Source organism: Pelophylax lessonae, assembly GCF_965119305.1.
Source record: "Pelophylax lessonae genome assembly, chromosome: 1".
NCBI lineage: Eukaryota > Metazoa > Chordata > Amphibia > Anura > Ranidae > Pelophylax > Pelophylax lessonae.
The window spans coordinates 136,376,542-136,448,630 of record NC_138768.1 but is presented as its reverse complement, the minus strand read 5'-3'; the positions used below and the strand labels follow the sequence as shown (position 1 = coordinate 136,448,630).

Below are 72,089 nucleotides of genomic sequence, written 5' to 3'. Positions count from 1 at the left end.
CTGGTATCCGATGCGCACGTACCACTGAGAAAAAAGCAGAGAACTTAGCTTCTGGAAGGATGGACGGGAGTAAGTGCTCAATAAAGGTTACCGGGTTTACACCCTCTGACCCCTCCGGGAGACCAATAATCCGTAGATTGTTCCTGCGATTGCGATTTTCTGCATCCTCTGCTCGTATCTCCAGCTGCTTAACCCTAGCTTCAAGCCGCTGAACATTTGAGTTGTAACCTTTCTGTACGTCCTCTACCCCTGAGACCCGCGTTTCCATCTCGGTAACTCTGTCTCGAAAAGTATCAATATCTTTACGAATGAGTCCAATCTCTGATTGTACACTATCAATTTTTGAGGTCAAGGCTGTCTTACAGTCTACTATGGCATGCATAAGTGTCTCTAAACTTGCAGGCGACTCTGCGACCCTGATCGCTGTTGTCTGGTCTGTCTGAGATGCCATAGTTATTGTAGATTTGGACGGTGGGGTCACCGCTACAACTGCACGGCGTGTCTGTACACCCCCCTTATTTTTTGGCATTCCTCCCCCCCAAATGAAAAAAAAAAAAAAGGAGGGGGGGGGAGGAGAAGACAACACTCAATTCCTTTTCTTTCCTTTCCTTTTCTTTTCCCCCTCCTCTCCCCTTCCCTAGAGTAATATGGCTAGGAGATTGGGAGGTTTAAGTCCATCCAGTCTTGATATCAATCTGCTATGTTGGTTTTATTGCATAAGTTGTTAATGAATAAAATCAGCGGTTCACTGCGTAAACATATGCTGTGTATAAAGAGTAAAAGATAATTGGAGTGACAAACTGACAAGCTAGCAGTATGCGGTGGAATATGCTTAGATGCTAGCAGTATGCGGTGGAATGTGCTTAGATGCTAGCAGTATGCGGTGGAATGTGCTTAGATGCCGGGGGGAAGGAGAGAAAAAAGGCATTTAAAAGGCATTTAAGTGAGTAGAAAGGAGGATATATCCAGTTTGACCATTGCTCACTGTTTTACTCCAACCAATCCCCTACTCACAGGATCCCAGCTTGTCAGTGTCCACAGGAGGGCATGGGATAACTATCCAGTGTCCAGTACAAGCAGTACAAGCAGTCCAGTCACTACAGGGCAAGTCTACTCGGCTTGCTTCCTTAGTGCTTCCTTAATACTGTGCCCGAGGGTCCTAGCAAAAAAAAAAGAAGGAAGGGAATATACCCAGCGGGTCCACAGAGGTCCACAAGGAGCCGTGCAGCCTACCTGTCGTCCAGTCTGCACACAGCCTGTGCACCGCGGCTCCCACCACTCACACTGCTCTAGGTGGTTCGGTCTCTCCTGTCACACAAGCCCCAGGCAACACTGCGGCATCCGGCTCCGGCTCCATACTGCGTTCTCGAAGGAGGATGAAGGAGCAGACAAACCGCACAGCACAGGTGGTCAGGACACAGCCGCACGCTGTCCACAACGGCTAATACAGCCAACGCTGGACGCTCCTCCGCCCTCCGCTACCCCCCCCGCTCAGGAGACCAGCATCAAGGATCCGTGCAGCCGCGCATCAGAGGGGTCGGCCTGGGTGAGTCATGAGGATACACGCCGGAGTCGGGAGCTCAGTTAGAACACGTCTGCTCCCAGCGCCATCTTAGACTCCAACTCCAAAACAGTGTTTAACACTCTACTTGAGCGCCCAGAAGAATCGCCCATAGAATTTGAAAGGGCGCACAGAGCCCTGAGACCGAAGCCCCCGAACGATGCTCCACCAAGGGACATAATTTGTTGCTTATCCAGCCACCCCCTTAAGGAAGACATACTCTCAAAGGCAAGGCAGAATGAACAAATTACTTTTAATGACTGCCCTATACAACTTTATCAAGACCTATCCCCTATTACCCTGAACAACAGGAGAGTGCTCAGACCATTATTGGAAATCCTTAAAGCAAAGAACATTACTTACAGGTGGAAATTCCCCTTTGCTCTACAAGCTGGACTAGGCGGCAAACAGTATTTCTAAGTACGCCAGCAGATCTACATGATTTCTGTGCCAATCTACACATTGAAGAAGTTAACCTCCCTGATTGGTATGCAGAATTCCTGGTTCCCCTGCCCCGTGAGGCAAACCAGGAAGGGTCGGAAGACCCCCCAGCACGCTCGCCCTACTACAAGAAAGGGAAGCAAAGGAAAAGAGAGCTCAATGCCTTGTTTGGGTCATCTCCCAAAACCCCTAAGACTCCAAGGAATAGGGACAGACCCTAACTGCCCACCATCTGCTACTTCAGAACTGCAAACACTGCGTTCACAGCTTTCCCCTCCCCATTGCTAAGGGCCTCTGTTCCCACGGAACCTGGAATCTTTTCCCCTTTTCCTATAAGTCTCTATCAGCCAACATTCGCTATGATTCACATGGCACAATAATCGTGAATTTGTCATCTCCTCTCAGTGAACTGTACAATTCAATTAATCCTCGGTTCTAGTCAGTCACACAGTCAGACGATTCCTTTTTCTGACCGCTAGATGGCGATATAGTCTGTAAGGGCTCTTTCACACGGGCGTTCCTTTTTGTTTGCCCGATCAGGTCCTTTTTTTTTTTTTTTTTTGTAACGGACATGGATGACACTTGTGTCATCCGGTCCGTATGTCCGTTTTTCATCCCATCCGTTTGCGGATAAAAAACTGACATAAAGCATGTCTATGTAAATACGGATGTCTGCGGATGACACCACTGACATCCGTTTTTGCTTCCATTCCGTTTTTTGAAAGGAAGAAAAAATAGGGTTCTCCTCCGTTCAAAAAAACTGAACTGAACTGAACTGAACTGACAAAAAACGGATGTCAGAGGATGATCATCTGATGACATCCGTATTTACATAGAGATACATGACGCAAACGGATGGGATGAAAAACGGACATACGGAACGCCCGTGTGAAAGAGCCCTAAAGTGCTAGAGGAATCATTTGTTCACTAATCTCTCTACAGGAAGATCCTAGATTATGAACCTGAAGTAAACACCTGGCTCCCAGACTCTTTTCCTCTCAGTTTAATCTCTTTGGTCATAAGGTAGGATTACCTGCCACACCAAAAGAGATAGGTTGTTCGAGCCAAAGGTACATAGTCAATTACCTAGGAACATTCGAAGATCAACATTGGAGCCTTGAAAGATCGGATGCTGGATTCTTTTGATTTATCATTATCTCACTAATGCTATAGGCTGCTACTTAAAGATGTCCACACGAATTCATAGGTTTTGTTGTGATTATGCTGATAATAGAGTCTTGGTTCCATGTGGGTGGTCAGGTTACAATTTGACGCCATCTATATCTAGGGGTGGGCACCACCACTGTGAATGTAACGAACTTAGAAGCCCGCTTACATTTCTTCTTATCTGCATGATGGTCGGTCTCCGGGCACAGGGGTCATTGACTGCTGGGCCTGCAGACCGAATTACATCTTCAGCCGTCAGCTAAAATTGTATTGTTAAAATTTGATCTTGTCAGGCTGTATTATGTTTACATCTAAGACGACAGGACGAGTTACTTGGTCATAGATTGAGACAAATTTTTCTTGTTGTTGTTTTTCTGTTGCAATTTTTCTCTTCTCTGACCATTCCTATGTGATGCCTTCCACCACCCTGACAGGATAATTTTTGAATTTTGATTGCTTACACTTCTTATACATGATTTAATTATCCACTAAGTGTGATTTTGGCCGGTTCAAGCAACCCAGGCTGACCTCGCTATACTGTGAGTCTACTTATTGTCTTCTCTTTACTAACCATCTGTTCTTCTCCCCCCCCCCCCCCCTTAGTGTCTCAACCCCTCCCTTTTCCTTACCCTTTATCTCTATTCAGCGGACAGGAGAGACCCTTCCCCACAGACGAAATGGCATACGCCCACCTCGGTAAGTGTCCATTCTTAATCTCACATAACACTAACGGCCTGAACATCCCAGAAAAGAGGCGAAAAGTCCTCTACGAACTCAAAAAAAGCAAACCACAAGTGGTTTTCCTACAAGAGACCCACTTTAGAAACCCTTCCCATCCTTCCCTGACAAACAAATTCTTCCCAACAGCGTTCTACGCATCCAATGACTCTGCAAAAAGCAAGGGAGTCGCCATTCTGCTACACAAGGATACACCTTTTATTCTGGAGAAGCAGATAGCGGACCCAGATGAGAGGTACATTTTTGTCACGGGTACACTAGGAGGTAAACAGCTTACATTAGCAAATGTCTACTTCCCCAACCGAGCTCATTTGACGTTCTGTAAATTACTGATAGCAGAACTAAAAGGTTTTGCAAAAGGATGCATAATCCTGGGGGGAGATTTTAACCACTTTACCACCGGAGGATTTTGCTGTCTTCCGTCCAGGCAACTTTTTGCGATTCGGCGCTGTGCGACTTTAACTGACAATTGCGCGGTCGTGCGACGCCGTACCCAAACGAAATTTACGTCCTTTTTTTCCCACAAACAGAGCTTTCTTTTGGTGGTATTTAATCACCTGTGCGATTCTTACTTTTTGCGCTATAAACAAAAAAATAGCGTTTATTTTGAAAAAATAACAATATTTTTCACATTTTTTTATATGAAATTCCCCCCCAAAAAAATGTAAAAATCAAATTTTTTTTAAATTTTTGGCCAATTTGTTTTATGCTACCTATGTTTAGTAAAAAAAAATCGCAATAAGCGTATTTTGATTGGTTTGCGCAAAAGTTATTGCGTTTACTAACTAAGGGAAAGATTTCTGTCATTTTTGGTGTTTTTTTTTTAACGCGTAATGGCGGTGATCTGCGATTTTTTTTGCGGGACTGCGACATTGCGGCGGACAGATCGGACCCTTGACTGACATTTTTGACACTTTTGGGGGTACCAGTGACATTTCTACAGTAATCAGTGCTATATATATGCACTGTTACTGTAAAAATGACACTGGCAGGGAAGGGGTTAATTTTATTGGAGAGGGAGGGGTTAATGTATGCCTGGTGCTTACTGACGTGTGGGGGGGGAGGTGACTGTGTGACAGAAGGACAGATCGGATGTCCAGCTATGCTGAACACTCCGATCTGTCAGTCCCTGTCACTATGGAGATCCGCCCGCTGTGTTTAAACACAGCGGGCGGATCTCCAGACTCGATCCCCGACGATCGGGGCAGAGCAGCGGCAATCGCCGCTGCTCCTCCGCTGGCCCGACTCCCGCTGTGAATGAACACAGCGGGAGCGAGCCTCCGGTGGCGCGTGAGCGCCGCCTACAAGGGGCGGAGTCCAGCGACGTAGGTCTACGTCGCTGGACGGGATCGCGGCACTTTGCCGCAGTAGCCTCAATGTAAGCGGGGCTAAAGTGGTTAATGTCCCTCTTAATCCACTATGTGATACCTCCACAGGACAATTCTGCTTGTCCTATGCTATCCTGAAAAAAATCAAAATGTCACTGCAGTCACTCACACTAGTTGACACCTGGAGGATGCTGCATCCCTCCGACAGAGACTTCACTTTTTTCTCTGCCCCTCACAACAGATACACGAGGATTGACCATGTGTTCGTGTCGCAGAGGGACCTAGCGGAAGTAAGTGGAGCGGAGATTGGCTCCATTACCATTTCGGACCATGCCCCAATTTCTTCTTTCTTTCTTCCTACACGTAAACAGGATAAAGCTTGGAGGCTTAATCCATCTCTGTTACTCGAACATATTACCAACATCACATTCATAATGTGCTGAATACTTACTTTTCTGAAAACAATACAGGTGAGATCTCTCAGCTTACAGTGTGGGAGGCTCACAAGGCTGTGATTAGGGGAGAATTGATCCGCCTGGGTTCTCTAAAGAAAAAGGAAAACATAGCAGCCAAAGAAAAACTCCTGACCAAAATTAAAGACTTAGAGAATAAACATAAAAAATCCTTAGCCAATTCAGTAGCAGAAGAATTGTTGCAGGCAAGAAGGGAACTTCAAATCCTCCTAGATGCTGATATCAAACGAATTTTGTTTTGGCAAAAAGCTATATACTATGAACACGGGGACAAATCAGGGAAAATCCTAGCCAGAGCACTAAAAGACTCTCAAGTCAGTAACATTATCCCGGGAATTAAATCAACTCAAAATCTCTTAGTCCAAGACTCCAGGGATATAGCAAACACTTTTAGAAACTTCTACGAGAAATTATACAACCTACCCAACCAAAACAAACCCGAAAATTGTACCTCTACCAGACAACAAGCCATTAGGGATTACCTGATGAAAAGCGGACTCCCCATCCTAGATCAAGATTGCACAAAAAGACTAGATTCAGAAATAACGGATGAAGAAGTTAAACTTGCAATTAAAGCTATGAAAGCGGGGAAAAGCCCAGGCCCAGATGGCTTCACGGCCCAATACTATAAAATATTTTCAGATACTCTATCACCCGTCCTCGCCAAAGCATTAAATACCATTAAAGATGGGAATGCTCCCTCTAGGGATTTTCTAACAGCTCACATAACAGTGATCCCAAAACCCAATAAAGATTCAACACTTTGTTCCATTGACCTAAAAATCCTAGCAAAAATTATGGCCGATAGAATCAGACCACACCTGGATAAAGTAATTGAACCTGACCAGGTGGGATTTATGCCCGGGCGAGAAGCCAGGGACAATGTTATAAAATCGATAAATCTCATCCATGGAGCAAAGACATGGGGATTCGAGGGCCTCCTGCTGTCTACTGACGCAGAGAAGGCCTTCGACCGCGTGTCATGGGATTATCTGTTTGAGACCTGTGCCCATATAGGGTTGGGCTCGAATATGATGTCCTGGATCAAAGCCCTGTACTCGTTCCCACAAGCCAGAGTTAGGGTGAAAGGGGTATTCTCAGACCCCCTGGATTTACGGAATGGCACGAGACAGGGCTGCCCGCTCTCCCCTGTGCTATTTATATTATCTTTGGAACCCTTAATTAGATTAATTAACTTAGACCCATCTATTCAGGGAATCAAAACAAGACAAAGGGAGTATAAGGTTTCGGCCTATGCGGATGACCTCCTTTTCTATATTGCTCAACCGCATATATCGATACCAAATCTGAACCAACACTTCAAGGATTATAGGGCATTATCCAACTTCAAAATAAATAATTCAAAATCGGAGGCAATAAACCTGACTCTCCCCCCCCAGATGATAAAATTGACCAAAAATAATTGCCCGTACCGCTGGGAAGAGAAATCTCTAAAGTATCTGGGTATTGGCTTGACAGCAAACACTAGTGAATTATTTGAAACCAACTTCACACCTCTATTAAGCAAGATCTCGGCTGATCTTAAAAAATGGGATAGAGGCAGATTTTCCTGGTTCGGAAGGGCAGCCATTGTAAAAATGACGATATTGCCCAGATTGCTTTATTTATTTCATGCCCTCCCGATCCATATCCCTTCCTCATTTTTTCGTAAACTATCTTCTTTACAACGTAGTTTCATTTGGGCTGGTAGACACCCAAGAATTAGTCTTGCATATCTGCAGAAAAACAGAGAGAGTGGTGGCATGGGAATTCCGAATTTTTACAAATACTACGTAGCGACACATTTGACCAGAATCGTTGACTGGTATTGCCATTCTAAGACCAAGGATTGGGTCAACATTGAGAGGAAATGGTCCCTCTGCGACACAGAACACATGCTTTGGACAAATGCTAGAATACTTCCTTCAGAGATCAAGCAACATCCTCTGATTTACACCTCCCTAAAACTTTTCCAAAAAACAATGTCTAAATTCGAACTATCCTCCTCCTCAAGTCCTATTGTACCTCTATACAACAACCCGGACTTTCCGCCGGGTGTGCAAAATAAATCTTTACTAATACAATCGGGCGAACATCTGATACCCCTGACAGCTGCGCATTGCTTCTCTAAGGGAAAAATTTTAAAATTTCAAAGTTTACAGAAAGTTTGCTCAAAAGAACATTGCCTATCGTATTGGAACTACGTTCAGATACACAACTTTTTACAGAGTAACAAATTTAAGCACCTATTTTTCAGAACTCCGACTGAATTTGAAAAATGTTGCTCATCTCGCACACCTATGAGGAAGGTGACTTCCCTAGCATACCAATGGATCAACTATACCCCAATAGACTCGTCAGACCCATACAAAGAAAAATGGGAAGACACTCTGGGTATAAAGATCTCACCTGCACAATGGAAAAAGTCGTGTGTCTTTGCGTATAAATGCTCTCTCAGCACTAAACTACAAGAGAATGCTTTTAAAATTAGGACACAATGGTACAATACACCGGACAAACTGAAAAAATGGTTTCCGAATTGCTCCGATAATTGCTGGAGATGCGGAGCGGTCCGTGGCAACTTCACCCACATTTGGTGGACCTGTCCTAAGCTAGAGCCATTCTGGAAGGAAATTGCTTTCTGGATAAGGCACATTTCCGGACAAGAACTTGCCTTTGACATCCCAACCTACCTCTTGCATATCAATTCGTTGCCTTATTCTATTTACAAATCTTCGATAGTCAGACACTTGTTAAATGCAGCAAAAGGTCTCATCCCACTAAATTGGAACTCTGTGAACCCGCCGCGTATCCGTGACTGGTTATTCAAAATAAACCAAATATATGAAATGGAAAGGACATTGGTAATGAAAACTGATAAAACTGAAAAATTTCGCAAGATGTGGTCACCATGGACACATTTTACGGTTTCTTCCGACTATCACAATCTAACATCCTGAAAGGTCTTTCTGGAGACCTCTTCTGAGAAGGGATATTGGAACTCTACTGAGGATGGGTCTCTCCTAAACTAAGCGGCTGAGTCCCCTCCCCCCCTTCCCCACCCCTTCCATTATTCTCTCCACATTCCTCCTTATTCTACGTCTTCTTTCTTTTTCTCCTAGTTGTGTCCCTGACTTTCTGGTCGTGCATCTTTCTCTTCTAGTACGACCGGAAACGGGGTTGCTTCCTAATGTAATTCACTACAAGTTCTGCAATTTAAAAATGTTAATACATTGTTATAACCAATACCAGCAGTCAGTTACAACCAGGATTCCTGCAATCCCTGTTGATACCTTGAAGTTATTTAGTTCGGAATCCTCCAGTCTTAAGAATCGTCAATTAAGATGCATGCCTTGTTTGCCTTAAGTATTTGTTGAGGCTTTGAACATTGTATTGGCTAATTCTATTGCTGCTTGGTATTTTATATAAGAGTTCTTATATGCCTTTATATTTCTATACTTTTGTACAAATGTACAGCTAATTGTAACGTGTGTTAATTCTTTTCAATAAAGCACATTTTTGTGAAAAAAGAAAATTCCTATTGCCTGGCTGTGCTTGCAAAAGGGAAAAAAAATCCAGAGACTCCTATGGAGTAGTGCTACACCTTCAATCTGGTGCTGCTGTACAGGGGTTTAGAGGAGGGAGAACATAAATCCAATTCAAGCATTTAGACCCGGTCCACACTAGCGCGACTTGTCAGGCGACTTGTCAAAAGGTTGGAAAAAAAAATATACATACATTTTCTAATGTCTGTTATAAAACATATCTAGTTAAAAAAAAAAATCGAATTTCTTCATAAACTGATGCCAAAATGTATTCTGCTGCAAAAATAATCCTATTAAGTGTATAATAATTGGTTTGTGCAATAGTTATAGCATCTACAAACTATGGTATTAACAGTATATAGTTATAGTGGGATTGTAGAAAAGAACAGGCGCCACTGTAGTAAGCCAAGACTTTATTGCATAACAGAACGATATAGTAACTTACATTAAGGAAAGCTTCAATCCATATTCCGTGTAAAGGTGTTTCTTAGCGTCTAGTCTGCACTGTTCCAGCCGTCCTGCAGCCAGGAAGGGACGTTCTAGGAAGCTAGTCCACGGAGCTGGTTAAACCGGAAGCCGCAATAGAACGCAGGCTAACCGGAAGTGACGTAACGCGTTTTGGAGCATGCGTACTCGGCTCCTTCTTCAGACGTAGAGGACCGCCATCTGCAGTCAAGGTTTATATAGAGCGGACTCCAGGGGTTGCCATGACGATAATAGGCACGGCGGAGCTTGCACAACGGAAGTGGCTACTGACTTAGCAATTCCGATGTGTATACAGCCATCCTCATTATACAGATAATATCATGGACTAAAGCTTTAAAAACAACCTGCTTGAGTGAATTACTATGACAAATTGACAAATAAAATCATTATACATATCTAGAAATGTATATATATATATATATATATATATATATATATATATATATATAAAAAGAGGTGTCACATCCCTAATAGGTGCATATGAAGTAAGAGAAAAAAAATATATATAGAAAAAATAATAATAATATAGAATAAAATAAAAATGGGAAACATATTAACTTGGGCACTGTGTCCATATGCTGGTAGAAGGATCCATAAAATTATAAATATAGATATAAGTATAAAAAGAAATGCATATATATAAAAATATGTATAAAAATTCCATGAAAATATATATAAAATATATACAAACATATCAATATATATATGTATATATAATAAACTCCAGAAAAAAGGAAAAAGAACGGTATATTTATGTGATGACCTACAGAATTGTATTGACGTCTAATTCCTCATTAAGTCCCCCGGGCGAGAGGACATTCAAGGCATATATCCAGTAGGTTTCCCTACTACAAAGTCGCTTGAATCTCTCGGCCTCCGGGGGACCTTTGGGGATTGATTCAATCACCCAGACATATAAACCTTCGGTCGACTTGGCGTGGTGATGAAGGAAATGTCTGGGGACACTATGGTGATCCTTGCCTTCCTGGATATAGCGACTATGCTGGCCAAAACGTGCTCTTAGGGCCTGTATGGTCCTGCCAACATAATGCAGACCACACGGGCATACCAAGCAATAGACTACAAACTCAGAGGAACAGTTATGGAACTCATTTATTCCATACCTGTTCCCCCCAACCACAAATTCCTTTTGGCCATGCTTAACGAATTGACAGGTCAGACAGTGGTTTTCGACATTGATACATGCCGGTAATGTTAAAGAAAGTTAATGACGGGGAAGCAAACTTTTTTGATTTTAGCTTGCTGGGAGCAATTTTAGTTTTAATGTTCGGGGCCCTTCTATATGAAAACTGAGGTTTTTCAGGGAGTTGTGATTTCAGGTGGGGGTCTTGGAGCAAAAGCGGCCAATGTTTTTTGACCATCCGCTCCATTTGCCGATGATGGTTGTGAAATTGTGTAGTGAATCTCACCTGTGTGCCTTCAGCTCCAATCCTGGTCCCCTTTGCAGTCTGTGGCACAATGTACTGGGAGTAAGCCTGCTCGACAATATTCGCTGGGTAGCCCTTTTCCAAGAACTTATTTTTGAGGGCCACTTCCTGTTGTTCGTAGTCGGAGGTCTTAGTACAGTTGTGCCTCAGTCTGCAAAATTGGCTTTTAGGAATGTTGTCAAGCCAACGAGGATGGTGACAGCTCCGGTAGTGCAGCAGAGAATTTCCTGCAGTTGGCTTCGTGTAATTTTTAGCCAACACTTGCCGGTTTTCATGATAGAGATCTAAATCAAGGAAAGCCAGATGAACCTCATCAACTACAGAGGTAAACTTCAAGCCCATATCATTCTCAATGCAATGGGTAACAAAATTAGCGACTTCTGAGGCCTCACCATCCCAAATAATGACAATGTCGTCAATATAACGACCAAAGAATACGATATGGGGAGTGTAGGGGTTATTGTTGAAGACATAGCGGGTAGTCGGATCCTTATCTATTTTCAAGGGACTTGTTATCAGACTTTCCAGGAAGAAGAAAAAGATTAGCCATGCATTCCCCACAGACAAAGTTGCCTATCATTTAAGTCTCTGCAAAGTAGTGCACAAGTCTCTTCCAAGTCTCTTCCAAGTCTCTAAACAAGTCTCTTCAAAGTCACGCTAAAAAGTCGCTCCTTCATGGGGCGACTTTTCCAGTCGCGGTAGTGTGAACCGGCTCTTAGGGGAGCATTTTTTGCACATTTTCTTGCCTAGCAACTATATTTCTATTAGCTAAGAACAAAAAATAATCACTATAGCCCCAAACAAGTGTAAAAACCACAATAAATAAATAAATAAAAACTCTGTATAAACACTAAAAAAGAAATCTAAAAAAAAAAAATAAGTGTGAATGGGGCCTTACTGATGAATTGTGGCTTACTGAAGCCATACAAAGCCAGTCCTCTACAACCATCCCTACATAATTCAGAGACGCATTGCAGGAATATACTTTTAGTTGATTGTGGATGCTTATCCTTTTCCATGCATTTTTTTAACTGCAGCCCACTAGATGGCACCAAGCACCATAATTTGGTGCTGATTTACTAAGACTCATTGCATGCTGCTGCTAGGAAGATGAGGACTAATTGACAAAAAGAAGAGCAAAAAGTAGGGAAAAGTTGGAGACATTTTTCTTATCGAGTCTGACTCATTCCTTTGTTATTAATATTATTTGAAAGCTCAAACCTAATATATTGTAATGGGCAATAGCTCAATTTTTTTTTAAACCAGCCTCATAAAGTTCAGCTTCCCTAGCATGCAACAAACTGTATTTTCAGTTAGTAACACGATATCTGCCACTTTTGAAAGGGTAATCAAAACATTGGAACCCAATTTTTAATTTACTATTATGATCTTTTCTTCTTCCCATACAAGACGACTGGGCCCAGTTGGGGTAAGATCTTCCAACCCATTGAAGAAAATCTTCCTGTGCGATAACAAGTTCCTCTATCGGATGGAGCCAGGGCCATCTTTAACACAGGGAAAAAGGGGCAGCTACCCCGGACCCAGTCAGTATTGTGGGGCTCACAGCAGCTGCCCCTTGAGCCCACTCTGCCTGCAAATAGTGATAAGTGAATTTGGGTGAGCCAAGGAAAATGTTTGCCCAGGGTCCAATCAATGTGAAAGACGGTCCTGGATGGAGCCACCTTTTAACACTTCTTGCTAGAAGTCAGAAGCATCACTTGTTATTATCGCCTTGTCTATTGCAACCTTTATTCACATACAGTCATGTGAAAAAGTATGTACACCCAAAGGAAATTGTTGGGATTTTCAACATATTTAGGGAGGCAAACATTGATCTTTATATAAACATGTAGGCGGAGGGTCCCCTTAAGGGTTTGGCCAGTCCCCTTGAGCGGTGTTTTCTCGGTATTAGTTAGCGCTGTCCCTTTAGATATTGGGGAAGGAGCTTCTCAGGGTCTTCATCTTCAGTTTGCAGGCAAGAACAGCAGGATGTAGCAGGAACAGCAGGATGTAGCAGGAACAGCAGGATGCAGCAGGAACAGTAGGATGCAGCAGGAACAGCAGGATGTAGCAGGAACAGCAGGATGCAGCAGGAACAGCAGGATGCAGCAGGAACAGCAGGATGCGTCGCTAAAGAGGAAGCACACTCCTGGGGTCTGGGGAGAGAGAAACCATGAAGCCTAGAGACTGGAGAGGACATTATGGGAACCTTGTGTAGTGAGTAGCACCACAACACCTCCCAGAACAAATCCCCACATGAGATGTGACCAAGTGCCTTGGGTGTCCTTAGCTGGCAGCACAAGATCCATACTTTAAGAGTCCCCTTGCTGGGCGAGAGATACTGGGAGGCAAGAAGCAGGAGCCGGAGTTGGGGGTGGAGACGGGAGGTCCTGAAGTGGCTTGCACGGAGGTGGTTTATTCCTGGCACTCTAAGCGGCTGCGAAGTTGCAAAATGTCTGTGGGTTTCCTTGCATGATCTAACCTCTTGAAAATCCCCCACTACAGGTACATAGAACCACAAGTACAAGGCCCATCAACCTGAAGAGAGTCAAAACATACACGCCCTCCCAAATTACTGTAACCCCCTCTTAGACTTGTCCCAGGCTGACTCACTACAACCCTACTAAATTGCAATAGCAATAAAATAAAATCTTTGACTATGGAAGTCCATAAAGATTATTTTCATTTTCATTTCAATTTTTGGACAGATGGCCTCAAATTCCAATCAAGCACACTATAGTATGACACAAAATGTATAGTGCAGTGGTTCTTAACCTTGTTGGAGGTACTGAACCCCACCAGTTTCATATGCGCATTCACCGAACCCTTCTTAATTGAAAAAATAAAATATGATTTTTTCAAATTCAAAACATAGGTATATATTTAGGTATATATTTATACATAGGTGCACAAAATGAACAAAACCATAAAAAAAAAAAAAAAAAAAAAAAAAAAAAAAAAAAAAAAAAAAAGGCTCCATAGCTCAGGGGTTAGAGCACTGGTCTTGTAAACCAGGGGTCGCGAGTTCAAATCTCGCTGGGGCCTCCCTGCAAGTGTTGGCGACTGTATCTCAAAAAACAAAACCATTAAGAACAAAGAACAAAACCATTAAAACATGGGGTGTCAGGAGGGCACACCATGGGGTGTCAGGAGAGAACACACTGAGGGGGGAGGTGTTGGGAGGGCATACTATGGGGTATCAGGAGGGCAAAGACTGGGGGGGCTGGGAGGACATACCATGGGGTGTCAGGAGGGAACACACTGGTGGGAGGTGTTGGGAGGGCATTCCATGGGGTATCAGGACATACACTGGGGGGGGGGTTTGGGAGGGCATACCATGGGGTATCAGGAGGGCACACACTGGGGGGGCTGGGAAGACATACCATGGGGTGTCAAGAGGGAACACACTTTGGGGAGGTGTTTGGAGGGCATACCATGGGGTGTTAGGAGGGCACACATTGGGGGGAGATGTTGGGAGAGCATTCCATGGGGATCAGGAGGGCACACACCAGGGGGTATTCACAATGCTTTATTGAGCTAAATGAAAAGGACATGCATTTCCATCTGTCAGCTTACAGCACCTCTATGCTAAGCTGCAGTAACTCAGCAGACGTAGCATAGAGGTCCTTGTCCACCATGTACAGCTAGCTAAACCTACCTCCAGGAACATTCACTCGGCTCCCTCTGCTCAGCTGCTCACACTTTCCTCTTCCAGGCGGGCGCGATCTCCGTGGTCAGGTACATCCCCATCCCGCCCACTCATGCAGCAAGCAGCCTGCAGGAGATAGGCTGGAAACCTGCTGGGGGAGGTACAGGGGGCGGAGTGTCAAGTGTCTATGTGTAATGGCTGTGAGTTGTCCTGACCGCAGCTCTGATTTCCCGGGGTGCGCTAGGCTTCACAATCAGTAATATTTTCTCGGGGGGAGCAATTGCCCCTTTGTCCCCCCCCCCTGCCGAACCCCGGAGACTGACTCACCGAACCCCTGGGGTTCGATCGAACCCAGGTTAAGAACCACTGGTATAGTGACTCAATAACTGCAGGATTCTCATGCCATGAAGCAGCGAAATATCCCCAAACCATAACATTTCCACCACCATGCTTAACAGTTGTTATAAGGGTTCCTCTCCTGAAATGTCTACTGTTACTGTGCCCAAAGAGTTCTATCTGTGATTCAGCAGTCTTCAGTACATTGTTCTAGGTGACCTATTCTTTACCTATATGGTCAATGGAAAACTGTAATCCTGTTCTAATGTTCTTTTTGAACAGCAACAGGCTGGGACAGCAGATTATTTGCTAGCAGCTTTAGCAGCCGGAAATCATCACATGAAAAATCCCACAGGTTGGGTACATTTACCTTGCCCATATATGCTTCAAATCTCGGATGGTCCCTGCTGAATCAGCCAATATTCAAACTGTCTATGGACGGTTTTACCACACTGGAAATAAAAAGTATTAAAATTACCACTAGAAGAGTTGCATCCCATAGAACCATAATATTCAAATACTAAAAAGTTTAAACCCTGATGCATCATATTCTTAATTTGAGATACATCTCAGGCCAACCATCTTTCAAGCAATTCTTCACTTGTTTTTAAGAGTTGTAAGAATATTGGATTATCATCCCTTCTCTAGTGAAATGTAAGAACACAACTTTTTCAGATGTTAAAGAGTATTTGCAGGACTCTACAGTTAAGGGACACATTGTTATTATAGGTTTATATGGTGGGAATTTCCAAGTAACATCCTGCCAATTTCTCACAGAAAAAGGAAGTGAACAGCATGTCTTCCTGAGAAGGGAGCAAAGTGAGCAAAGTGATGGTCCCATCAGTGTGTTATTGCTTTTTCCTGGTCCAGTTAGAGGCTGAGGCAGGTCCTAGATCCAGTGCTGTATTTTGGCCTAGGCCAACAAGGCCCAGGCCTAGGGCGGCACTTTGCAGGGGGAAGCAAAAAAAGCCACCCCCCCCCTCCACCTGAGACTCTATTGGCTCCTGGTTGCTAGAGCCGCCTCTCTCACCCCCCTCCTCTCTCTCACCCCCCTCTCTCTCTCAACCATCCCTATCTCTCTCACCCTCCCTCCCTCTCTCTCTCTTAACCCCCTCTCTCTCTCTCTCTCTCTCTCACCCCCCTCTCTCTCATCTCTCTCACCCCCCCTTTCTTATCTTCCCTCTCTCCCATCCCCTCCTCTCTCTCATCCCCCCTCTCATCTCCTCTCACCCGCCCCCCTCTCGTGAGATCTCAGGGGTTCATGCTGGGACTTTTAGTCCTTCAATTTTTAAGGGAGTCACACCCGTTAAAAAGGGAGTGAGGCAAATTTACATAGGATGGGGGGGGGGGGGCAGTTTTAGTCTTGCCTAGGGCAGCACAAAACCAAAATACACCACTGCCTAGATCAGGCTGTATTGCCAATTGCTGAGCGTAATCTGCAGAGAGGTCTCAGGGACTGCATGATCTGGCTTTACATGTAAAACAGTTCACAAATATTGAACCAGGATAAATAGTAAAGGACTGTAGAATCACACCTGCAGGGAAGCTTTCCATTTCACTCATTGTGCAGCTTAGGTGAAATCTACTTGGAAAAAAAATCTACTTGTTTTTTGTTTAGAATAGTTATTATTTATATTTTTTTATTTACTGTTCTATGTATTTATGCCCCCCACCCCTTTTGTGTGATTGATTGTTGGGTTTCTGTTTTATTTTATTTTTGTCTCTTTTATTTTTGTTTCTGCTGTTTTTTCTGTGAACAAAAATAAAATAAAAACTTAGGAGTGCAATAAAGGGCAATTTTTGTGGCACAAGAACAAGTCTGAAATAGTTAAAAGAAGCTTCCATAACCCTTTAGAAGCCTAATAAATCCTTAAAAACCTCCCAAAACTGTCTAAATTTCAATTTCAAATTTGCCAAAATGGAAATCCGTCAATTTCGCTCATCTCTAATGCCTGCATATTCAACATTTCCTCCCTACTGTGTTTTCCAGTTTTACTTCTAGGCTTCCCTCTGGTCTAACCTACTTATTCAAGTGTATGTCAAAACAAAATAATAAAAAAAAAAATGCAGTACATATCTATAGTACATGTATACCCCATGTCTGTGTCATTTAAAATGCTGCAAGCATGGAAAAAAAAAAGCCTATTGATCCTGCCAGAAAACCACCAAGCTCCTAACTTCCTGTAGGGAACTGACAACACTGCCTCTGCTACACTAAAATCCCAAACAATGCTGTGAGCCATGGTAGTTCACTCCTGGACTATAGATTTCCTCTCCATCTTCTCATCTTCATAACTACAGGCTCTCCTCACTTAACGACCAGGTTCCATTCCAGCGACCAGGTTGTTAAACAAATTGGTTGTTAAATGAGGAGCCACAAGTAATCAATATTTTAAGCATTCCTAACTACTGTACTGTACTGTAATCTGGAAAAAAAAGGTCTAAGCCCCGGTTCACACTTATGCGATGCAGGAAGGCTGCAAATGCGCAGCCTGTTCCCGCATCGCAAACGCACCCCCGGCAGTTCACACTGCCATGTGCGATACGCTATCAAACGACACCCCCAGTTTGATCGCATATATCGCAGTGCGATCTTGCAGTTCGCACAGGATCGGTTCGCACAAGTGTGAACCGCTGTGCGATCCGATCCTGATGCGGCTGCCAAAAAGGGGTCCTGTGCGTCTTTGCTGCGGGTGCGGTGCGAATTTAGCCATACAAAGTGTATGGCTAAACTCGCACCGCACAGCCGATCGCATGTAATGAAGGAGCAGTGCGCTCCGACATTACATGCGAACGCCGCAGCCGCACAAGTGTGAACCGGCTCTAAATACAAAACTCCAACTCAATAACATTATTTTAATTTGGATAAATACAGAAAACAAAAATATAAACAACAAAAATCCTGTACTGTCCTGTACAATACAATGATGTACAGTGGCCAAAAAGCTGGTCGTAAGTCTGAGCGGTCGTTAAACGAGAAGTGTCTGTATAGGGATGAGATTTGCCTAATAATGAATTCACAGCAAATTTCTACTATTCTAATCCCCCTCAAATAGGCAAATCTTGGGCAATTTTATGGTGGGCAAATTTTGCTCCATCCAATAATGCCCTGTGCACCCCTTTTACTGTGGCCAGCAGAACCGTAATTGCCATTAAAAGATGGGGGTCTAGATAACCCAGTCCACCACCCAGTAACAATAGGTTGACAGCAGCTATTACTGTTTGCATATAGCCACACACCAAGTGGTTAGGTATCGATATACAAGTACCACTAGTGCACTGCTAGCTTTCGAGAGGAACACAAAAGCCCCACATAGACTTGCGGTTAGGGGGCAGCAAAAATATGTGGTTGAGCCGCACCTGTGGCAAAGTAGTCCTGACATGTAGCACTCAGTAGGCCGGCATTTTTCTGCAAAAATATGGTTAAAACAGGCGGTGAGGACCCATCGCATTGCTTCCTCACCGCAGGTCAGATTTCACAGACAAGGGAGATTTAGATGCATGTCTAAATCTCCCCAAAAGGTACATTTTCAGGGCACTGCTTAGGCCCAATTATCATTTTTTAAATGTCCCTTATGACATAGCAAATTTTCACATTTTGAGTTTAGACTCACTTTAAAGTTAAACTCCAGGATTTCAGCCACTAAAATGTGCTGACTTACTATGGGTTAAGTCCACCAAGCTGCATGCCACCTCATGGTCTTTTCTCTTTAAGGCTCCATTCACATCTGTGCATTCCATGAATGTGTGCAAAAGCATGAGTTTTGCATGCATTCATGGAATATGTGAAAAACGCATGTGGCGCTTGCAGTGCCATTACTTGTTAATGCACCCCAAATGTGGCCAGCAGGTGTACATTTTTGCGCACAGCAAAACACGTGACAAATGTGGCTAAATACGCAGTAAGAAAAAAAGCAGCACGACGCTTTAATGCCCAAAAAGGAGCTTATTTGGCATGTTTTTCACGTGTAGGGCAGCCCATTCAAATGAATGGGGCTGCCCTATGCATGTCTAGCAAAAAAACACGCATTCATGTGACATTTATTCATTCATTCTTGTGTGAATGGCATCTTTTTACAAATTACATTTTAAATGAGTGACAGGAGCTACAATTCCAGTGCTCTGGACAGGAGAGCAACTTTCTCACACAGCAGCAGCTCACCCATCCTTCACCTCCACTGTCCATTCACAGAAGGCTTTGTATTTTTATGAATGGGTTCACATAATACAAAGCACTCTGTGACTGGGCAGGAGCAGGGGAAGGGTGGGCAGGGTGGCTGCAGGAGCTGAGACCAGAAGGTTCAGTGTCAGAGCACCCGGAGTATTATACTCTGACCTTCAGTAAAAATGTAAATTGTAAATGAAAGAGGTAAAAATGTAAATTGTAAATGAAAGAGGTAAGTCTACAAAGTGACATGCACCCACTTAGCCCATAGTCATTTGGCACATTTTATAAAGTGTCTGCATTCCTGGAGTTCAGCTTTAAGTCATTTCTTGTGTTACGCTTCACTGTGATGATAATCTGATCTTTTTAAGCTAATGGCATTAAGACTTTATACTGCATAACCTTTTATCTCTACTGCTGTGGGCGGCAAAAAAATGAAATGCATTAGCAGAGGTCAGATAAGGTAACAGGGTGTGCAAAAGCCATGAATAACTGATATGTAATCCACACACAAGAGCTTATAAAAGCTCATTAATCAATGTCACAAAAGTAAAGAAGACTAAAGCGCTGTGTTAGGACTGTCACCAGTCCACTGCAGCCTGTGCCATGCTATTTCCAAGCAACAGAAAAAGTGATAAAATATGAACTTTGCATGAGGAACAATGAGAGTTCAATGGCTCATGGGGGCATCTAGAGGTAATATCCTTCAAGGGAAAATATTGCATACAAACTGCAAAGCTGGGGAATGCTGTTACAAATAATTCTATATTGCATAACATGTAAACAAATACGTTTCTTACTATATATAGTCCTACATTTCCCAAATTAATTCAAATGTCCCTCAAGAAGTATGTATGTATCATAGACTGCAACAAGCTAAAAGGTTCATGGTAGCCTTGGGCTTCTTTGGGCTCTCATTTGACGTTTTGAGAGAAAACATTTTGTAATTTCTGTTTTAAACAGATAAAACCTCAGTTCACCCTTCTAAGTAGGATGTGTGAGTTCAACATACATTTGCAAGAATTTCACTTACCAGCATTTAGAGCTCATTTACACTATCAGCGGTCATCTACATTTTTCGGTAATGGATAAATGCAGGTTACCCCTAAGACACATGGAAAAGAGGGCTGGATTTAGCCAGTCTCATGTGGGGGTGCAGTAAAAAATGTCAGGGGGGCAGAGCATGTGAGGCCAGCAGAACAGTTTATAGGAGGCAGTAGGGCAGAGTAAAGTATCAGCAGTTTGTAGGGCAGTGCATAGAGGCCATTCATTGGTAGGGCAGTGTACAGGGGTTAGCAGGGCAGAGAACAGGGAGTCATCAAGGCAGTGTACAGTGAGTCAATGGGGCAATGTACAGGGGGTCAGCAGGGCAGAATATGAGAGGTTAGCAGGGGAGTGTACAAGAGTCAATAGGGCAGTGTACAGGGTTCAGAAGGGCAGAGGATAGGGGTCAGCAGGGCTGGGGTAAGCGGAGCAAATGTAAGAAGTCAGTCGGGTGAAGAGTAGGAGTTATCAGGGCAGAAGACAGGGAGTCAGTAGGGCACTGTATAGGGGGTCTGTAGGGCAGTGTACAGGGGTCAGGATGTTGTTCCAGAACTGTGAAGGCTTTTTTAGATGTTGTTTGGCAAACTCTAATCTGGACTTCCTGTTTTTGAGGCTCACCAATGGTTTACATCTTGTGGTGAACTCTCTGTATTCACTCTGGTGAAGTCTTCTCTTGATTGTTGATTTTGACACAAGAGGGTTCTTGATCTGGCCACTGTTGTGAAGGGTGTTTTCTTCACCAGGAAAATAATTCTTCGGTCATCCACCACAGTTGTTTTCCGTGGTCTTCCAGGTCTTTTAATGTTGCTGAATTCAGCGGTGCATTTTTTATTTTTAAGGATGTTCCAAACAGTTGATTTGGCCACACCTAATGTTTTTTCTATCGCTTTGTTGGGTTTGTTTTGTTTTTCAGCCTAATGATGGCTTGCTTCACTGATAGTGACAGCTCTTTGGATCTCATATTGAGAGTTGACAGCAACAGATTCCAAATGCAAATAGCACAATTAAAATGAACTCTGGACCTTTTATCTGATCCTTGTAAATGGGATAATGTTGGAACAACACACACCTGGCCATGGAACAGCTGAGCAGCCAATTGTCCCATTACTTTTGGTCCCTTCAAAAGTGGGAGGCACATATACAAACTGTTGTAATTCCTACATCGTTCACCTGATTTGGGTGCAAATACCCTCAAATTAAAGCTGAAAGTCTGGAGTTAAATCTTGTTTGTTTCATTTCAAATCCATTGTGGTGGTGTATAGAGCCAAAAAGATTAGAATTGTGTCCATGTCCCAATATTTATGGACCTGACTGTATGTGTGGAGTATAAAACCACAGCTTGAAGGTTTCCCCCATCCACCTCGAATGTGTGGATGCGGGAATCGGCTTTTTGTTTTGTTTTTTGTGTTTTAACCCACTAGCAAGTGAAAAAATTGGATCATGTATATCCCGCTCACGATTTTGTATGGGCAGTTGTATGCGTGTCATGCATAAGACTGCCCGTTAACTTCAATGGGCTGTCCTATGTATGTTTGACACCCAAAAGAAGTTCCTGCTCCTTTTTGGGAAACAAGCTTCAAGCGACTTTTGCCATGATCGCGTATGGATTCTGTCGCGTGACAATCGCGGCAAATTTGCACCGCATTTGGGGTACCATTTAGAATGAATGGCACTCAAATGCATGTTGTGTGTTTTGAAGCGCTTGGCACGCAATTTGGATTTGTGGGAAAAATCCTGGTGATTCAGCCCACGATTCCAAATTGACAAGATGGAGCTGAGGGTCATAGAAAAAAAATGACAGCGTAGTAAGAAGAGTTACAATGTAAGAATTTTAGGAAACGCTGGACAGAATTGGCAGGTAAATGTAACCCTTTGCTACCACAAAATCCCCATTTGTTTGTTGATTCCCTCCAGCATTTTCCAGAATTTTTACAATGTATTCCTTCTCACAAATATGTATTCTTTTCCTATAATCCTGGGCTCCATATTGCTGATGGCCACATGATGCAGCTTTTCTCCCATTCACTCTGTAGAGCTCCGTTCTCACTTGTGTGACTTGTCAAGCATCTTTGGACACATAAAGTCAAATGACAAGTCACAGCCCCTTGTTTTCAATTGCATATGTTCAGATTGGTGCGACTTAAAGTGTTAGCAACACTTTTTAGAAGTGACTTAGTGCCAGAGAGTGTCGGATCAAAGTCGCACTCAAAGTTGCATTAAAGTTGCGCTCCAAAGATGCACTGGAAATCATTTTGGAGTCGTGCTAGTGTGAATGGAGCCCATATGAACCTATTCTTACTACTGGTCATAAGATTTGAAGAAAATTCAACCAGAAGAGAAAATAATCTAACATTCAGTTTTGTCCCATTCTCACAACAGCTGATGAATTTGCACAGAACGAATGTACATGAAGCTTCACTGGGCAAACAGCTGTGCAAATGTTTTATAAAAGGACACTATGAGGTCACAAACAGTTGAGGTGCAACTAAAATAATCTAAACTATGCTACATGTTTCAGGGGCGGACTGACCATTTGGGGATTAGGGCACTGCCCGAGGGCCCAGGGTCAGTAGGGGGCCCCGTGAGAGGCTACACACTACAGAAAGAAGCCAGGAACTTCCATGCAGGCTATGCTGTGGTAGATATTTAAATGCCCACTCTATGTGGCTGAGCTGCAATTTGTAGGTGGGGCTTTGTGTGACTTGAGTGTGGACACAGGGGGCCCCATGATCTCTGATTGCCCAGGGGCCCCATGAGTTGTCAGTCCACCCCTGACATGTTTTATTTTTTGTGGCTTTTACTGCCTTCCATCTGTTATAATGAAAGAGGTCAGCATATTTTTTTTATAAAATCAGCATGAATAAAGAAAGCAGTGTCAGCAAAGGCATCTTTCAACAGATAATTAACCTCTTGCCGACCGCCCACCGTAGTATTACTGCGGCAGGGCGGCTCGGCTGCGCAAAATCACGTAGTACTACGTGATTTCATGCACGAGGTTTAGACACAGCGGGAGGAGGGCCGCGAGAGGAGTGGCAGCGATCACCGCCTTCCTCCCGTGATCGTCAGATAAACTGACAGAAAATCCATCTGCTTATGTAAACAAAGCAGGTGAGTCTTCTGTCAGACAGACAGGGAGAGATCAGGAGTTTCAGCTACGCTGAAACTTCGATCTCTCTGTGCCTGTCACAGAACCCTTCCCATACACAGTTAGTAATCACATTTAATACACATTAACCCCTTTGATCACCCCCAGTGTTAACTCCTTCCCTGCCAGTGTCATTTATACAGTAACAGTGCATAATATTTAGCACTGACTACTGTATTAATGTCACTGGTCCCCAAAAAGTGTCAAAAATGTCGGTTAGGCGCCCGATCTGTCCGCCGCAATGTCGCAGTCCCGCTAAAAAATGCTGATCACCGCCATTACTAATAAAAAAATAAATAAATAAAAATTCCAAAAATCTATCCCATAGTTTGTAAACGCTATACCTTTTGCGCAAACCAATTAAAATACGCTTTTTGGGATTTTTTTTTTACCAAAAATATGTAGCAGAATACAAATTGGCCTAACCTGATAAAAAAATTTGATTTTTAAAAAAAAAATTTATTGGGAATGTTTTATAGCAGAAAGTAAAAAATATGGCGTTTTTTTCAAATCGTTGCCCTTTTTTTGTTTATAGCGCAAAATCTACAAACCGCAGAGGTGATCAAATACCACCAAAAGAAAGCTCTATTTGTGGGACATCAATTGTATTTGGGTACAGCGTCGCAAGACCGCGCAATTTTTCGGTAAAATAACGCAGTACCAAATCGCAAAAAATGGCCTGGTCATTAAGGGGGTAAAACCTTCTGGAGCTGAAGTGGTTAAAGGAGAACAATCTTTACCTTCAGGGCCATATCATACTAGCATGAAGACCGGCTTTAACTGCACTGTAAAAAAACAGTCACTGCTAGGACACAATTGTGCCCTATTCACACTGATGCGGTGATTCCTGTGCGGGTTCCCACACTGCATTGGAATCGCAGGCAGTTCACACTACACTCTGCAAACCGCTGCAGGTATGAATGTAAACCTATTGACACCCCCAAATCGGTTCACAGAACACAGTGCAAACTGTGGAATCGGATCTCATGGGTCTGAACACCCATGGGACCCGATTCCAGTATGGACAAAAAAAAAAAGGGTCCTGCACCTTTTTGGTGCGGATCCAGTGTGAAATGAGCCATACCTAACGTATAACTCAAGTTGCACCGCACTGAATTAGCATGTCATTTGTACAGGAATCTGGTGCGATTTCTGTACAAATGACATGCCATGCGGTACACCCCATCAGTGTGAACCCAGCCTAAAATGGAGCATGGAGCTGCACTGCAATAACATACAGACACGTTGCATTTCATTGCAGCGCACTGGAAAGGATCGCATGTCACTGTACAGCAGCGCAGTGCACCGTGCTGCTGTACAGTGACATGAATGAAGTCACTCTTGTGCAAATAGGAGATAGAGATGGGCCGAACACCCCCCTGTTGGGTTTGCATCAGAACTCCCAAACAGGGGATAAGTTCTAACCTGAACGGCGAACTACATTGAAATCTATGGGAGCCCAACAGAAAGAAAATCGAAAGTGCCCACTTTGAAGGCTTATATGCAATTATTGGGCATACAAAGGGTAAAGCCTCCAGCCTCCCTCTCTCAAAGACCAAACCTTAAGGTGGAGACGAGCTGGACACAGGTGTAGAGTAGGGCCCTAAAAAATTAGGTCCGGTCTGTGAGGCAGGTGAATGGCATCCCAGTAACTGAGAAGCATCAGCAGAGGAAACCAGGGCCTGTTGGGCCAGTGAGGAATTATTGCCACAACCACCACCACTTCTGACCTGAGTCTCCGCAGGAACTGAAGAATGATTGGAATTGGAGGGAAGGCATAAGCTTTGCGAAAGTTCCATCTGTCCATGAGGGCTTCCACCCGGGGATCTCAGGACCTTGCGTAATATCTTGAAAGCTGATGTTGTTGCCTGGGGACGCAAGAGGTCAACTTCCGGGGAGACCCCCAGGGACTAGACCCACTCGAAAACTTCTATTGTTGTTGAGCCGACACAAGAAAGTCCGCCTGCATGTTCTGGACTCCCGAAACATACGCTGCTGATAGGTTGGACAAGTTCTTCTGCACCCAGGACATGATTGGCTCCCCTTTCCGAAGCAAGGACAGACTGTGAGTTCCTCCCTGTCTCTTCACATAGGCCACCGCTGTTGTGTTGTCCAGCCTGAGCATTACTGAAGACGCCTGAATCAGATGACAGAAAGCTTGTAATGCTTTGAAGTGTGCCCGAAGCTCTAAGACATTGGAGACTATCCCGCGGGAAGAAAAGACCCACCTGCCTTGTGCCATTTGCGACCGATAGTGAGTGCCCCAACCTGTACTGCTGGCATCCGACGTTATCGTGACCCATGAGGCAGGAGCTATAGAATGGCATATTGAGGAGATTCTCCCGCAGAAGCCACCAGGGAAGGCATCCCCTCATGGCTGAAGTCAGATAGTTGCATGGATTCCCGTTTCCTGATCTCCATTGCTAAAGGAAGCCTTTCTGGAGGGGGCGCATCCTCCATAATGCCCATTTCACAATGGGAGCTGTGGCTACCAACGTCCCGATGACCCTCAGGCACTGCAGGGCAGTGAGATAGGAGGAAGAGAGCAAGAGAAATCCTGTCTCGGATTACAGGAATTTTTTATTCGGGCTGAGAGACAGTGCCTCTTGCTGTATTGAACTGAGCCCCAAAGAAACACGAGGGACTGCGTGGGTTCCAGGTGACTTTTCTCCATATTCAGAATCCACCCGAACTCCTGGAGAATAGCGATGACTTAACCCATGTGCTCGAGAAGTCGGGACCTGTCTTGAGATAGGAGGAGCAGGTCGTCTAGGTAATGATAAAGTCGGATACCCCTGATCCTTATCAAGGCTACTACCACCAACAAGACTTTCAAATATGTGCGAGGCGATGTTGAAAGCCCAAAAGGCAGACAGGTAAACTGGAGAGTAGTTTGATCAACGGCAAGGAACCGCTGGAAATTTCTTGCAACAGGAACATGAAAATACATGTCCTTCAGATCTATGGACACTAGCCAGTCTCCTGCTAAAAAGTTAACAGTGTCTCCATCTTGAAACTTTCTCTGCTGATAAACTGGTTCAGATGCGTAAGATCTATGACAGGCCTCCAGGCGCCGTTCTTCTTCTGAACCATGAAGACAGGTGAGTAGATTCCTTGCCCCCTCTCTATCTCCGGGATGGGAACCGCGGCGCCCAGAGTTATCAGGGATTCTACGTAAGTAAGAAGAGTCCACCTTTTTTCTGCCAATGATGGAAGTGAAGTGGGGATGAACCTGAGTCTGGGGGTGCTGCTGAAGGTCCAGGAATGCCCAAGAGACACAATACTGATGGTCCAGGAGTCCCGGATTGAGGCCGCCCAGACATGGCGAAAGTGGAAGAGGCGAGCCCCTACCCAACACGTCTGAGAAGTCCCAATCTCAAAAGGACTTAGTGGCCTCCCGATCATCAGAAGAATTACCCCTAGGGGCTTTCAGGAAGGAGGACTGTCTAGACTTCCAGTTTCTCCCAAATGATCTGCCCGGTGTGTAGCTGCGCGCTTCCCTGGCACGATCCGCATTTTGCTTCCTTGGAAGAGACCATTTCTGAATTGTCAGGTGCCTGTCCTGGGGAAGAAACCCCTGACCTACCACCTGTGGCCTGGGTAATAGCGTTATCCAGCTTGTTCCCAAAGAGAAAGGAACCTTCAAAAGGATTCAGGCACCACACCTGCTTAGATGCAGGGTCGGCTAACCAGGGCCGAAGCCAAAGGCCGTGCTTCGCAGTGACGGAGGATAACATAACCCGAGCCACAAGGGGGATAATGTCGATGGACACTTCATCCAAGAAAGCCGATGCCATTTTCGGCTCTTGAATGGGGGAGCCTCTGGCCACCTCTTCTGAGACACTTCTGGGGGTCTCATCTACGGTGTCCGCCCATATCTCTTTTGCTTTGGACATTGCAGCCAGGGCTAAGGCTGGCTTGCAGGCCATGCCTGCCTTAAGATAGACAAGTTTAGGATCTGAATCAATCCTTCTTTCCAAAGGATCCCTAAAAGACACTGTATCTTCCACAAGCTTAACGAGCCTCATCACAGCTGCATCCACCAGAAGTGGGGACTCTGTTTCACTTCATCTTCCTTGAAGGGGTAGAGCTTTGACATTTTTGAGAGCCTGGAATTTTTCCTCTCCACCTTGCTCCACTAATCTGTAATAATCTCTTCCAATTCCCCCAAGAATGGGAAATTCAGACGATCCTTACTCAGCGGCAAAAAAAATAATTTTCTGCTTAGGAGGAGAGACCGCTGAATCTTCCCAATTGAGAGCCCTTACCAGAGGGGGAAGGAGGCCAAAATCAAAGCCCAGACAGGGATCATCTGCTTCCGAATCGCTCTCTGAAAGGAAGACGGATGTACTGCTTACTGTGAAGGTTCCGAGAAATCCTAGCCCTGAGCTTCCCTGCCGGGAGAGCGTGGAGGATCTGAGGCCGCACCTTGGTGGCTGACTCCAAATTCATCCAGGGAATCTTTAAGGACACGTCTCACCATAGACTCCAAATGTTGATCCATGCTCCCCTTTTCACCTGCCGCCTGGGCATAACAACAGTCGCAGAGGGATTTTCTGTCTGGGACCTGGAAACCACATCCTCAGCATTTCTTTCTGTGAGGATGGTCATGATGACAAGAGGACCTGGGTGGGGAGGCAGCGTCCTTACTATGGCGCTTTGAGCTAGAAGGGTGCCCGGACCTAGAGAAGGAATGCAGGTGCTGCGACTTCAATTGGCGAATTTCCTTCTGTGCATCGCGCTGCGAATCAGACCTAGTAGAAAGAAGAAAAGCAACACTGCTTCCCCACCCCCCCATAGCCTGTACCCAAGGAGAAACCACCTGACAAGTACCTGCTGCGAGAGGGCTGGCCACAGGGAGGTGGTGACGTTTCCATCCCTAACACTGGAGCCGAGGTCACTGGGAACAACAACAACAATAAGAAAATAAGCCACAGCAGCTGGGCTTTTTGGCCAATGCCATTCACCCGCCAAGGGCCAGGCATTGGCTTCTTTGTTTGCCCCCTCCATACTCTGTTAGGATCAAGGGCTTAGTGGAGGTACAGCGACTCTGAAGGTAGAAAAGCACCCTCCATGTGCTCCGGAGGAGGACAAAAAAAGGAACACTGATGCTGAAAGGGAGCAAAGATTTATGGGAGTGGAGTCCTATAGGCTAGGAGTGGAGGAGGGGCCATACCCGAATGTATGCTGCCATGGAGTCTGTTAGGAAATGTTTTTTTACAATTTTTCTTTTTTTTTTTTACATTTTTTTAAATGATTTTTTTTTTAAAAATGTCTGCTTCGCTGTTGATGGGGCTTTGGTGAGATATTAGGGGTCTAAACAGACCCCCCATTATCTCACCTTTGAGAAAGAGAAAGGAATTGAGGACACAGATTTAGCAATTTTTTTCTCCGCAGCCTCAGCATTGAAGATGAATGACTAGGAGACAGAGGCTCCTGTTCATTCATAAACTGAAGCAGGGTAAACAGTTTACTATGCTCAGTTATCAATGGACACAGGAGTGATCAGTACCAATTGCTTACTGTGTCTTTTCCGTTTCCTGTGGTTGGAGCGCATGCTGGCTACGGTGTACACCCTACCAGGAAACATTGCTTTTAACACTTGGAGAAGTTTTAACACTTGGAGAAGTTTGTGAGTGTTTTATTTGCTATTTATTTAATAAAAAGCTTCGTTTAAACTTACTACACTATGGAAGCATGTGCTTTTTATATGATGGCGATAACGAGAAGATATGGAGGAGATTATCCTGGAGTATAAGATTAAATAGTTGGAGTGTCCCCTAACCCTGCAAGGAGGTGCAAGACTACCCCTGTGGATATTTTAAAGGCTTGAACCCCTGCCTACCTTTGGTAAGTAGGGAGGAGAGAGGGGAGCACTGATCACACTGAGATCACGAGTGGAACAGAATTGCACATTGGACACTGGTCACTTTATGATTCATATGAACTGTATTGCACAAGGACTATTGAGCAGATGAAGGAAGATATTTGAAAAGTCACGTTGGCACTTGTCACTTTTTATCTATTTATTCATAGATTTTTTAATTTACATAATTTGTTAATCTACATAATTTATGTTTATTTATGGATATATTTAGCACAATTATTTATTTAGATTGATTATACAATATATGGTAACTATATGATTTCTATACACAGCACGGTTGAGCACTTTATAATTTATACCTATATATTTATTATAAGCGTTTTTTAGGGTGTTAATAAGCAAATACTGACACATCCTCTTAAAGAGGAAGTAAACCCTCCTCTGCAACTTTTACCTATAAGTAAGCCTATGATAAGGCTTACCTATAGGTACTGTAAATATCTCCTAAACTTGTACCGTTTACCGAGATATTTACCTTACATGCAGCCAGTGACATCACTGGCGCATGCGCTCTGAAGGAACGGCCGCTGGTGCCATTCCTTCAGAGCCCTGTGCCGTGACCGTCGGGAGTGACGTCACCGCGGCTCCGGCCAATCAGATGGCCGGATGCCGCGATCCCGGAAGACGGGCGACTGAACACGGCGGGGGCTCCTTGTAAGGTAAGTATTTCATAATGAGCTAGTATGCGATGCATACTAGCTCATTATGTGTTTCTCTTTCAGGTTGAAAAAAAAAAAATTATAATGGGTTTACAACCTCTTTAATAGATTGTTTAAGAACACTTTATAAGCTATTTCAAGGCAGCGCTGATTCATTTATTTATTATACTTCTGTGAAGTGGATTAATTTACTTCTAACATCCACCTGTGCACCGGCAGCAACCAGTGGGAGAAAAAAGCTGCCAGCAGTGCAGGGGGGCCCAGGCACACAGGGGAGGATCGGTGCGGCGGAAGCATTTACAGGAACTATGCACTGTGTGTCTCTCCCTCCAGCAGCTGCAGGGAGAGCAGAACAGTTCATTATTATTATTATTATACAGGATTTATACAGCGCCAACAGTTTGCGCAGAGCTTTACAATGTTAGGGAAGACAATACAGTTACAAACAATTCAATACAGGAGGAACTAGAGGGCCCTGCTTGTTAGAGCTTACAATCTAGAAGGGAGGGTCAAGTGAAACAAAAGGCAATAACCGCTGGGGATGGGTTGATGGAGATGTTCCTGTAATTGCCCCCCCCCTGGGTGCCCGGGCCCCCCTACAGGAGGACCAGTGGTCCCCCCCTATTGGTGGCCCAGGGTGGAACATGTAACATCTTCCTGCACACCCCCCCCCCCTCTTGTGACAATGCGTAGGGAATCCTCTCAGCTGTCACAATTTAAATACAGATCCGCCGACACGGCCGCGTCAGTCATTCACAGTTTCCTGTGAATCAGTGCCTACAAGTACCATCAGCCATTGTCGCTGACGGCTTGTAGTTCTCAATGCATGACGAGGGAACTGATATTCCCCCTAAAAATCCATACCAGATCCTTAACCACTTGCCGACCGTTCACATTGAGCGTACTGCAGCAAAGTGGTTCGTTATCGTCCAGCGATGTAGGTCTACGTCGCTGGACTCCTCCCCTTGTGGGCGGCACGCGCGCCGCCGGAGGCTCGCTCCCGCTGTATTCAGTCACAGCGGGAGTCGGGCCAGGGGAGGAGCGGCGGTGATCACCGCCGCTCTTCCCCGATCGTCGGGGATCGTGTGAGGAGATCCGCCCGCTTGTGTAAACAAAGCGGGCGGATCTCCTAAGTGACAGGCAGGGACAGATTGCAGGATTCAGCATAGCTGAACCTGCGATCTGTGCCTGTGTCACTCAGTCCCCTCCCCCCACACACGTCAGTAAGCACCAGGCATACATTAACCCCTTGATCACCAATAAAAGTTAACCCATTCCCTGCCAGTGTCATTTTTACAGTAACAGTGCATATTTATAGCATTGATTACTGTAGTAATGTCACTGGTACCCCCAAAAGTGTAAAAAATGTCACTTAGGGGTCCGATCTGTCTGCCGCAATGTCGCAGTCCTGCAAAAAAAATTGCAGATCGCCGCCATTACTAGTTAAAAAAAAAATTCCCGTAGTTAGTAGCTGCGATAACTTTTGCGCAAACCAATCAAAATACGCTTATTGCGATTTTTTTTTTTTACCAAACATATGTAGCAGAAAACAAATTGGCCTAAAATGTTAACAAATTTAGATTTTTACATTTTTTGGGGGGGAATTTCATATTAAAAAATTTGAAGAATATTGTTATTTTTTCAAAATTTTCGCTCTTTTTTTGTTTATAGCGCAAAAAGTAAAAATCGCACAGGTGATCAAATACCACCAAAAGAAAGCTCTATTTGTGGGGGGAAAAAAGGACGTACATTTAATTTGTGTACAGCATCGCACGACCGCGCAATTGTCCGTTAAATTAACGCAGTGCCGAATCGCAAAATATGGCCTGGTTAGGAATGGGGTAAAATCTGCTGGTCTTAAAGCGGTTAAAAATACGCTCATTGAGAATTATTTTGTCAAAGACATGTAGCTAAATACATTTTGTCCTACATATATGACAAAAATTGAAAATATTGGATATTTTTTAACTGTCAAAGTAGAAAAATATTGTTATTTTTTCAAAATTGTCGCATTTTTTTATTAATATCGCAAAAAATGAAAAGCGCAGAGGTGATCAAATACCACCAAAAGAAAGCTCTGTTTGTAGAAAAAAAAGGACGTAAATTTCGTTTGGGTACAGCGTTGCATGACCGCGCAATTGTCAGTTAGATTCGCACAGTGCCGAATCGCAAAAAGTGGCCTGGACGTAAAGCAGGAACATCCTCCGGTCCTAAAGTGGTTAATTTAAACATGCAGCCTGGCTGGCCAGGACACTCATCCATCCCCATCCTGAACCATAACAAGCCACATGCTCTCAACATGGGGGTGGTACCTTGCCAGGGAATACCCCTCTGGAAGACACCTTGTCCCCACGTTGATGAAGACACGGGCCTCTTCCCCACAACCCTGGCCAGTGATTGTGGGGGTCTTTGGGCGGAGGGGGAGGGAGTGGTTTCTTGGAATCTGGAAACCCCCTTTAACAATAAAGGGGCACCCAGATAAAGGCCACCCCCCTTATGAATCAATATACAACCTAGAAATAAAAACACCCAAAATGTTTGACTTTATTTTTAAAAAAGTCCCAAAAAAGTCCCTTGTTTTGAATCCATCATCAGTCAGGTCATCCAGTGATACAGATCCATGTCAATCATGATGCCCGATGACTCACTAAAGAGAAAAAAAACGCCACCCCTAAGATTGCTATTGAATGACAGCTGTTACTTACAAGGGGCGGGGTCTTCTGGATGATGTCATTGACCGTATATAGACATGACCAGTGGTCATGCTTGGGAGGCACTCCAGTGCTTTACTTACTTTCAACTGATGCCTTTTTTTGCTTAGAAGGCACTCTGTGTGTACTTACTCCTGACCCCTGCTAGTGTGTACTTACTCCTGACCCCTGCACTGTGGGTACTTATTACTGACCCCAGCACTATGTGTGTACTTACTTCTGAACCCTGCTAGTGTGTACTTACTCCTGACCCCTGCACTGTGGGTACTTACTCCTGACCACCCCACTCTATGTATACTTTCTCTTTACACCACACTCTGTTTATACTTACTCCTGACCCCCGCACTGTGTGTACTTACTCCAGACCCCCGCATTGTGTGTACTTACTCCTGACCCCTGCACTGTGTGTATAGTTACTCCTGACCCCCACACTCTGTATGTATTTACTCCTGACCCCTGCAATCTATGTTTACTTACTCGTAACCCCCCACTGTGTGTACTTACTCCTGACCCCCGCACTGTGTGTGTACTTACTACTGACCTCTGCACTGTGTGTATACTTACTCCTGACCCCCGCACTCTGTGTGTACTTACTACTGACCCCTACTAGTGTTTACTTTCTCCTAAACCCTGCACTCTGTGTGTACTTACTACTGACCCCACCACTGTGTGTGTACTTACTACTGACCCCACCACTGTGTGTGTACTTACTCCTGACCCAGCACTCTATTTGTACTTACTCCTTACCCAGCACTCTATTTGTACTTACTACTTACCCCTGCACTGTGTGCGCACTTACTGCTGACCCCCGCACTGTGTGTACTTACTCCTAGCCCCTGCACTGTGTGTACTTACTCCTGACCCCCGCACTGTGTGTGTACTTACTCCTGACCCCCGCACTCTGTGTGTACTTACTCCTGACCCCCTTACTGTGTGTGTACTTACTACTGACCCATGCACTGTGTGTGTACTTACTCCTGACCCCCACACTCTGTGTGTACTTACTCCCAACCCCTACTAGTGTATACTTTCTCCTAAACCCTGCACTCTGTGTGTACCTAATCCTGACTTCTGCACTCTGTGTGTACCTAATCCTGACCTCTGCACTCTGTGTGTACTTACTCCTGACCACCGCACTCTGTGTGTACTTACTACTGACCCCTACTAGTGTATACTTTCTCCTAAACCCTACACTCTGTGTGTACTTACTCCTGACCCCAACACTGTGTGTGTACTTACCACTGACCCCTACTAGTGTATATTTTCTCCTAAACACTGCACTCTGTGTATACTTACTCCTGACCTTGCACAGTGTGTGTACTTATTCCTGACCCCCGCACTCTGTGTGTACTTACTCCTGACCCACGCACTCTGTGTGTACTTACTCCTGACCCCCGCACTCTGTGTGTACTTACTCCTGATCCCCACACTGTGTGTATACTTACTTCTGACCCCTGCACTGTGTGTGCACTTACTTCTGACCCCCACACTCTGTACTTACTCCTGACCCCCACACTCTGTGTGTACCCACTCCTGATCCCCGCACTGTGTGTGTACTTACTCCTGACCCCTGCACTGTGTGTGCACTTACTTCTGACCCCCGCAATCTATGTGTACTTACTACTGATCCCTGCACTGTGTGTGTACTTACTCCTAACCCCCGCACTCTGTGTGCACCCACTCCTGACCCCCGCACTCTGTGTGTATTTACTCCTGACCCCCACACTGTGCGTGTACTTACTTCTGACCCCTGCACTCTGTGTGCACTTACTCCTGACCTCCACACTCTGTACTTACTACTGACCCCCGCACTGTGTGTCTACTTACTCCTGACCCCACACTCTGTGTGTATACTTACAACTTACTCCTGAGCCCCGCACTCTATGTGTATTTACTACTGACCCCACACTCTGTGTGTACTTTCTCCTGGCCACCGCACTCTGTGTGTACTTACTACTGACCCTGCACTCTGTGTGTGTACTTCTGACACCTGCACTGTGTGTGTACTTACTCTTGACCCCCGCACTCTGTTTGCACTTACTCCTGACCCCTGCACTCTGTGTGTACTTACTCCTGACCCCCGCACTCTGTGTGTACTTACTCCTGACCCCCACACTCTGTGTGTACTTACTCATGACCCCGTACTCTGTGTGTACTTACTCCTGACCCCGCACTCTGTGTGTACTTACTCCTGACCCCCGCACTCTGTGTGTGTACTTACTACTGACCCCGCACTCTGTGTGTACTTACGCCTGACCCCCGCACTCTGTGTGTGTACTTACTCCTGACCCCGCACTCTGTGTGTACTTACGCCTGACCCCTGCACTCTGTGTGTACTTACTCCTGACCCCCGCACTCTGTGTGTACTTACTCCTGACCCCGCACTCTGTGTATACTTACTCCTGACCCCCGCACTCTATGTTTATACTTACTCCTAACCCCGCACTCTGTGTGTACTTACTCCTGACCCCGCACTCTGTGTGTGTATACTTACTCCTGACCCCGCACTCTGTGTGTATACTTACTCCTGACCCCGCACTCTGTGTTTATACTTACTCCTGACCCCGCACTCTGTGTGTACTTACTCCTGACTCCCGCACTCTGTGTGTACTTACTACTAACCTCTGCACTCTGTGTGTACTTACTCCTGACCCCGCACTCTGTGTTATGCAGCCTCACCTAGAGTAGTGTTTCTCAAACTTTATTCAGTTAGAGCTCTCTTTAAAATTATAGACAATCTCTAAAATGTAAAAAACTATTTAACCGGTTGCCGACCGCCGCACGACTATATACTGCGGCGGTCAGCCCTGGCCAGGCAGAGTGACATATGGATACGTCACTCGCCTGTCACTGACTTGAGAGCCAATTGCGGGCGGGCGCGCGCCCGCCGCGGCTCGTTCACTGACAGGTCAGTGCGTGTGACTGGCGGACCCGATGTCCGCCAGTCACACTACGATCGCTCCGGTGAAGGGAGAAAGGCGGATGGCTTATGTAAACAAGCCGCCCGTCATTCTCCCTGGTGTAAAAATGAAGATCAGACGGTTCTACTATGTAGAACCGTTGATCTTTGTTTTTACACCAATAGCCATGTCCCTATACAGTTAGAATCACGCCCCTAGGACACACTTAACCCCTCCCTGTCCAATACAGTTAACCCCTTCCCTGCCAGTGTCATTTTTGCAGTAACAGTGCATATGTATAGCACTGATTACAGCAGTAATGTCACTGGTAACCCCAAAAGTGTCAAAAATGTCAGTCAAGGGTCCGATCTGTCCGCCGTAATGTCGCAGTACCGAATAAAAAAATCGCAGATCGCCGCCATTAGGCGTTAAAAAAAAAAACACCAAAAATGACAAAAATCTTTCCCTTTGTTAGTAAACGCGATAACTTTTGCGCAAACCAATCAAAATATGCTTTTTGCGATTTTTTTTTTACCAAACATATGTAGCATAAAACAAATTGGCCGAAAATGTTAAAAAATTTAGATTTTTACATTTTTTTGGGAAATTTCATATAAAAAAATGTGAAAAATATTGTTATTTTTGCAAAATTGACGCTCTTTTTTTGTTTATAGCGCATAATCAAAAAATCGCACAGGTGATCAAATACCGCCAAAAGAAAGCTCTGTTTGTGGGGAAAAAAGGACGTCAAATTCGTTTAGGTACAGCGTCGCACGACCGCGCAATTGTCCGTTAAAGTCACGCAGTAAAAAAATCGCAAAAAACCCCCTGGTCTTTTAGCAGCCAAATCCTCTGGGGCTTAAGTGGTTAAAGAGGAAGTAAACCCTCCTCAGGAAGTTGTACCTATAGGTAAGCGTATGATAAGGCTTACCTATAGATACTGTAAATATCTCCTAAACATGTACAGTTTAGGAGATATTTACCTTACATGCCGCCAGTGACGTCACTGGCGCATGCGCTCTGAAGGAACAGCCGATCGTGCCGTTCCTTCAGAGACCCGTGCCGCGACCGTCGGCTCCCGCGCGCGTTCGCGGGAGTGACGTCACCGCGGCTCCGGCCAATCAGATGGCCGGATGCCGCGATCCCGGAAGACGGGCGACTGGACATGTCGCCCGTCATAGAGGTGAGTGAGCGGCACGGCGGGGGCTCGTTCTTAGGTAAGTATTGCATAATGAGCTAGTATGCGATGCATACTAGCTCATTATGGGTTTCTCTTGCAGGGTGTAAAAAAAAACAAAAAAAAACAAACGAGTTTACAACCTCTTTAATAGCTTTACATAATGAAGCAACATCCACACATAGGACACCAGAGGTGATTTATTCTTCCAAAGCAAATACACTTTTGCACTCTGGTACTGCCTACTATTCCAATGTTTCTCTTCTCCCTCAATCAGCTAATGTCACCCCAATGCTGAGGAAGAGAGGCACAGGAGGGTCAAACAAGGATACCCTTGGATGCATCAGACATTCTCCTTATCAACTGATGATGCCGTTCAGTGTTGTAAACCGTCAGTATTTTTACTGGCAGCCAGTAAAAAATGGGCATTTTTTTCCTGCCAGTAAATGCCAGTGACAGGAAAAGGTTGCCAGTAAAAAATATGGTTGTGATGCTTGGCTCGGAACTTCAAGTCCAGAGCCGGACAAGACCATTCAAGTGCTTACTACAGTGTGTTTGGACTGTGGCGGCGTGGAGAGGGCCTGGTGGAGGCGGTGCCTGAGTATATTGTGTGATGTCATGGTGCAAGGGAGCCGAGCAGCGCTTGACCATTCTAATTTCTTGCCCTCCTGTCCTGTCCCTAAGCTAATTGCTATATATCTAAAATAAAAACTTTTCTTTTTGCTTTATTACCTACTTTAAATCACATTGTTAATTGCATATTGTACTTGTTTGTAGTCTAAATACTGAAATTTGCACTTAAAACTATTATTTTGTAACTTTTGGAAATGTCAGTAAAAACTTGGCTGTGTCAGTAAATTTTGGGTGTTGTGTCAGTAAATTTCAATCTTGTAGGTTGGCAACACTGATTGCCATTGGTTGTTAGAATGCCAGTGTCTAGGAAGTCATAATGGAAACCTGTGGCTTTGTGGAACTGAAAGGCAGGCTTCATCCACCTGCTGGCTTGTGAACATTTGTTAGGCATTTTGCCAAGGTACCCCTGAAGAAACCCTCAAGGCACCCTTGCTGAAAAAGGCTGACCTAGAGCAGTCTCAAGTTTTATTGAAGCCCCTCCCATTTTTAATGATCACAATGTGACTATGGCTATTACTTGGCACGTGCTGTGTACCACTAATAGCCCCGCCCCATCCTATCAACACGAGGCGTGGTCAGTAGGGTGCCCCTCATACAGAACTCAGGTGAAAGAGGAGAGCACAGAGGAGATATCGTCACATCGCTATCCATGCTACCAGCAGGCAGGTACAGTTCCCAGACTCCTTTCTAATCAGCGGACCCCACCAGACACATGGCGCAGCCGTCAGCGGCGACACTCGGCACAGCACGTGGGGAGAGGCGCGGGTCACATGGTGCGGCGTCACGTCCTGCCCGCCCTCTTGGCTTCCATCTTGCTCCCCGCGTGTGTACGCGCTCGGTACCGCGGCTTCCCGGAGGCCTTTAAACCCGCTGAGTGTCCACACACACCCGCCTGCAGGCTGCAGAAGGTGAGGAGAGGAGAGGGGAGCCGGCTGGGTGAGGAGGAGGCTGTCTGCGGCCTCTGCTATGTGGTGGGGGAGCCTGAAATGTACACCGGGGTGGTACAGCGTGTGTGCTCTCTATACCCGGGCCTGTCTACGGGGAGCGGTACCCGGTATACTGCATGTTGTCTGGGCGCCGGGGGTGTCAGTGTGTGGGGTGTATGAATTAGGGAAGCAGGGGGGCAGGGATGGTGAGACAGGAGCAAGGGGGATGATAGGAGCAATGGGGCCAGGGAGATAGGGGTATGATGGGGATGATAGTAGCAAGGGGTACGGGGGGGGGGGGGGGGGGGAGACATGAGCAGGGGGGTGATAGGAGCAAGGGGTATGGGGTGAATGGGAAGACAGGAGCAGGAGGACAGTAGCAAGGGGGACAAGGACAGAATTGGGAAGACAGGAGAAAGGGGTGTGAGGGACAGGAGCAAGTGGTATTGGGGGGGGGGGGGGGACAGGAGAAAGTGGTATGGGGGGCTGGAAGACAGGAGCAGAGGGACAAAGATGGTGAGGCAGTGGGACAGGAGTAAGGGGGGGGGGGGGGGTGTAAGGTCAGGCGATGCGTCCATCAGACCATGTCTCCAGCGCTCCCTGTCACCGGTCTCCATCAGACTGGCAGACTGATCAGTATTGGTGTATGAAATTATATTTATAAATTGTGTTAAAACCAAACTAAACCTTCAAAGATTCTCCCCTCCCCCTTCCAGCACTGGTGTGGTTATATCCCTTGCTGGCTGGGACCTCTTCTCCCTGGGTACTTATAAATGTCAGGTTTCTGCCTCTTGGTTGGGGGAATGTCAGCCTTTCTGGCACAGCTGGAGTGTACCGGGACAGCACATGTATAGGGACACAGCCACTCCTAATGTGACAGGTAAGTGGCACCAAAGGCACACTGTCTGTGTTCAGGCCTCTCTCCTGTCAAATTAGGATGAGTGGCTGTGTCCCCATACATGGGCTGACCAAACAAACATCCCATTCATGGTGTACACAGTCCTCCACACCTGTGTGAATGAGACCTAAAGTGGCACCAAACTCTGCAAGACACCCCCTCCACCTTCCTGCCATGTGACATCCTCACCGGCCGATGTCCTCTCACTGATTCCTGAAAGAATGTAGATCAGGTGACCTCAGACAGTGCATTGCAAGTGTCTCTTCATGAGATGGGGGGGGGGGGGGGCAACTGCAGCACTAACGTGTTACACCCTGAGTATGGGTGTAACATGTTAAAAGGGTGAACTTATCCTTTAGTGAGAGAAATCTTAGTGTATGGGCAGACTAAAGCTGGGTATACTCGTTAAAAAAAGAGAAACTGACTGATCTCCACATCAACACAAGTGAGGTGGAATCGGGGATTTCATTTGCTCACTTTGTATGCAGGGACGTCTGAGCAGACAGCGGGTACACATGAACTGAAATTGGGCTGCTTCCTGCTTTTTCAGTCTTTGTATACCCTGCTTAAAGGAGAAGTTCACCTTTTGTTACATGGTACACCCATATTCAGGGTGTAAGCTGTTGCAAATGCACCGTAATTCCCCCCCCCCCCCATATCCCCATTTTCAATGAGCAGGGGATCTTCTCTCCCCACTTGCTGTAACTATCTGAACTACCAGGGTGCTGTTTAATGTTGTAGTTCATTGAGCTTCCTGTCAGTGTAGCTGCTTGCCCATATTTGAGGTAGGGATGAACAGATACAGACCATGGCATTACACCTGATCTGATTGAATGTGCACTGCTTTACAAGTCTCCAACAAAAAAATGAAATGCGCTTTTTTTTTTTTTTTCCCTTCCAAAAAAAATCTGCTTTTGTTGTTTTGTAAAAGTGAACTTATCCTTTAAATATTATACTTGTGTATGCTCCTGTTAATCCACACTGTACAGCCCCAATACCTCTCCTGGGCAGTCCCTCCTACTTTAGCACATGCTCAGAAACTCATTGATTTCTATGGAGAAATGGTCTAGAATTGGGATGTAAAATCGTCTCACCACAGGAATAAATTTTATTTTCTGTGCATGCAGAGATGCAAGGGGTTGTCTAGGAAAGTCTACAGTGACTTCTGAAAACTGGAAATATATTGGGAATATAGATTTGTCTATATTCTATAAGGTCAAAATAATGCTCAGTAAAATGTATAAGCAGATGGGCAAAATGTCCAGTTTTTGTTTTTTTTTTTAACCACTGACAGCTATGCCTAAGTATCAATAGTATAAGAGAAAAATAATTGACTCATGATTAAAAAAAAAAGGGAAAAATTACTTTATTTATCTCACACTGTCACTAGATCCCTTTTCTGACTTAAAATATATAGAAGCTGTGTGACAGATGGCCACACCTGTGCTAGCTCTCTACAAAGGCAATCTTTACTCTTCCTCTAGGTTGTATGCTGATAGATATGTGTGTGTGTGTGTATATATATTAGTGTGTTTTTTTTTTGTTTTTTTTTAACGAATTGCCATTATATATTCAATAAAATCTGTATCTTGCAACGTCTTGGTTCTGGCCTGTATCAGCCTCATGGTTTTCTTTGCACAGTAGCACTCTTGAGAGGGAGTTGCAGTTCTAATAGTTTATCACATGTGCTGTGTGTAAATGTGCTGACAGGAGGAGGGAACAAAGTGACAATCTCATCCTCCTGCTCCATCACTGACCATTAGACTGTGTGAGAGATGATCATCAGTTGCTTAGGTGCAGTAGAGAAATGTTGGGTGACTGGTCTGACAGCACAGTTTAAATCTCTATCTAGACAGAAACATAAATCCTTATGGAAGATAAAATTGTGAAAAACCTATGTATTTAAACTTTGTGTATTAAGCTGCTTTCCTCAGCTGCTCATCACAAATGTTTTCACAAATTTGCGGTTTCTTATCTTGTGTCAAAGTTGTTAAGGCTGGCCTGGCCGTGCATGGCCTAGCTTTTTTTTTTTTTTTTTTTTCTCCCCCAGTGAGCTGAACGAAAAAATAAACTAATTATCCCCCATCCACACATTTTGAGGTGAATGGAGGAATCCTCCCCGCTTAGTCGTATTTTGGCAGCAGAAACTCCCCTGCTGTCGTAATACACAGATCAGTGCTGCAGCCCATTGGCTGTATGTATTGAGCGGAAATTTTCCAACAAGCCCCCATATAGCTAGATCACTTCTCATGAATGGTTCGGAACGGCCATACATGGATCGAATATTGGCCAGTTCTTCCTGAAACAGCCAAATTTTGGTCCATGTGTGGCCAACTTTAGTATGCTTCTACGTTTTTGTAGATCTGCATGAAAATGCATCTACAGAAACCTTAGTGTAATTGGACCATTTGGGAAAAGGAAATGTTGTGGCACCAAGTCTTTAAAAAGTTTTACATTTTCAATCATTCTTGGAAGCTTTTTCACCATAGCAGGTTGAAATGTATGTAATGTAGGACATATGAGCATGCGTTGACATTATGGATCCTCAATTTTGTTAATCCTTTCTTTACTTCAGTGTAGCCTTTACAATCCCTTGTTTTCATTCTTCCATATCTAGTGGAAGAGTCATAGGAGGCATTTTTGTTTAAACGTTGTGGACACATTGGCATTTTCTTCTTCTGCTTTTTGGTTGGTCCTGTACAGTCACTTGTAAAACATGTATGCTTAACTTTCCTGTGGCCTCTTGTGTTTAGGCTCTGCTGCTCCCTTGCCACTGCAGGTATTTGTGTGGAATACCCGGCATGGATCTTCCCAGTGGCTTGTAAGTCCTTTAGCAACATACCAGTGGGGGGGGGGGGGGGGTTTAAAGAGCACGCCTTATTGGATAGTTTGACTGGACTGTTTTTTTTTTTTTTTTTTTTTTTGCTATTACCCACTTCCAAGGCTGGGATCTACAGTAAAATTAGTACCCAACTGTCAGAATATTTTAGTGTTTAATTTTTTTGCTTTAGATGAAAGAAACAATCATGAATCAAGAAAAGTTAGCCAAACTGCAAGCACAAGTGCGCATTGGTGGAAAGGTAAGCTGATTTTCTTAATCTGTTTTACTGAATAGAAATACAGAACATCATTTGTAGAAACCTATCCTAAACACCTTAGTTATTGTTCTAGTTAACCCATCTCTAAGCTTTTTATTGGTGCTTTGATTTTCCATGCACACTGGGCATAAAAAATAACTGCTTCTAGAGGAGTTTTGTGGGTTTTTTTTTCCTGTAGAAGCAGCTGGGGGTTGAATTATACTAAAATGTAATGAAAGCGGGCTTGTTCACCTCAATCATGGGTCACCAAAAGCAATGCATCTCTCTAGACTTTTATTAACTTGTCAAGCTATGTAAATTATACTTAAAACATAAGGTTATTTGGTATCTGAGGCTCAGCTGGGTTGCTTTGAAGCAAAACATCTTTGAACTTTCTTTTTTTTTTTTTTTTTTTGTTTCTTTACACTTTTAAGGGGACCGCTCGCAGAAAGAAGAAGGTTGTCCACAGAACAGCTACTGCAGATGATAAGAAACTACAGTTCTCCTTGAAAAAGCTGGGTGTGAACAACATCTCTGGCATAGAAGAGGTGAGTTCTGTAGAACTGGAACTAGTTCTACATTGCTACCACCTAGGTAGCATTGTCAACCAATTGGCTACAAATGTCAGTGCGGTTTGTAATGATGGCATTTTACATGACTGGATATTTCCTGTTATGCCAATACAGAAACCATGTGACCAGTTCTGTGGCTTTTGTCATATGAGGTATCTTTGACTGGACCTTTATACTTGTATATGTTAAGTGTAGGGTATTTTTTTTTCTTCTAGTACATAGGTCCACACTTCAGGTTTTTTTAGTACCTAAAATGTACATGGAAGCTGCATTTAAAATGGAAGTATAGCCCGCGCTTTATTCCTGGCATCTGTTAGGTGCTCCTGGAAGCTGCAATTAAATTGAAATGTTTGTGCTTTATTTCTGGCATCTGTTAGGTGGTGCTGAATAGGTTTCTAAATCTGGGTCACCCAGTGCACTGGTTGATATCTTCCAAGAACTCTCAACTGCAAATATTAGCTAATAGCCATAATTGTAATAAAAGTAAATGAAAGTGTGAAATATGAGATGCTCCAGGATCCCTCCTGTACTGCCAATCTGACCCAAAAGTCAGCACAGGTTTTGCTGAGGCAGCGGGAGCCATTGGCTCCTGCTGCTTCCAATCCTGTGATTTGGGAACTGGAGGCCAGGGCCGAGCCATGCTGTGTGTCAGTGGATGCTCAGTCTGGCTTGAGAGCGCCTGTAGGTGCACCACCATAGGAAGTGCTGTTCTATGGGGATGCGCAGAAGAGGAGCAGCCTGGAGTGTTGGCGGGGTCCCCCGAAGAGGTTCAGGGCGCTATGTGCAACACTATAGCAGGTAAGTATAATCTGTTTAAAAAAAAAAAAATCCTGATCCTTTACAACCGTTTTTAAGGGGTGTGTGTCCTAGTTTTTTGGCTCTCTTCAGACCTGATTACCTGCACTGCAGGAAATCTCTAACAGTACTTCAGGAAAAGTATTTTAGCCTCTCTTTAATTAAACGAGATTTTTTTTTTTTTTTAACATGACTTTAAATGTAAATCATTTTGTGGCCTACTATTATGTGTTGATATGCTTAACCGGTTTTATGAGTAAATCCTTCTAAAGAATTAGCTTTTTGTGTAGTTGGATACACTTTTTTTTTTTTTTTTTTTTTTATTCTGATCTTTACTTTGGGAGCTATAGTCTGTCAGGGATTGACAAATTTGCTTGAAATCTAGAAGCCAGCTAAAGTTGGGAGCTTTTTTTTTTTTTTTTTTTTTTTTTTTTTTTTTTTTTTCTTTTCGCGAATGGTCGGCTTCTGTCAGACCGGCTGCCATACACACGGGCCAAAAGGCGGCCAGTTTTTAATGAACCAGCTGATGTTGGCTGGCATTCGACCCATGTGTACTTGGTTTACTTCTGAGAGATATTAAAGGAACACTCCACCCACCATGACCACCACTTCAGTGATTTGAAGTGGTCATGGTGGTAGGAGTCAGAAATGCTGCACATGCTGGGATATTTACAGTTATGTGCTGGGGGATAGTTGCACCCCTAGCACATGCGACTTACTGCTTGCAAAAAAATGCTGGCAGAGTGTGAGGAGCGGTGCTGGAGGAAGCATGAAGAGCCGATGCTTCCTGTATCTCTCCTCACAGGCGGAGTGTATTTGATATCACTCGGCCTGTGATAGGACAGAGCCGGAACAATACAGAAAGCATCAACTCCTGTCACAGCTGACAGAAACTGACAGACAGCCTGGACATCGCACAGTGCTTGCGGATGTCCGGGACACACCGGCACCTCGCAGGAGACTTGGAATGTCTAGCGACAAGACACCTGTTGCAGTGAAGCCCAGGCGCCAAGCCGGTAATTCTAGTCGTCAATGCGACCTGGGGTTTGTTGAGCCCTGGTCTCAGTATTGCAGTGCTCATGTTTTGGGGGGAAAAAGAACTTGGGGTAGTGGAGTTATGTAGAAAAGACACCAATAGGCTGAGGACGTTGTTTTTATAGTAAATCTTAATCATGTCTTTGCAGGTCAACATGTTTACAAACCAAGGGACAGTTATACACTTCAACAATCCCAAAGTTCAGGCTTCCTTGGCTGCCAATACTTTCACCATTACAGGTCACGCTGAGACCAAACAGCTAACAGAGATGTTGCCCAGCATCCTGAACCAGCTTGGAGCAGACAGCCTCACCAGCCTGCGAAGACTTGCAGAGGCCCTGCCAAAACAATGTAAGTGGATGCTGCAATAGTTAGGTTTTTGTCAGCATTTTGTCTTTAAGAGGTAACTGGCTGATTTCACGTGTCTGTATAATTGCTTGGCTTAAATGTGTAGAAACGTATATGTAAAAAAAAAAAAAAAAAAGTCTAACTGCCTTCTGTCCCTAGTGTTTACGGTACTTTTTTTAAGGTCCAAACAAAGACAGCCAGGAATCTAGCATTAGGAAAAAATCTTTGTGCATTTTTGACATGTAATATTGGATTGGTTTTTGAATAGATATGTACTGAAAAACTGATTTTTGTCCACCCAAGAGTTTTCAGTTGAAATCCTCATGCACACAGGATGTTTAACTCTCCTAGAAGCCAGCAAAGTTTTTTGCAAAAAATGTCTGACGTTTTGTAAAAGTGGTCTATAGGGCTGAAACAACTAATCAATTATGAAAAGTTTTCAACTATTTTCATGATTGGTTGGCCTTCATACAGAATGCATTATTTGTTTACATATCTGAAAATACAGTGCAGCTCAGTACAACCTCCATACATGTCGGTATACAAAGTACAGCTCAATACATCCTTCATATTTGTCAGTATACACAGCGCAGTGCACCTACAGCTCAGTACACCCTCCATTAGAGATGGGCTTGGGCGTGTTCGGGAACCCCACCTGTCTGATCCTGCCAGGAAGCCGACGCTGCACATGGCTAATCACAGGCAGTGAGACATTTCGCAATCTGTGCAACTGCAGATCAGGAAATGTCTCACTGCCTTTGATTAGCCGTGTGCAGTTTCAGCATCGTGGCGGGATCCTGACCATGCCCGAGCCCATTCCTATCCTCCATACGTGTCAGTACACCCTCCATACATGTCTGTAAGCTTGTGAATGTGTGAGGAGCAATGCCTCATGGGACAAGTAGTCCTAGCAAGGAGAAGGAAGTGATTTGAAAGGCAGAAGGTTTTTTTTGACCTTGCTATAGGTGAACTCTTTTTAGTATACTTTGTGACTTGCTATAGGTGCACTCTTAAGACAAGGGGAGCAAGAAGTGCAGACAGGGCACCCCAGAAGTACTGATACTTTTTCTCAAGTACTCCCCAATATCAATTACCGACAGTTTTCTTTTTTTTTTTTTTTTTCAAGACTAATGAAAAGTTGTTACCGTTTATAATTATGAACAGTTCTTCTTTGGCTTTGAAATTGTGCTACTTCAGCATGATTTCAAAGCCGCAGATCAGTTCAATTTGGTCCTCTGATTTCATTGTGGCTTGCAACTACATTTAACAGAAGTCAATGGAATTGCAAAAAAGGTATCTGTTTTAGTATCAGAGCACCCTTTCCAGCAAACTATAAAATCAGGGATATTTAGTTTCCATATAGTCCATACAGAATTTGTAGTGTTAATATGTGGTCACACCCCTTTAGCACCTGATAGTTTTAAATACATGTACAAGCTATTAGGATTTGAGCACCGGTATATCTTTTCTCATCAAAGAGCTGGTTATTTTGTATTTACCACCGCATAGAGATATTCAAGAATAAATTGGGGGTTTTTTTTTTTTTTTTGTTAACTCCGATCTAAACAATCTGCCAACTAATCGATTATGAAAATAATTGTTAGTTGCAGCCCTAGTGTCCTAAAGCTTTTACTGGTGTCAAGCACATTGGCCACAATAAATAATTTAGTCTGGCCATTGAAATGAATGCTCAAGCACTAGCATTTAGGAGCGTTTAGCAGCGGTTTTTTTTTTTTTTTTTTTTTTTTTTTTTTTCCCCAAAACTGCTGCTCCTGGATGCACTGGCAGTGGATTTTTTTCCTGCCACTAAATGCTATTAGGTCTGTGTGCATTGACACATAGGCTAACATGCAGGGCTGTTTAGAAGCAGGAAAAAGTCTGTAAAAATGTGCATGAGGCCAAATAGTTGGTCTAGTGGGATAGGAGACCCACTATTGGCATCAAAAGTTCATGTTTCCTTCATGATAAAAAGTACTGGCTTCTTATAACCACTGGGCTCTTGCAGTGAAACCTGCTTGTGTTCCTTCTGGTCTTAGGATGTGTCCATTCTTTCTGCAATGTTTCTTCCACATTGCATGGATTTTAAAGTGTATAGCAAAACCCTTTTTATAGTTTGGTATGACATAGAGAGGAGATAAAATGTCTGACAGGGTTTGCTGTCTGTACAGCAAAAGTAGAGTAAAGTAGAGGGAATTCTCTCATTTCTGTTCCATAGACACAGGAGTAAATCTGACAAGTGAAGAAAATTCCCCTCTTAGACCAGTTATCCATAGAGCACGTGTCCACCTTGAAAGATTTCTCTTATAGAGACCAGTCTCTAAAATCTTGATTTCCTCTTGGTTTTTCTGTGCCAAAGGTCATCCATACAGAGAGGGGATTTTCCTCAGTAAGGACACCAAGCAAAGTAGACCTTCTGTCAACACTTTCCCTACCCCACACTGTCAAACTTAAGTGTTGCTTAAACTAAATGCTTTAAATAGAAAACGACATCCATGTTACATAGTTACATAGTACATCGCTCCGACTTAGAAAAAGGGTCCTGTACTACTTTGGGGCGACCTGGAGGCGACTTGCATTGACTTCAATTATTATATGAAGTCCGTGCAAGTCGTGCCGAAGTCGCCCCTGGAAGTCGGATTGCGCTAGTCTGAATGGGCTTTTACTGCTTCAGGGTAGCCGCTCTGCTCTATCATATGATCCTGCACTTCCAGGGTATCGGGCGTGCAACAGCCGACTCGCTAAGTTGCTGATTGCCACCATTACTAGTAACAAACTAAAAAAAATCCCCATAGTTTGTAGACGTGGTAACTTTTGCGCACTATATGCTCTTTGTGATGAGATATATACACAAGTCTGATCATTATAGGAGAGCATACGGAGTTCCCAGCATAGCCAGAGAACTGACCAGTGTCCTGCTTAGTGTGGTCACTTTTTATTAGGTAAGCAGTGGGACTAGCAGGAACACCAGGGATTTCACGCAAAAGCAATACAAACAGGATTCTTTTTCATAGAAGTACATGGTACAGCAGGCATACAGTGCCTTGCGAAGTATTTGGCCCCCTTGAACTTTTCGACCTTTTTGCTACATTTCAGGCTTCAAACAAAGATATTAAACTTTTTGTGAAGAATCAACAAGTGGGACACAATCATGAAGTGCAACAAAATTTATTGGATATTTCAAACTTTGTTAATAAAAAAAAAAAACTGAAATTGGGCGTGCAAAATTATTCAGCCCCTTTACTTTCAGTGCAGCAAACTCTCCAGAAGTTCAGTGAGGATCTCTGAATGATCCAATGTTGACCTAAATGACTAATGATGATAAATAGAATCCACCTGTGTGTAATCAAGTCTCCGTATAAATGCACCTGCACTGTGATAGTCTCAGAGGTCCGTTTAAAGCGCAGAGAGCATCGTGAAGAACAAGGAACACACCAGGCAGGTCCGAGATACTGTTGTGGAGAAGTCTAAAGCTGGATTTGGATACAAAAAGATTTCCCAAGCTTTAAACATCCCAAGGAGCACTGTGCAAGCGATAATATTGAAATGGAAGGAGTATCAGACCACTGCAAATCTACCATTGACCTGGCAGTCTCTCTAAACTTTCAGCTCATACAAGGAGAAGACTGATCAGAGATGCAGCCAAGAGGCCCATGATCACTCTGGATGAACTGCAGAGATCTACAGCTGAGGTGGGAGACTCTGTCCATAGGACAACAATCAGTCGTATACTGCACAAATCTGGCCTTTATGGAAGAGTGGCAAGAAGAAAGCCATTTCTTAAAGATATCCATAAAAAGTGTTGTTTAAAGTTTGCCACAAGCCACCTGGAAGACACACCAAACATGTGGAAGAAGGTGATCTGGTCAGATGAAACCAAAATCAAACTTTGGCAACAATGCAAAACGTTATGTTTGGCGTAAAAGCAACACAGCTCATCACCCTGAACACACCATCCCCACTGTCAAACATGGTGGTGGCAGCATCATGGTTTGGGCCTGCTTTTCTTCAGCAGGGACAGGGAAGATGGTTAAAATTGATGGGAAGATGGATGGAGCCAAATACAGGACCATTCTGGACGAAAACCTGATGGAGTCTGCAAAAGACCTGAGACTGGGACGGAGATTTGTCTTCCAACAAGACAATGATCCAAAACATAAAAGCAAAATCTACAATGGAATGGTTCACAAACATCCAGCTGTTAGAATGGCCAAGTCAAAGTCCAGACCTGAATCCAATCGAGAATCTGTGGAAAGAACTGAAAACTGCTGTTCACAAACACTCTCCATCCAACCTCACTGAGCTCGAGCTGTTTTGCAAGGAGGAATGGGCAAAAATTTCAGTCTCTCGATGTGCAAAACTGATAGAGACATACCCCAAGCGACTTACAGATGTAATCGCATCAAAAGGTGGCGCTACAAAGTATTCACTTAAGGGGGCTGAATAATTTTGCACGCCCAATTTTTCAGTTTTTTTATTTAACAAAGTTTGAAATATCCAATAAAATTCATTCCACTTTATGATTGTGTCCCACTTGTTGCTTCTTCAAAAAATTAGTTTTATATCTTTGAAGCTTGAACTGTGGCAAAAGGTCAAAGTTCAAGGGGGCTGAATACTTTCGCAAGGCACTGCATATCAGGAATATAAATTGCTGTTTTCTATACAAATGTTTTGTCTTAGTTTCTATTTTAAATTGAATGGGTTGTTTTGCAATGTGATTGTTCAGTCACTTTAAAATCCTTCTCTGCCAGGACAGTTCACAATTCCATGCTGCTGCCTTGTAAAACCCATGGTACACTTTCCATAAAAATGTCTCGTTTTAAAAGAAGAAAAAAAAAATAAAAAAGCTTGTGCAGAACATATGCAGCATGCTAGTTTAAATATAGTGAGTATTTTGAGAGCAATTTTATTAGTACTGTCCTGTGTTAACAGTTTTACCTTTTTTTTTTTTTTTTTTTTTTTTTTTTTTTTTTTTTTTTTAGCTTTAGATGGTAAAGCACCACTTGCCACTGGGGAGGAAGAAGATGATGAAGTTCCTGGTAAGTTTTTAGAACTTGTTGTTACAAATGATCTCAAGCATGTTTTTGAAATTGTTTGAGTAGTGCTGGTTACATGGAGTCTGTTTAAGGGACTCTACACTATTGTGAATGCCGTTCAGCTTTCCATCCAAAGTAATTATATTGGAAATTTTGACAATAGTGATTTATAGTGTGCAGTTTGATATTGGAGTTTTTAAAGCTGAACTCGAGGCAGGTATTAAAAAAAAAAAAAGTCTTTCTGTATATTAATATAGTTTAAGGTGTATGTTGCCCTAAAATGTATTATTTCTATTGCATGACTTAGTATCGGCCTCTTGCAGTCTGTGTAAAGCAAAGCTCAGATTGGGGAGGATGGCGAAGCATCACAGACAGTTCATGTGCTGACAAGGAGTGGAAGGACAGAACAGAGTGACAGGAGCTCATCAGTGTGCTGCTCCTCCTTCACTGTCAGTCACAGGCCAAGGATGGGGAGGAGACCTGTCTCAGGGCTGACAGAACTGTATAAACCTCTAAGCTAGATGACCGATACTAAAACATTCTAAAATATGTATTTAAATTGGTTTGCCTGACAGCATTTTGTGTTTTTTTTTTTTTTTTTTTTTTTTTTTTTTTTATTCATTTTTATGAACTTAAAGGGGATGGCAAGTCAAAACCTAACTTATCTACTCCCACTACCATTTTAAGCTTATTCAATTAATCCATCCTGTAAAAGGAAAGATCTGTGTACTTGCCTATTCTGAAGTCTGTCTGGTCACAGGATCTCTCCAGCACTGGCTTCAGTAAAGAGAAGAGATCAATGGGTGCAGAGCCTATGTGATGTCACTTATAGACTTACTATGGGTCATTTTGTTGGCTGTCCCTTCTCTACACTGAAGCTGGCACTGGAAGCCGGTCATGTGACTGGACCAGAGCGACCTTACAATCGGGCTATGTATACAGATCTTTCCTTCTTACATGATCGAGGGAATAGTCTAAAATGGTTGTGGGAGTAGTTTAGGCTTATTAAGGTTTTGGCTTGCCTTTCACTTACAGTGCTGTAAAAGTATTTGCACTTTCCCGATTTTTTTTTTTTTTTTTTTTTTTTTTTTTTTTTTGTCACAGTGGGTGTAGAAAAGAATCGCCCCCTTTACAATCATATTTTGTTGCTTTGCAGCCTAAAATGAAGACCACTTTTTGTTTTATCCAGCTGTATTTACTCAAGTGCAACTTACAACATCCAAGTGAAAGCTAATAACGCCAACGTCTCAAAAAACTAAAAAAAAAAGACTTTATTTAAAAATAAAAAAAATAATTGCAGTTTTTTTGCAGGTATAAAAATGTGCATTTTTTTTTTTTTTGTAGTAGGAGCCTGTAAAGCATTGCACCAGCAATCGGGAGATCTGATGCCATGCAAGTCTCCTGCACACTATCTGTATATCTGCTTACCCGTACATCCCATAGGGGTAAGCCGATACTCCCTGACAGGAAAATTCAATGAACTACCACAGCGCCGTGGTAATTCATTGAGAACTACAAGCCAACAGCCGCTATGGATTTTGGGGCTTGTAATTCAGACACACAGAGCTGTGTATGAATGGTGGAACCTCAAACGGCTGCACTGTTTTCAAACCGTGACAGCTAGGAGGGGGAACTTCTCCCTGTATTGCTGCTACAGGGAGGGGGGTGGGGCTGCAGCACTGGTAATGTGGAACATGTTCCCAAAGGTGAACTTATCCTGTTATAAGGTGTAGCTAATCCCCCCCCCCCCCCCCTTCTCAATGGCACACAAAGCCATTTGACTTTCAACTGATCGGCTATGGTAATTTTGATTAGCTCAGCATGAAAAGATTTCCTGGAGCATTTCAGTCCCCTGTAGTTCAACCAAAGCAAATAATGAACTATGGGTGGCAAGGCACTGTCAAAAAATCTCCGGGATAAAGTTGTGGACAGGCACAAGTCAGGCGATGGGAACAAAAAAAAAATTCAAAGGCTTTATCAATGGTTGGAAGCACAGTGAGATCTACTATTAAGAAGTGGGAGGTATTTGGTACAACACAGACCCTCCTTTGATCATGACATTGCACCAAACTGAATAAAAGAGCCAGGAAGAAACAGGTCTGAGAGGCTACCAAGAGGGCTACAGCCACTCTGAAGAAGTTGCAGGAATTGATTTCGTAGTCATTGGGGTACATTTACTAAAGGCAAATTCACTGCACTGCAAGTGCACTTTGAAATGCAGTCGCTGTAGAGCTGAGCGGTACATGCAAGCAAAATGAACAGCATTTTTACTTGCACATGATTGGATTATTGAAATCAGCAGAGCTTCCCCTCATGTCAGAATTCTCAGATCTACAGTGACTGCACTTCCAAGTGCACTTGTAGTGCACAGTGGATTTGCCTTTAGTAAATAAACACCGTTGTATGCATATGACAACTATATCACAAATTCTTTACACATGTGGCTTGTATGGGGAGGGTTGCAATAAAAAAGATGCCACATGCAGTCACTGCTGATCTATGCAAAAACGCTCCTTAAGATTCTGAGGACAAATGAAAAGGGTGTTCTGGTCAGGTGAGACTAAAATTGAATTATTTGGCCAAAACACCAAGCGATATGTCTGGCGGAATTTTAATACAGCTCACATCCAAATAACACCATTCCTACAGTAAAGCATGAAGTTGGGGATATTGCCCTGCAGCAGGGACTGGAGCACTTGTCAGCGTAGAAGGAAAAATGGATGGGGCAAAATACTGTCAAATTCTTGAGGATTAATGTCAATGTGAAGGTTTACCTTCCAACATGACAACGAGGCAAAGCACACAGCAAAAATGACCACACCATGGATGGAAGAAAAAAAGATTGTCCTTGCATGGCCTAGGCAGATCCCAGACTTGAACCCTGTTTGAAAATCTGTTGAATGACTTGAAGACTGCATTCCACAAACGCTCCCCATCCAAATTTAACTGAACTTGAGCAGTTCTGCAAAAAGTGGGCAAATATTGCAAAGTCTGGATGTGCAAAGTTAGTAGAGACATTTCCCAACAGACTAAAGGCTGTAATTAAAGCAAAAGGTGGTTCAACAAATACTGGCACAAGAGGGGTGATCCTTTTTCCAACTCTGTGATTTCTGTTTTTGATATTTTAAACCTTTTTCCTGACATGTTGGTGTTATCCTTGACTTGGATTTTATAAGTTTTTTTTTTTTTTTTTTTTTTTTTTTTTTTTTTTTCTGAGTAAATACAGCTGGATAAAATAAAACTTTGTTTCAGGCTTCAAAGCAACAAAATGTGATTATTTTAAAGGGGTGATTCTTTTCTATACCAATTGTAAATGATTCAGATCATTTTAACAAATTTTATACACAAGGAGAACCCAAGTAAATTCAAAATGCATTTTTTTTTTTTTAAATGATTTAATAAGGGAAAAAAAAGCTGTCCAAACCTGCCAGGGGCCCTATGTGGAAAAAATTGCTGTAAATAACTAAATTGATTTTTTTGAAAAGCGCAGCTAAATTTCACTTGCCACATTCAGGCTTGATTACTGCCAGACTTGTTGAATCAAATCATTTAAATAGAAGCTGTATGACAAAGTGAAGCACGCTTAAAGATCTCAAAAAGCAACACATCATACCGTGATCTAATGAAATTTAAGAACAAATGAGAAACAAAGTCAAATTTGCTTGCATCAGTCTGGATAGGGTTATAACAGGGCTTGACAAATTTGCTTGAAATCTAGGAACCAGCTAAAAAAAAGTTATTCCCTGTACTGTGATGGTCTGAGGCTGCTTTGCAGCTTCAGGACCTGGACAGCTTGCCATAATCAATGGAATCAGGAATTCTACACTCTACCAGAAAATCCTCAAGGAGAATGTCATGCCATCAGTTCATGACCTCCAAGGCACTTGGCTTATGCAGCAGGGGGTTTAGGGGGCAATTACTTTTCCGCATAAGGCCAGGCAGGTTTGGACAGTTTTTTTCCCCCTAATGAATAAAAACCTTAAACTGAATTTTGTATTTATCTGGGTCATCTCTGTCCAATAATTGTTCTGAATCATTTAAGGGTGACAAATGCAAAAAAAAAACTGCACTGTAATTCTAAAGCGGATTTTGCCTGTATTGATTTTGTTTTCCTTTTTTGCAGACCTGGTTGAGAACTTTGACGAAGCCTCAAAGAATGAATCGGTCTAAACTGAAAACACTGTGGAGCTTAATAAGCTGAACAGAGCTGCTATTTTATATTGTGACTTATCTATTTGTGCTTTTTTGTTTTTGACCTGATGAGATTAAAGTTGAATTCCTTTTAAGATGCCCAATATGTAGCAGCTCGCTTCAGTCACTTTCTGTGCAGACCCCTTGCAGCCCAGCCGAACTGAAGACCACTAGAAATAAAGATTGATCATGCGTAAAACTTTACTGAGCTGTGTGGTTGTGTTCTGTATAGTTGATGGGATTGGCTGATATCCCATTGAACACCATGGCTTATTTACTCTCTGCAAACCTTTTTGGAGTTGGACATGGCATAATATTGACACTGCAGTTGTTCCAACATCAATATAAGGGTATTGTGTGTCTTCTTGATTCTTACAGAGATAAAGGCACAGCAAAAAGTTACATGGTTCTGTCAATTTACAGTCAGCATAGTGTTGCTGTATGACACAACGTGCATATGAAAGTGCAATCGTATTTCATGACTGAAGCTAATAGGGAAAAAAAAAAAAGGTAAACTGTAACCTATTTTAAGGTATATGGGTTTTCATTTAAAATTGTTGAATTAAAACAGCCTACTGGGGTGCCTGGACTGCAGATAATGTGCGGGGCAAAATCTGAAATGTACAAATGTTAGAGCATCATAAAAAAGCTATAAATGCATTCTGTGAATTAAATATTGTGTGATTTTAAGTGCACCACTTGGCAGAACTGTAACGTGCATGCAGCTTTGGACTTGCAATAGAAAAAGAAGCTTGCCAATAACCTCATCCTCTTGGTGCATTTAACCACTTAAGGATCGGACCGATTTCTGACACTTGTTTACATGTTAAAAAATCAGTATTTCTTTTGTTCATTGACAGGCACAGCTCTTATCTTGACCGTAGGTTTATACTGCCCCCCTACAGGAGTAGGACTAGGCAGAGAAGCTTTAACACGCCTATGTGGCAGTCCTTTGGGGTATACGCCCACTTCCAGCTATAGGTATAAAGTTTTTTTTTCTACCTAGTTCCTTGCTGGGATCTCTGGTTCTGGCAATTTTTATTCTTTTTACATGGAATTGTTTTCCTCTTTATTATCTTGTTCCAGTGAGAGCTACAATCAAGGGCTGGACGACAAACTGGATAATGTACATCCTTAAGGCAGGGCTTGACAAATTTTCCTGAAATCTAGGAGCCAGCTAAAAAAGTTAGGCGCCAGTTTTTTTTTTTTTAAGCAACCAAGCTTTATTTAATAAAACGGATACTAAATGTACACATACGACTAGAACCCCACTCTCCTCTAGCTCAATTGGATGAAAACAGACTGTCTGTCTCTTTCCATCCGATGCCATCTAAACCGGTCCACGGGATGGATAGAAAATTAGAACCACCATCCATCTGCTTTTGGCGGACAGGATCAGATGGCGGCAGATTACTGCTACATAGAGGAGAATGAAGGCGGACCTGATCAGACAGCCTGTGTGAAAGGGGCCTTCGGCTGTGGCGTGGCGATGAGGAAAAAAAGTATTTTATTTTTTTAATAATTAAAAGAAAAAAATATTTAGTTTTTACATTTAAAAAATAAATTAAATTAATAAATAACCACACTCCCTGTCAAAGGTAACTAACTGGACAGGGAGATGGTAATGCATTGTGAACAAACAGGCAGTGGAAACAGTAATTACAACAGTCACTACTCCCGGCCACCACAAGAGGGCGCCAGTTCCCCATAGGAAGCCTCTCATCTCAAGTAGGCCGAAAAACCAGGGCCTCAATTTTCGGACGGCCCGGAAGTCCGTGCACTCCGTGCGCAGAAGTCTGTGCAAAAATGACAGGACACCTTCTGCAGGGCGCGCCAGGTCGCTAATTCTAGTCGCAAATGCGACCTGGCGCCCGGGTTTTGTCGAGGCCTGCCTTAAGGGTCCCCCCAGTCCAGCCAGCGAGCACGTGCAGACCGCAGCTCCACGCGAAGTCGGACGTGACATAGCCCCACTGGACAGGGGCTGGCCTGTGAGTTAAATGTCTGTTGAGGGCGCATATTAAGTGGCTTCGGCCTGGGTCGCAGCGTTTCCTCCTGGCCGACAGCACCCACGTTACAATACAGCATTGTCCTGTCTAGAGCAATGCCCACCCGGTTCCTGGTGTGGTAATTGTGGTAAGTAGCTGTCTATACCCCACTACCCCTGGAGGGTTTTGGGGTAGACGTGGGCCCTTTCCTGGGATGGTCAGATTCCTGGGGTCGCCACATGCTCTGAAGTTGCGGCTGACTGGTTTTTGCTGAGGTGGAACGGGGTGGTGTTGGTGACTAGGGCAGGGAGGACGGTTGTTCTGCGGGGGAAGCGGATGTTTTAACCTCCCGCGGGTACGCGCCTCGTGCGGCTGTATCGCCCCAAAATTTAAGTCGTGGCCTACTCGCTGGAAACTGAGGGTGGTTCATGCCACTATCAATATGGGGGGGGGAAGAGTACTGCGCTTCAAGGGTGATAGAGATTATAAATATATATATATATATATATATATATAACTTTTTTTTTTTAATCACATAAATATAGGTTTTTAGTTTTAAATCAACAAATTCTAATATTCGGTATTTTAGTCCATAATTATTAATCAATAATTCTTATTCAAGAGGGAAAAAAGTGCTAATGTGCAATGTTCAATTCATCAATCCTAACCTCATTATAAATATAAATTGATCAATGATTCAAGATGACAATCAAAAAAATAAAATGCTCCATGTGCAAAGTGAATTCATTTTGTGAAAAGTAATCAATACATTTAAAATGCTTCATGTGTAAACCAAATTGTGGATTTCTGCAGATATCCAGTTCTTTATAAAGTGCAAGTACATATTAGTGCAACAGATCAATTGATATACTCCAGTGTAGACTTCTGTTCTATTGTGTTGAATTTATAAGTGATATTTTCCCAATGTTTCCTTTATATTCAATCGTTTTCAAACACCTCAGGAAACCGTGAACCCGGGGTACTCTTCAGTGATGGCACTTCTAGGTGCACTAACCGCTCACCTAAGTTTTGCAAAAAATACGCCTCTAGTTTAATGCCATGGGAAGTGTATCCCCCTCCACTCCTGTATCATAGTGTCACGGCTCTAGATTCTCTGGAGGACTGTGGGTTCTCATTAAAGGGGGGGGGGGTAATCCTTCCTCTGCCTCGTATGTGGTCCTTTTTATCTCATTAAAATGATGGGGCAATCATAGTGTAGAAAATTTTTTTTTTTTCTTCAAAAAAAACTTAGCAACTTGCATTGAAAACTTATTCTCCAAACTTCACCATCGTAAGCCGCGGGATCTGGTTACTGTGTCCCATAACGTTTCTTCCATTTTTTTCCCCTCGGCATACACCCTACACATTACGTCACGATACCACATGAACTTCCTCAGGGAATCCTTTGCACTTTATAAAGAATTGGATATCTGCACAAATCCACAATTTGGTTTACACATGAAGCACTTTAAATGTATTGGTCATTAATTTGCACATAGAGCATTTTATTTATTGATTGTCATTCTCTTGAATCATTGATCGATTTATAATTATGAGGTTATGATTGATTAATTGAACATTGCACATTAGCACTTTTTTCCCTCTTGAATAAGAACAATATTTATTTTATTGTTTAATAAGAACAGTATTTATGGACTAAAATACCTACTGTTAGAATTTGTTGATTTAAAACTAGAAACCTATAATTATGATATACCAATTTGCATTATATCACCCTTGAAGTGCAGTACCCCCCCCTCTATTGATTTCATTAGACTGTTTGAGGTACCAGTTATTGTACGTGCAGCATCGGGGGCATAATTAAATTCAATTTTCCTAGAATCACACCCATAAAATACATTTTTGGCTCATGCCACTGCCTTCTGTTTGGGCATACCCCTTCCCCTCCGCTGCCCCTGGGGGATCGGCTCTGCTGGGGCTCCCATCCTAGCAGCTGGGCAACTTTAAAAATTTAGGCTGCGGTTTGCAGCCTAGTCGGGGGTGGCCTTAGTGTATGTAGCTGAAGCCCCCACTCTTTTGGGCACCTTCCGTGCTAAATGTTCTGTACAATTGCGGCTGGGTCTCCACAAAAAACTAGGCTGCGCCCTGCCAGGGTATGTGGTCAGCTTGGCACCTCCATTGTAAGAGGTAGTGCTGTGGGGGCGCTTAATCATTTTTTATTTTTTTTTGAGACAGCTTTGCCGCCATTGTGTGTGACACCTGCCCTGTTTTAGTGAGGGTACCCTGCCTGCGCTTCCGTGTCACGACAGGTGGCCTCCTTTTAGGGGGCTATGTAGTTATGTTCTCCTATTGAGGGTGACCCCCCTTTTTTTTTTTTTTCTTTCTTGTGAGGTCTGATGGGTGGCCTCCCCTGTATGTTTTTCAGGGTGAGCTTTGTATATAGCAACCCTACTGGGTCTGCACCCTGAGTGCTTAGATGGTGAGGATGATTTATCTGCTCCTGTAGCTGCGCATAAATAGGCGCAGGTGGATGCATGGTTGGTGTCAGTGCGGGAAACTAAAAATGGAGGTTGCTGCTAATTCTGCGTCGTCGGCACCAGTTCATTTTGGCACCCACAGGCCCCTCCAAAGCTGAAAGGGTGTCCCTCTTTCCGTTTACCATGATGACATTGTCACAAAACAGTGGGGTTGTCCAAAACGCAGTGGTTGCTGAGCGTTTTTGCTGCAGTAGCCTTTTAAGGATTAACTGTGTTACAGGTGGACGGTTCCATCTGTAGTGGATTTGCTGGTTTCCAGGTAAAATTGAGCTACCTTTTATTCCAGTTGAGTCCCCACCCTTTACTGGTCCAGCTAATAAGAGGGTGGAGGCTCTGGCCTGCCATATATGGCTGTTTCGGCGATTAGGCCGGTAACTACTATTGCCCTGGTGTTGCAAACTTTGACCAAGTGAGCTAAGCTTTTACGCTGGGGCCAGGAGGAGAAGCGGCTCCCCCCTGCCTTGGTTGGAGCTGGTGGATCAGTTGGTCAGAGGGCTACAGTTTCTGTGACGTCTCTATGGACACCGCTCCCCTGCTTGCTAGACTGTCTCAGCAGTGGTCCTGTGGCGCATTATCTGTATGAGATGCTGGTCTGCGGACCAGGCTTCTAAGATGAGGCCTTCTTCCGTTCGTGGGGGATTGCCTGTTTGCTGTTTCCATGGATGACCTCATTAAGGTCCTCACGAGGAAAGAGTACTCTTCCTCCTTAGGCTTCCTGAGTCATGTCACAGACGGCCACCTCCTTTTTTTTGGCTCGCAAGCAAATTTTTTTTGTCGAATGATGGTCTGGTGCTCAAAATATATAACAGTGACTCTCGTGTATATAAACACAAAACTGCTAAAGTGATGTGATTCAAATGTGACTAGAACAATCATACACAGTATCAATAAACCAAACATAAAAGTCCACGAATGTCCAAAGTGTGTAAGCAACAAATCCTCAAATCAATAGTGAAAACAATTGTGATTCCAAATGAAACGGTTAAAGTCCATAAATCCATATAACATATGTGTGAATCCCACCTCTCAGGCTGTCTCCTTACCAGACGGATAAGGTAAAGGTGCAATTATACTCCCCCCCATGAGTAACCACCTGTGTTGTGGAAGAGATCCTGTGCTCTTATTCACACTGTGAGAGGAATAAGCAAATCATACCTCTTACGAGATGATTAATAGGGAGTAGCATGGGTTCATCCCTCAAAGGGTAATTCTTCCAACACCAGTAGATGGACTCTGGGTCACTTAGCAGAACAATCCTATGTAACTCCTGCACTTCTCCTGTAGTGGCTTCCACAGATTCTCCTCTGCCGCCAGATCCTGCATTGTCTTCTCTCTCCGTCCTACCTTTTGGTAGGACTTGCTTATTCCTCTCACAGTGTGAATAAGAGCACAGGATCACTTCCACAACACAGGAGGTTACTCGTGGGGGAGTATAATTGCACCTTTACCTTATCCGTCTGGTAAGGAGACGGCCTGAGAGGTGGTGGGATTCACACATATGTTATATGGATTTATGGACTTTCACCGTTTCATTTGGAATCACAATTTTTTTCACTATTGATTTGAGGATTTGTTGCTCACACACTTTGGACATTAGTGGACTTTTATGTTTGGTTTATTGATACTGTGTATGATTGTTCTAGTCACATTTGAATCACATCACCTTAGCACAGTTTTGTGTTTATATACACGAGAGTCACTGTTATATATTTATTTAGCGCACCAGACCTCCATTTTCTACATTTTATTCCAAATCAGGTATTTGGATCTTTGGTAGCAGCTTTAACCACTTTAGCCCCAGCCCTATTTCGGACACTTTTTGTTCACAAGTTAAAACCAGTATTTTTTCCTAGAAAACTACTTAGAACCCCCAAACATTATATATATTTTTTTAGCAAAGACTCTGGAGAATAAAATGTCGGTCATTGCAAAATTTTTTGTCACGCGGTATTTGCGCAGCGGTCTTTAAAACGCCATTTTTTTGGAAAAAATTTGAAAAATCACATTTCACTGCATTTAAAAAATACTAAACAGTAAAGTTAGCCCATTTTTTTTGTATATTGTGAAAGATGATGTCACGCCGAGTAAATAGATACCAAACATGTTACGGTTTAAAATTGCGCCCCCCCGTGGGATGGCGACAAACTACGGTCAATAGAGATCTCAATCTGCGACGCTTTAAATTTATTTAACGGTTACCAGTTTAGAGTTAGAGTGTAGCTCTTTTTTTTTAATTATTGCCCACGCTCTGGCAATCGCGGCGATACCTCACATGTGTGGTTTGAACAGCGATTTCATTTGCGGCTCGACTTGCGTATACGTTTTTTTTGTGCGCGAGCTAACGGTGACGGGGACGGCTAAATTTTTTTTTTTTTTTTCCTATTTATTCTTTTTTTTTAAACTTTATTACAGGTTTTTAAAAAAAAAAAAAAAATCTGATCACTTTTATTGCTGTCACAAGCAATGTAAACATCCCTGGTGACAGCAATATGTCGTGACAGGTACTCTTTATGGAGGGATCGGGGGTCTAAAAGACCCTAGACCCCTCCACTACACTTCCCTGTATGCAAAACGCCGAAAACGGCATTTTTGCATACAGCCGTTTTTCAAATCTGCCGCCTTTTGCAGCACAGTAACCCGGACGTGACGTCATGGACGCCGCCTCCGGGTTACGTCATCGGAGACCCGATCGATGCCGTTTCCGGCATTCATCGGGACTCCATCCAGCCGGCGGACGTGCCGGCTGGGTGCTCGGGGCTCCCGGTGGGACGGTAGCCCCGAGCAAAGCCGCGGAAGGCGGCGGGAGGGGGGGGACGTCCCCTCCCGCCCCCCCGGGTAACGATCGAGCGGCTCCCGAGCCGCATCGATCGTTACCGACGGAAAGCCGACCGTCGGCTTCAAACAACGGTACCGGGATGATGCCTCTAGCTAGAGGCATCATCCCGGTATAACCACTCAAAGTCAGCCGACGTAGAGGTTACGTGACTGGTAGTAAAGTGGTTAATTTACAATCAGCGCATATTATTTGACTTTTTTTTTGTCCCTCAGGGTCTCAAGACAAGGGTTCCAACCCCTTCCGGGGCCTCGGTTGGGGGTTCCACAAAGTCTTGTACAAACCACGAGCAGGTGCTGCCAGACCTGCGAACAAAAATTCCTCCGCCTGAAGGGGCACCCTCACCCGTGTCTAGGGTGGCGGGGATGTCTTTGTTGCTTTCCGGATCAATGGACCTCCCTGATGCAGGATAAGTGGGTCCACAAAGTCATTCGCTCCGGCTTCAAGATCCAGTTTCGATCATATCCTCCGTAAAGGTTTTTCCCTTCCAACCTGCACTTATCCCTAGATCACCTAAAGGATCTCTATGGGGTGGTGCAAGATTTGTTACTTCAAGGGGTGATTGTTCTGGGGGAAGTCGGAACATTTTCAAGGTTTTTACTCAAACCTGTTTACAGTTGCCAGGAAGGAGTGCAAGGTGCGCCCAATACTGGATCTTAAGGAGCTAAACCGCTTTGTGAGGGTACAGAAGTTCTACATGGAGTCTTCCCTACATCAGGGGGATTTCATCGCCTCCATCGACATCAAGGGTGTCACTGTCTACCTTAACATCCCAATATGTGTTCCCCATCAGCCTTTCCTCCGCATTGCTGTGGGCAAAGAGCATTATAGATTTGTGCCATTACCCTTTGGTCTTGCTTCCGCTCCTCGGGTCTTCATGAACTGTTGGCCCCGGTTCTAGCATTACTGCGTCAGCATGGGATTGGGGTACCTAGATGATCTGCTTTTACGAACAGAGTCTTCGTCCGCCTTGTTGGACAGCTTGGATATTACTCTGCAAACGCTGAGGGAGTTTGGTTGGTTTCTGAATCTTCAGAAGTCTGCCCTGGTTCCATCCACAAGCCTAGTCTGACTCTGGACTCCTCCTTGGCCAGAGTGTTTTTTCCTGTTTTCTTGAAAAGTTGCAGGAGGCAATTCGCCATTTACTGACCAGCAGACGGTCATTTCCTCGGACTTGCATGCACCTCTCCGTGTGGGGAGGCATCCTCAGCACAGATTGTGCTCAGGCGGTCTGGTCTCAGGAAGAGTCCAGGCTACCGATCAATGCACTGGAGCTTCGAGCTATCAGACTGTCTGAATCATTAGACAAGTCATCTCCTTAGGTGTCTGGTGCAGATTCAATCGGACAATGCCTTGGCCTATGTCAATCGCAAGGGGGCACAAGAAGTGTTCTGGCAGCTCCGGAAGTAGCCGTCATTCTAAGGTGGGCAGAAATTGGCAAATGGGACTATCTCAGAGGACAGGCACTAGACCAGGGAGAATGGTCTCTTCATCTGGAGGTGTTTTATCAGTTGTCTCCGGTGGGGTACTCCTCAACAGGAAGGTTCAGAGGTTTGTGGCACGGTCTTGGGATCCTCCCACAGGTGTCAAACTGGTGGCCCTACAAGTCCCATGAGGCATTGCAAGGCTGACCGTTACAAGCATGAATCCCACAGGCAGAGGCATGATGGGACTTGTAGTTCCGCAACAGCTGGAGTGCGGCCAGTTTGACACCCCTGCGAGTCTAGCCGGTTGTGACGGTACTCCCCCGTCACTGGGAGTGAAAGACAGATACTTAATGGTTTGGATTGCTTCAAATGGGTTTAGTGTTTACACTTATGATAATGTGTATTGAACTTCAATGTCAGAGACAGGCTCTCACTATTGTTTGTGTATTGTATTTCAGGAGCTCGAGGACGGCCGTCTGCTAGTTAATTGGCTCAGGTTGATTGAATCATTGTCATCTGTTAGTTGCTGAGTGGAAATAGTATACTGTTTGTGTTGGTTTTTCTTTAGATATGTTAATTATAGTTCTGTATACAATTTCATCTGCATATGATAAAGTAATCCGGTACCCCCTGACCTGATGGGGTAATTTGATCGGGAGGGGGATGTCCATGCTGTATATCAATTCTGTTTGACTTTTCAATAAAGGAGAAGGTTCCAAAACTTATACAAGCTTAGTTGTCGGCTAGTGTTGTATGGGGGCGGCTGAGAAAATCTGATATCTATGTTCACGACTGGGAGGAAGCCGAATACTGATGGAAATCCACAAGTACAGTGTCGGTTGAGGTTCCGTAAAACCGGTCATCCTAGTGGCTCCAGACTGGCCTTGCCGGTCTTGGTACGCTGATCTGGTAGTGCTGATCACTGATGCTCCTTGGAGACTCCCTCTTAGGGAGATCTGCTGTCCCAAGGACCAATCTTCCATCCTGCTTTACAGTTCCTGGGTTTGTTGGCTTGGCTGTTGAAAGCCAGGTGCTAAAGGACAACGGGTTGTCTGACTCTGTGATTCTTGCGCTGTTCAAAGCTAGAAAATCTACTACTAGGAAAATTTACCATCGTACTTGGAAGACATACATTGCGTGGTGTGAATTCCTCCGGGTTCACCCTCGTTCCTTTTCTGTGGCTCAGATCTTGGCTTTCCTCCAACGAGGGGTTGTGCAGCACCTGGCCTTGAGTACCATCAAGGGCCAGGTTTCAGCTTTGCTGGTTTTCTTTTGTCTGTTGGTCACACACTCTTTAGTGCATACCTTTTTTTTTTTTCCAGGGAGTGAGACACTTGGTTCCCCCAGTGCGATCTCTATTGCTGCCGTGGGACCTCAATTTGGTGTGGTCAGTTCTCCAGAAGCCTCCCTTTGAAAACATTCGGGAGGTTCCCCTGCTTACATTGTCCCAGAAGGTGGCCTTTTTGGTGGCTATTACATCTGCCTGCAGGGTGTCGGAGCTGGTGGGGCTGTCTTATCGTTCACCTTACCTGGTGGTTCTTCGTCTATGTCCATCGTTCCTTCCAAAGGTCGTCTCTGATTTTCATTTGAATGAAGACATATTTACCCTCCGTTTCCCAGGCCTAAGCATCCTAAGGAAATTGCCTTGCATTCCCTGGATGTGGTTTGGGTAAAAAGGGTGTACCTGGCAGCTACGGAGGTTTTTTAGAAAGTCAGACTCACGATTTGGCCTCATGGATGGACCTCGCAAAGGGTTGGCTGCTTCTGCTGTGACCATTTTCAGATGGATCAGACAGACTGTAATTCAGGCTTATTCCATTAAAGGTCAGATTCCTCCTTTCCCTGTTAAGGCCCACTCTACTTGGGCGCTTAGTGCCTCCTGGGCCTTCCCTCATCAGGCGTCAGTGATGCAGTTTTGCAAGACGGCTACCTGGTCGTCTGCGCACACGTTCACAAAGTTTTATAAGGTGGCTGTGTTGGCATCTGCGGATGCTTCCTTCGGCCGCAAGGTTTTGCAGGCTGCTGTTTAGAGGATTTGGTCCTCTGAGGGTGTTTTAATTTTTTTTCAGGTGAGCTCAAGTTTTTGGTTGAGTTCCATGTTTCCTGGTTGGCTTTGTTTAGCTGTTGGAAGTCTTTTTTTTTTTTTTCTTCTTCTTCTTCTTGTTGTTCCCACCCCTCATGTTTGGCACTGCTTTGGGATGTCCCATGTAGTCAAGAAGATGAGCTGTGTCTGTCAATGAACAAAAGATAAAATGGGATTTTTGACTTACTGTAAAATCCATTTCTCTGATGTTCATTGACGGACACAGCACCCACTCCTCTTTGGAGTTGGGTTTTTCTCTTCTGACACTGCTTGTAACAAGACTGAATACTTATAGCAGAGATTGAGAATATACGCCCTGGGCCTGCCCCATAGGCATAGTCAAGTTCTTTTCTGCCTAGTGTCCTACTCATGTAGGGGGCAGTATAACGCATGTAGTCAAGAAGAGCTGTGTCCATCAATGAACATCAGAGAAATGGATTTTACGGTAAGTCAAAAATCCAATTTTCTCTTACGTCCTCCGACAGTCGCCGCCTCTTCATATTCGTCACAATGGGGTTATTGACCTTTGCTCCGTAGGAGTAGCTAGGCAACAGAATATGTTAATATCAAAGCTTTTAGCATACCCCACCCCTAGGGGGTGGTCCCCTCAGTCGATACCCTCCTGCTTCCTGCATTCCTACCTCAGTTTCATTTGTCTAGCTCAGGAGTTAGCAGGCTTACCCTGTGCTGGGATTTCAGTCTCAGCCTCTATTCTCTCTTTTTGATTTTATTTCAAGTGTTTTCTCTTCTTTACTTAGCTGTTGTTTTTCAGCATTAGTTTAGTTCTTCGGATGAAGATGATCATGCGGAGCTGGGTCTCGGGCTGGCCTCCCTGGGTACCCGGGGTTCAGGGCCAGTGGCTTCCCAGCCTACCATCGAGCGTTCAGCTCAGGTTTCCCTGGCATTTGTGAACGACCCATCCCTGTTCGCTGCAGGGATGCTGCGGTGGGGTGGCTACCCCACTGGACGCCATTTGCGGTTTCGCACCGCAGTTCCACTGCGTCCTGGCTGCGACTCTTCCTGTCCCTAGTGCAGCGGTTTGATCGCTTGTGCGGGTTCCCCACGCCATCCGGATGGTAAGTGTATTCTGTGTGGGGACCTGTCTGTTTTGGGTGTCAGTCTGGGACTGTGGGACCCTGCATGTCTGTGAAAAACCTTTGAGCTCCCTGTCAGTTTTAACTGCCTTTCTGTGGGCTGAAGAGGGGGGGGGGGCTCTCCTGCTCTGCTCTGTGTAACAGTAGCCATTTTTTTGCAGCAAGCTGTGGTGGCCGGTCCTGTGTGGAAAGAGTGGCGTTTTTGGCGCCAAGCGCCGCCATTTTGGCGGCGATCGATCTGGCTTCATGTCAGCGCTGTTTCTGTATCTGCCTATGGAGCCTCAGCCAGCGGCCATGTTTGTGTAGCCTTTACATAGGCTTCATAGGGGCGGTCAGTCTTGCATCACTTCCTTTTCCTCTGGGACAGCGATCGGTGCAGCAGCCTGTGTGATCCCTCCAGGTTTTACATTTCCATTTTCCTGTATTCCTTGCCTTGTATTCCTATCCCTGTGGGGGTCAGTGTATTCTGTGAGTGCGGTGGGCTACGCTCGCCGCGACCTTAAAGGGGCAGTACTCCTTTTTTTCCTAAGTTACTGGGGCATGGATTCTCAGGAAAGCAAGTTTCCCCCCTCCTTGGTAGGGGGCCAAGGGGCTGCTGCTTCCCCCGAGGGGGCTGATCTGGCTACTATTGTGGCTAACCTAGCTGCTTAGGTGCAGATGCTGGTGGCTGATCGATCCACAAAAAGGCCCAGAGTGTCAATTTCCTCTGATTCAGAGGGCGATGGGGATGCTATGGCTGGAGTGCCCTTCTCGGGGTCTCGCTCATCTCTAGACCTTGCGGGGTCTGAAGGGGAGGCTGAGGTGGAAGGGGTTGATAATTCTCCCCCTGGCTCGTCTGAAGAGCTTGCACTCATGGATGAGTTGGTTGCTTCTATCAAGCAAACGCTGCATTTGGAGGATGAACCGTGTCCTCCTGTTTTGATGTCCTCGTACGGGACGCAAAGGAAACGCACAATGTTGCAGGTTTTTCCTTGCTCTACGAAATGCGCTGTTGATGAGCAATGGCGCAACATAAAGAAGCCTTTTGCTGTGCCAAGTAGGTTCAAGCTGCGTTATCCTTTTTACACCAGCTACTGATGAGCGTTGGTGTGTGCCGCCTCAGGTGGATCACGCGGTGGCGATTTTGAATAAATCCACTGCGATCCCTGCTGAGGATACCCCGGTGTTCCGGGACCCTACGGACAGGAGATTGGAGTCTCTGGCCCGTCACTCTTATACGGTTGCGGGCTCTATGCTGAAGCCTATTTTTGCTTCCATTATGGCAGCCCAGGCTATTGCCGATTGGACGCAGGTGCTCAGGCGCACCCTGGTGACTGACTCTGCTTCGCCGTCAACATTGGCTATGGTGGATCAGATTCATCAGGGTGTCATGTATTTGTGTGATGCGGACCTAGATATGGTCCCTTTGGCTGCGCGTCTGCAGAGTGTGGCAGTGTTGAACCGACGCCTGATCTGGCTGAAATGTTGGTCTGTTGACCAATCTTCTCGCAAGACTTTAGCTAATTTCCCCTACGCGGGATCTCGCCTTTTTGGCGAATCTTTGGATACTCTGATAAAGGGTATTTCTGGGGGTAAGAGCACTCTTTTGCCCCAGACTCACAAGTCTAAGTTTGTTCGCGGTAAGAAGAATACTTCGTTTAGACCCTCTCAGGGGTCCAGTCGTGCCTTTCGGTCGCACTATAAGGGCAAGCCCTTCCAGGGACAAGGCTCCCAGAAAAAGCCGTGGGCAGGTAAGCAGAAGTCCGGGTCCGCTGCCCATAACAATGCGGCCTGAAGGGGCGCCCTCACACAGTTCTGGGGTGGGGGGACGTTTGCTCGGTTTTCTTCAACCCTGGCTGGCCCGCGTTTGGGACAGGTGGGTTCAGGAAATCATTCGATCTGGATACAAGATCGAGTTTCTCTCTCGGCCGGCGGGCAGATTTTTTCCCTCAAATCTTCAACAGAGCGATTGCAGGATCTGCACCTGGCGGTGCGGGCCCAGGGAGTGGTGGTTCCGGTGCCTCATCGGGACAGATTTCGGGGGTTCTATTCCAATCTGTTCACTGTGCCCAGAAAGGAAGGCAAGGTACGTCCGATTCTGGACTTGAAAGCTCTGAACCGCTTTGTGCGGGTTCGCAAGTTCCGCATGGAATCCCTGCGATCAGTGGTGGCTGCCCTGGTTCCGGGGGAATTCATGGCCTCTATCGATCTGAAGGATGCGTATCTTCACATCCCCATTTTCGAGGGTCACCAGCAGTACCTTCGGTTCGCCATTGCGGAGGATCACTACCAATTCGTGGCATTACCCTTCGGTCTCGCTTCGGCTCCGCGGGTTTTCACCAAGGTGCTTGCGCCGGTTCTGGCTTTATTGAGAGCCCAGGGCATCTCGGTCCTGGGGTATCTGGACGACATTCTGGTTCGGTCTGCGACCAGTCAGGGTCTGGTGAACGACCTGTCCATCACGATGCAGACTCTGCAGGAGTGGGGTTGGACGATAAGTCGACGCTGTGTCCGTCGGTTCGTTTTCCTTACCTGGGAATGATCCTGGACTCTGTTCAGGCGAAGGTCTTCCTGCCGGAAGACAAGCTCCGGAAGCTTCAAGACAAAGTCGGGTCCCTCAGGGACGTTCAGTGCTCGTCCCTCCGGACGTGCATGAGGTGTCTGGGACTGATGGTCTCGGCTTTCGAGGCGAAACCCTTTGCCCAGTTTCACACGCGGAGTCTCCAAAGGGAGATAATGGCCAGGTGGGACGGACGTCCGCAATCTCTGGATCTCCAGATTTCGTTGAGTCATCGCACCAGAAGGGACCTTCTGTGGTGGCTCCAGTCCCCAGCGGTGTCGGGGGGCAAGTCCTTTCGCCCTTGCTCATGGACAGTGATCACCACGGATGCCAGCCTGTCGGGCTGGGGTGGTGCTCTGGTCGTTCTGTCCGCCCAGGAAACTTGGTCGGGGGAGGAGTCCTCCCTTCTGATCAACATGGAATTGCGAGCGATAAATCTCTGCCTTCGGCGTTGGTCGGACAGGCTGCAGGGCCGTCCGGTTCGGGTGCAGACGGACAATGCCACAGCGGTGGCCTACATCAACCACCAAGGGGGGACCAGGAGTGCCCGAGCGGCTCGGGAAGTAGCCGACATCCTATCTTGGGCCGAGACGCACGTCCCGGCGATATCTGCTGTTCACATTCCGGGGGTTGAGAACTGGCAGGCGGATTATCTGAGCCGCCAGACCCTGGATCAGGGAGAATGGTCCCTTCACCCGGATGTCTTCCTGATGTTGTGCGAGAAGTGGGGGTCCCCAGATGTGGACCTGTTCGCGTCTCGTCTGAACAACAAGGTGGAAAGGTTCGTGGCAAGGACGCGCGATCCTCGGGCAGACGCCTCAGACGCGTTAGTGGCGCCCTGGCATCAGTATCGTCTGATGTATGCCTTTCCACCGATTCAGCTGCTGTCCAGGTTCCTTCGCAGGTTGGTCTCGGAACCGAAAACGGTGATTCTGGTGGCACCAGACTGGCCTCGCCGGTCTTGGTACGCAGACCTCGTGATTCTGGTGGTCGTCGCTCCGTGGCGTCTGCCTCTTCGAGAAGATCTCCTGTCTCAAGGGCCAATATTCCATCCTGCTTTACAGTCGCTGGCTTTGACGGCCTGGCTTTTGAAACCCAGATCCTGAAGGATAGGGGTCTCTCCCCTGAGGTCATTCACACTTTGATCAAGGCTAGAAAGTCCTCTTCGGGGAAGGTTTACTACCGTACTTGGAAGGCCTATTTTGCTTGGTGTGAGTCCAGGGGGTATTCCCCTCGCTCATACTCGGTATCAAGGGTGTTGGCTTTTCTTCAAACGGGCGTGGACCAGCGTTTGGCGTTGGCCACGATTAAGGGTCAGATTTCTGCTCTGGCCGTTCTTTCAACGCCCTGTGGCGTCTAATTCTTTGGTTGGCACCTTTGTTCAAGGGGTGCGGCATCTGGTCCCTCCTAGGAGGGAGCCTTTGCCTCCATGGGACTTGAATCTTGTTCTGTCCGTGTTGCAACATGCTCCCTTTGAAAGAATCAGGGAGATCTCGTTGTCTATGTTGTCCAAGATGGTCGCCTTTTTGGTGGCAATCACCTCGGCTCGTAGGGTGTCGGAGCTGGCTGCTTTGTCCTGCAGATCTCCGTATTTGGTGGTTCACTTGGATAAGGTGGTCTTGCGACCTAACCCGTCTTTCCTTCCAAAAAGGATTTCGGAATTTCACCTCAATGAGGACATTGTCTTGCCTTCGCTTTGCGCACAGCCTAAGCATCCAAAGGAAGTGGCTTTGCATTCCTTGGATGTTGTTCGGGCGATCAGGGTTTACCTGTCATCGACTGAATCCTTTCGCAAGACAGATTCTCTATTTGTCCTTCCAGAGGGGCCTCGGAAGGGCATGGCGGCGTCGGCTTCTACCATCGCCAAATGGTTCAGGCAGGTTATTGAACAGGCCTATGCTTTGAAGGGGAAAGTTCCCCCCATGCCTGTGAAGGCACACTCTACAAGATCTCTGAGTACATCTTGGGCCTGTCATCATCGGGCTTCTGTGGCCCAGGTGTGTAAGGCGGCGACTTGGTCGTCCGTTCACACCTTCTCCAAATTCTACAAAGTGGATGTTCAGGCATCGGCAGATGCTTCCTTTGGCCGCACGGTTCTTTGTGCGGCAGTGCCTTAGGGTTCCTTGTTTTTTCTTGGACCCTTGGCTGTTGGGATGTTTTTATCCCTAGGTTATTTGTTTTCCTGGGTTGTTGCTCCTGTTGAGCAAGTTTTTTCATGTTGCCCAGTTGGTTTCCTTCCTTTGGTAAGGTTCCTTTCTCTGATGTAGGTATTGCGTTGCTTTAGGCGCGGCTGCTGTTTTCCCACCCTCATGTCTACACTGCTTTGGGACGTCCCCATTGTGACGAATATGAAGAGGCAGCGACTGTCGGAGGATGTAAGAGAAAACTGAATTTTTGTAAAAATCTTACCTGTAAAATTCCTTTCTCTGAGTCCTCCGACAGTCGCCGCCCCCGCCCCTCTTTTGGGGTTTGTTTATGTACTCTACTGCTATACTACTGAAACTGAGGTAGGAATGCAGGAAGCAGGAGGGTATTGACTGAGGGGACCACCCCCTAGGGGTGGGGTATGCTAAAAGCTTTGATATTAACATATTCTGTTGCCTAGCTACTCCTACGGAGCAAAGGTCAATAACCCCATTGTGACGAATATGAAGAGGCGGCGACTGTCGGAGGACTCAGAGAAAGGAATTTTACAGGTAAGATTTTACAAAAATTCCGTTTTTTTTTTGGTCCGCACTGGAATCTAATTGTATGGGTGTTCACACCTATGCAATCTGATTCCTGCACCATTTTACAGTTCGCACTGCGATCTGCAAACCGATGTGGGGGTGTCATTAACTTTACATTGACACTCCCAGCGGTTCCCAGATGTCAGTATGAACCAGTATGTGATCCAGGTGCGATGCGAGAACCGGCAATAAATCACAGGTTTTCCCGCATTGCACCAGTGTGAACCAGGACTCAACGTCAGATAAATGTGGTGGCTAGAGCTACTCTAGCAATAACTTTGTTGTTGAGAGATTTAACTAGTTGTCACTTGCAGAAATCAATTTGATCCTGTTAAGAGGACCTGGTCCCCCAGTGTATCCCTAGCTAGAAGAAGTTTGGAGATGTGAAGGTTTTTCAAACACAAAGCAGTAGTGCCTTATTTGCTCTTAATTCATTAGACGCTAGTAGATTTTTAAAGAAGCTTTTGTACAAAACAAAAGTTCTTGGCACATTCCATGACTTCACAAATGTCATTTGAAAAGGTATTTTAAAA

At 44.8% G+C, this 72,089-nt stretch overlaps 1 protein-coding gene across 1 annotated transcript; it reads left to right on the top strand.

The window, feature by feature from the left end:
* The first annotated feature begins 38,244 nt into the window (after nucleotides 1-38,244).
* BTF3 (basic transcription factor 3) lies at nucleotides 38,245-54,572 on the top strand. Its single transcript, XM_082253382.1, has 6 exons — nucleotides 38,245-38,401; nucleotides 42,329-42,397; nucleotides 42,829-42,942; nucleotides 44,946-45,147; nucleotides 50,124-50,180; nucleotides 54,301-54,572. The coding sequence occupies exons 1-6, from the start codon at nucleotides 38,264-38,266 to the stop codon at nucleotides 54,345-54,347; spliced, it is 627 nt and encodes a 208-aa protein (XP_082109508.1). The 5' UTR covers nucleotides 38,245-38,263; the 3' UTR covers nucleotides 54,348-54,572.
* Nucleotides 54,573-72,089: the final 17,517 nt, after the last annotated feature.

Excerpts from the sequence above, each read along its gene's own strand:
- BTF3 (XM_082253382.1), top strand. The coding sequence starts at position 38,264 with ATGGTGCGGCGTCACGTCCTGCCCGCCCTCTTGGCTTCCATCTTGCTC. Across the intron at positions 42,943-44,945 it reads ACATCTCTGGCATAGAAGAG|GTCAACATGTTTACAAACCA; the intron begins GTGAGTTCTGTA and ends ATGTCTTTGCAG. Across the intron at positions 50,181-54,300 it reads AGAAGATGATGAAGTTCCTG|ACCTGGTTGAGAACTTTGAC; the intron begins GTAAGTTTTTAG and ends CCTTTTTTGCAG.